General features: G+C 60.5%; 5 protein-coding genes across 7 annotated transcripts; 4 read left to right on the top strand and 1 right to left on the bottom strand.

Moving 5' to 3' along the window:
• Positions 1 to 6069: 6069 nt before the first annotated feature.
• MYCL (MYCL proto-oncogene, bHLH transcription factor) lies at positions 6070 to 9549 on the top strand. The gene is made up of 2 exons (XM_059830923.1): positions 6070 to 6574; positions 8990 to 9549. Exons 1-2 carry the CDS (start codon positions 6070 to 6072, stop codon positions 9547 to 9549), a joined length of 1065 nt encoding a protein of 354 aa, XP_059686906.1.
• Positions 9550 to 13193: 3644 nt separating this feature from the next.
• On the top strand, positions 13194 to 29672 carry TRIT1 (tRNA isopentenyltransferase 1). Its single transcript, XM_059830929.1, has 11 exons — positions 13194 to 13276; positions 19767 to 19907; positions 20373 to 20471; positions 20686 to 20834; positions 21723 to 21865; positions 22151 to 22262; positions 22849 to 22961; positions 24149 to 24226; positions 26028 to 26137; positions 26465 to 26582; positions 29030 to 29672. Exons 1-11 carry the CDS (start codon positions 13271 to 13273, stop codon positions 29167 to 29169), a joined length of 1209 nt encoding a protein of 402 aa, XP_059686912.1. The 5' UTR covers positions 13194 to 13270; the 3' UTR covers positions 29170 to 29672.
• Positions 29673 to 35044: 5372 nt separating this feature from the next.
• LOC132319652 (CYFIP-related Rac1 interactor A-like) lies at positions 35045 to 39007 on the bottom strand. 2 transcript variants are annotated; one of them, XM_059830926.1, is made up of 11 exons: positions 37811 to 37943; positions 37582 to 37716; positions 36952 to 37073; positions 36769 to 36874; positions 36419 to 36555; positions 36163 to 36240; positions 35929 to 36045; positions 35740 to 35819; positions 35522 to 35648; positions 35227 to 35297; positions 35045 to 35108 (listed from the first exon to the last, which is right to left on the bottom strand). In XM_059830926.1, exons 2-11 carry the CDS (start codon positions 37691 to 37693, stop codon positions 35045 to 35047), a joined length of 1014 nt encoding a protein of 337 aa, XP_059686909.1. In that variant the 5' UTR covers positions 37694 to 37716; positions 37811 to 37943. The 2 variants fall into 2 exon arrangements, with proteins under 2 accessions (XP_059686909.1, XP_059686908.1); XM_059830925.1 differs by lacking the exons at positions 37582 to 37716; positions 37811 to 37943 and adding an exon at positions 38938 to 39007.
• Positions 39008 to 48374: 9367 nt separating this feature from the next.
• HPCAL4 (hippocalcin like 4) lies at positions 48375 to 50551 on the top strand. 2 transcript variants are annotated; one of them, XM_009821788.2, is made up of 3 exons: positions 48375 to 48536; positions 48680 to 48895; positions 49170 to 50551. In XM_009821788.2, the coding sequence occupies exons 1-3, from the start codon at positions 48375 to 48377 to the stop codon at positions 49365 to 49367; spliced, it is 576 nt and encodes a 191-aa protein (XP_009820090.1). In that variant the 3' UTR covers positions 49368 to 50551. The 2 variants fall into 2 exon arrangements, with proteins under 2 accessions (XP_009820090.1, XP_009820091.1); XM_009821789.2 differs by lacking the exon at positions 48680 to 48895.
• Positions 50552 to 52775: 2224 nt separating this feature from the next.
• NT5C1A (5'-nucleotidase, cytosolic IA) lies at positions 52776 to 64574 on the top strand. The gene is made up of 6 exons (XM_059830930.1): positions 52776 to 52895; positions 59005 to 59172; positions 60005 to 60134; positions 60453 to 60575; positions 61023 to 61207; positions 61488 to 64574. The coding sequence occupies exons 1-6, from the start codon at positions 52791 to 52793 to the stop codon at positions 61851 to 61853; spliced, it is 1077 nt and encodes a 358-aa protein (XP_059686913.1). The 5' UTR covers positions 52776 to 52790; the 3' UTR covers positions 61854 to 64574.
• Positions 64575 to 65765: the final 1191 nt, after the last annotated feature.

Raw genomic sequence — 65765 nt, 5'->3', positions numbered from 1 at the left:
ACAAGCAGGGTGGGTGGCCCCTGGCATGGAGCGGTGGCACAGCAGTGGCACAGCATTGGCACAGCAGCTCCGGGCACTGCCCGGTTTTGGGAGCACTGAGCTGGTGTCACCGTTGACACACGGTTTCCAGTCCCTTATACAACGTGTGCAGCGGGTTCCCCCAGCGCTGCCACCCATCACAGCCGAGCGCCCAGCCGGCGCTCGGGGATGCCACCCGCTGGGGAAGGGGGCCCGTGCGAGGCTTCAGGCTGTCCAAATTTGTTCAGTGACACAAAATATCTTGAAGCAAGAGTGGAGCGAGGTGTGGGCAATGCCACTTGCCCAGCCAGTTTGGCAGAGACCTGCCTTGGGCTCCTCGCCCCGCCATGCCGCGCTGGCTCGGGTGCGTCTGGAACTGGGCAGCCCCTGGGCAGACATCCTGGTGCGAGCTGGAAGGCCCCCAGGTTCCCCAGGAGAAAGGATCCTGGTATCGAGGATGGGCTTGTACAACTGCTGGCACACTTGTGTAATGAGTTGGCCGGACTCAGCCCTCCCTGAGCATCAGAACTTGGGAGACTGGGACAAGCATCATGACCCTGCACTGAAGTGAGCAGCACAAGCAGTTTCAGAGGTCTCAGTTTTGGGGTTTAAGGGGTCTCGGTTTTGGGGTCTGTGCTGCCTCCTGCGCCGGGTGGCCAAGAGGAGTGTGTGGCCATGCCACGTGGCTGTGGCTGGCTCGCTGCGGGCTCTGGGTGCTGGCATGGAGCAGAGGGCCCTGGACACCCTCTTGCTGGGGATGACCACGTCCCTGGGCAGCATCAGTGCAGCCTCTGGGGACATCCACGTGAGACTGTGTCCCTGCCTGAGCCACCCCCAAAGCACAGATTTGGGTACCCCAAAGCACTCTGTTCCCCTGAAACACGTCGCCAGGATTCTGCCGGGGAGATGTGTTTGGGTCAACACCCTCCAGGCTCGGTGCAGGGCCCCTGCTCTCTGCCTCAGTTTCCCTCACCACAGAGAAGGCCTCTTGCACGGACAGGACTCCCATGGTGGCATGTGCCTGCCCTGGGGGGACCGGAGGGGACTCCCATGGTGGCATGTGCCTGCCCTGGGGGGACCGGGCTCCCCGGAGACAGGGTAATCTTGCCCTGAGCTCCCCATTGTGTTCGGCCCCAGCACTATTGCTCTGCTCCCTTTGTCCCAGGGGCTCCTCAGCTCCTGATGCTTTTGGCATTCCTGTCCTTGAGCAAAGCGCTGAGAAACTGCCTCCTGGGCAAAGGCGGCTTTAGGGAAACAATGAGCCGCCCTTTGTGCTGGAGATTGTGCAGAAAGACTGCAGATAGGTGTAGCCCCGCCTTACATATGAAGTAGGAGAAGTAGAAAGACCAGGATTTCCCCGGATTAGGAGGATTTTCTCCCCCCAGTCTGGTATTGCACAATTTCCGGTGGGGGATTTTAGACCTTCCTCCTGAGCAGATGCTCTGGGGGATCCTCACAGCAATGAATGAGCCGCCAAGGGCTGATCCCAGTGGGGATGTCGGTGCAGCAGCTTCTGCCAGGCTTGGGGTCCCCAGGGACCCACAGGTGGCTGGGGCTGGGCTGCTCACAGGGTCACCCTTGGCACCAGGACCAGCTCAGTGTGATGGTCTTGCAGGCGAGACCAGAGCTCAAATATCCCTCTGATGGTGATGCTACGCCATCCCGGCCTCCACATCCCTGAGCTGGGGACACCATCGGGCTCCGGGGGTGACTTCAGGGGCTGGGACACAAATGCTGGCCTTGGGGACATGGTTCAGCCCCGGGGACAGGGATAGGGATGGGCGCTACTCCAGTGGATGATGGCTCTGCCATTCCACCCGCCACCCACGCCTTCCCGCTGTCACAGATCCGGCACAGCCCAGAGCAGGAGCTGAGCAAGCGTGAGTGCACCCGAAACCAGACAGCCCTGCCAGGCTGGGCCAGGCAGGACGGGGAGCACGGGCTTGGGGGCAAATGGCAGTGAGTGGGTCCCAGAGCTGTTGCGGGGCTGTGGGCCAGCCTTGGCATGGCTCCCCGACTCGGGGGCAGCCCTGCCCACACACCGCAGAGCTTCTCCAGGGCTCAGGGCATCTCCTGGCATCGGGCAGGGTGTGCCGGGTGCAGGACAGGTCCAGGGGGGCTGAAGAGGCAGCGGGGCTGGAGCCGATGATGTATTTTCCTCCCCCTTCTCTGCGCTTCACTGCCTGCTAAATTCAGAGCGGGTGGCTGCACCCCCAGGGAGCTGGGGCTGGTGTGACCCCAGGGCTGTGAGCACCGTCCCCTGCCCCGTACAGCCAGGCAGTATTTCGTGGTGCTCCCGTACCCCGCAGGGACTTGGGCAGGCGTTTTGCAAGGGCGCAGCCAGCCCCCGCGGCCGCTGCCCGACAGCTTCACGGGGACAAAGGGGACGCGTTGCATGGCAAGCACGCAGCAGCCGTCCTGTGCTGCCCACACCTCTCCCGCGTGGGACACTGGGGAGCGTGTCACAAGGCTGAGGGGGACGAGATGGGGCCGGGATGCGTTGGCATAGGGGCTCACAGCCTCCGCTGTCCCTGGGGAGCCGGGATCCCTGCAGGGACACCAGGGTGGCTCGAAGGGTGCTGCTGCGGTGGGATGGGGACAGCTGGAGGCAGAGCCCAGCTCAGGGTGTCCCCGGGACACCCATCAGGCCCGGGGTGGCTGTCCACTGTGGGGAAACGCTTTGGGGCTGGAGCTTCAAAGTCCAGCCCTGCTGTCAGTGGGGATCCAAAGGGCACGGGGGCCCCAGGAGCTGCCTTGCATCATGTGCCAGAGCCGTGCCAACCACCGGCCGGGACACGGCAGCTCCCGCGGAGCTGTGCCAACACCGGGGGCACAGGCTCATTGCTGGCCGTGGAACCGTGCCAGCACCCTGCGAGTGGGGGGTACAGCGAGGTGCCAACCTGGCCCATGGGTGGCTCCCAGCCGTGTCACCCGCGGTGCCGCAGCCCTCGGGCACTCACCCACCCGCCCCTGTTTGCGCAGCCGGCGCGGGTGCTGGCAGCGAGAGGCTCTTCGGTGCTGTTTGCCGAGCGCCTGGAGAGGCCGGGATAAAAGGGCTGCACGGCCCCTCCAGCCCTCTCCAGCAGTGCTTTTGCACCTTCAAAGCATCCGGAGCCCCTTGAAGCTGGGACAAGCTCCTGCCTCACCCTGGGAAAAGCTGGAGAGGTCCCTGAGGCCAGCGGGGAGGGGGAAGGAGACATGGCCGAGAGCTATAGGTTGTAGGAGCCTTTGCTCCTGTGCCCGGGGATGTGTTGGAGCAGGCAGTCTGGGGCAGTGCCAGCTGTGTCCCCAATCCTGACCCTCCATCCCTGCTGACTCCAAACTGCTCTGGGGCAGGACGAACCTCCGCAGCCCCCACAGCAGCTCAGCCTCTGCCTTTAATGTTGTCAGGGCAATTTGTTTCCTAAAGAGAAAGAAAAGGCTTCACCCATGCTTCCTGGGGAGGGCGAAGGGCTGGGAGCAGCCCTGGGGCGGGAGGAGCCTGGCTGGGGACACCTCAGGGGACAAGCCCAGGGGTCCCAACCTGGGTGGGGACCAGACCCAACGCTGAGACCAGAGCTCAAAGGGACCATCAGCCCCGGCTCCCAGGGGCTGTGTGGGTGCCGGAGCTCCTGCTCCAGCCCTGCAGGCATGCGGGCGGGAACGGGATGCTCAGTGCTGCTCTGGATGGGCCAGGAGGACATGTAGGGTGCTGTGGCCATCGCGGGGACCCCACGGCACTCTCGTGGCTGGGAAACCACAGGCCCCAGCCCAGCACCCTCCTGCTGCGCTGCCCCAGATGCACGAGGCTGGCAAAGCTTTGCAAGCTCAGCCACAGCTTGTGCCAGCAAGGAAAGGGCTGAAGCGGCCCTGGGGCACCCCACATGCTCGGGGACCCTGGGGACAGGCACCAGCTCAGTGTCCACTGCCAGCCCTGCTCCTCTGCCTCCCTCGTGCCGTCTGCTGGCTTGGCAATGGGGAAACTGAGGCACAGAGTTGTGCACAGCGGGCAGCGCCGTCCCCCCTCGGCGCTCCCCTCCGGGCCCCCGCTCCGGCTCAGCTGAGCGGGGCCGGGGGTGCCCGGTGGGGTGTCCCCTCCCGGTCCCCGCTGCCCCACGGGCGGTGGATGCCTCACGGGCCCCGGCGCTGCCCGAGCCCCAGCAGGTGGCGCCCCGCGCCCGCCGGTGGCGGCGGCCGGAGCCCGGGACCGGGGGGGGCCGGGGGGACCGGGGGGGCTGTGGTGGACGGCGCTGAGCAGCGCTGGGATGTGCTGGTCCGTGCTGGGCTACACCGGGCTGCACTGGGCTCGTCCGTGCTGGGCTGTGCTAGTCCATGCTGGGCTGCACTGGGCTGTACTGGACTGTGCTGGTCCACGCAGGATCATACTAGGCTGTGCTGGGAAGAGTAGGGCTGCGCTGGGCTGTACTGGGTTGTACTGGGCTGGGCGGGGCTGTGCTGAGCTGTACTGGGCTGTGCCTGTCCATGAAGGACCATACAGGGCCGTGCAGGGCTCTGCTAGGCTGGGCTGCACTGGGCTTTACTGGGCTGTACTGGGCTATGCTGGTCACTGGACTGGGGCTGATTGCTCCCTGTAGGGCCAGTGCTGCAGCCTGGGGACCCAAGCCCCCCAGCTCCCAGTACCACCGGACGGGGCAGACCTTGTGGCCCTGACCACACTGGGTGGCAAAAGGAGGGTGCTGGGGCTGAAGTGGGTTAGCACACGCTGCTGCGGGGAGTCCGCTCGTCCCGGCTGGACTTTGCAACTGCACATGTGTGTGTGTAACGATGCCACAGTCATTAGTGCACAAGGTGAAAGCCTCGCCGTGTTTTCACAACGTTTATTGCCCTTCCTAGAAGGACTTTGGCAGTGGAGAGACGCAGCATCCCACTGCGCTCACCCCAGGCCCCGAGGACACAGCGTGTCTCTCCGGACCCCCAGGCTGGATGTGCTGGGTGCCGCATGGGCAAAGCCGAGTTTGGGCACCCACCAGTTTGGGTGGGAGCTGCCTGTGCGAGAAGGGCTCTGTTGTGCCCCTGTCCATCCCCTGCTTCCCTCCGGCCTGTTGCTCCCGGCTTTGCTGGCAGCTCCCGGCCCCTCCGGGTGGTGATTATTCGGGGGGGGGGCAAAGCTCCCAGCTGGACCTGTGAGGGTCTTGGTGGCTGCGGGGGCACCTCCGTGGGAACCCCCTGAGCAGGGCAGAAATGCTAAGTGACCCCACTGCTGCCCGGGGCTGGAGCCTCTCGCCTGCCTGTGTCCGCAGGGAATGGCCACGCAGCAGCCACGGGTGGCTGTGGTGGAGGACGGTGGCAAGTGCCCCGGTGCGGGCTTGGGAGCCCAAGGGGAGGTGGGGGGTGCCCAGGCAGGGGGAGGTGGATGGGAAGGGGCACCCAGGGGTGTTCTCTGGCAGTGGGTGATGCCTTGCTGTGACATGTCCCCCACTTCTCCAGCTTGCTTTGCCATTGCGCTCAGCCGAATGTCCCCAGGCCGGTGGCACAGCTACGCTTGGCCTGGGTGCCCCCAGCCAAACCCCTCCTTGCAGGACCCCCTCCCTAGCATTTGCAGAAGGGGGTCCCCCAAACCCCGACCTTTCTGATGGCCTGAGGATGGCATCGGGAGCTGGCGGGACGCTCGGGGGGGGCAGCGAGGGCCCCCCAGGCCAGCGCACGGCGTGGCCACTGGTTAACAGCCCCGTTAGCATCCCCGTTAGCAGGACCGGGGAACCCTGGGGCGGGGGGCCGCGGCACTGGGCCCCCCCCGGAGGGCGGGGAATAGGGCAGGGCCCCTCCCTCTATGCAAATCGCAGCCCGGCGATTGGCGGGAGGGCGGGGCCGGGCGCCGCAGACAGGCTATAAGAGCGGGGGGGAAAACAATGCACCCGCCGTCCCGGCTCGGTGGCTGGTGCCGCCGCGACCCGCAGCGCCGGGCGAGGTGGGTGCACCGGGGGGCTCCCCCCTTCATCCATGGGGGTGCCCCTTTCCTGAGCGGGGCTGTGGGTCGGGTGGGGGGGTGCCCCCTTTTCTTTCTGCCGCCCCCAGGCTCTGCCGCTTCCACTCCCCCCCCCAAATGCAGAGATGGAGTTTGACTCGTACCAACACTACTTCTACGACCACGACGCCCAGGAGGATTTCCACCGCTCCACGGCACCCAGCGAGGACATCTGGAAGAAGTTCGAGCTGGTCCCCACGCCCCCCCTCTCCCCCCTGGGTACCCCCGGGGAGAAAGGCTGCTGCTCGGGGGCGGAGGAGCGCTCCGGCTGCCTCTCCCGCTACTGCCTGCCCGGGGAAGAGCCGGAGTATCTCATCGGCACCGGGGAGATTTTCGGGAACCTGAGCGCTTTCATCCTCAAGGATTGCATGTGGAGCGGGTTTTCAGCCCGGGAGAGACTGGAGAAGGCGATGACAGAGAAACTTTCCACGGGCACGCAGAGGGCCACCCCCCACAAACCCTCCTTCGCCCAGGATTTCGGGTTCAGCAGCTCGGTGAGCGAGTGCGTGGATCCCGCCGCCGTCTTCCTTTGCCCGCTGGCCGAGAGCAAGGTCCCCGCATCCTCGGGATCCGAGGGCCAAAGCGATTCTGGTAAGGGATCGAGGGGCGGGCTGCCCCCGGCCCAGCCACCCTCCAGCCTCGCTGCGGGGAACCCGGCGCGGACGACACGCGTGTCCCCACATGTGCGTGCCGGGAGCCTCCCAGCCAGGCAGCGCCTTTGTTGCGGCTCCAAGCGAACCCCGGTCCTGGCCCCTCGAACAAAGCGGGCTCGGCTGCTCCCCTTCCCGCGGGGCTTCTGCTGGGGAAACCCCTGCCCCAGGCAGGAGGGTGCGTGGGGCTGCCCCTCCCGGCCGCTGCGTGGGTCTCTGGTGGTCCCGGCCCCACGGGAGCCTCGCGGGCGTGTTGGTGAGGGGCAAGTTTGCAGCTCGCCGTGGGAAGTTTGGGGTTTTGGAGCGTTGCAGCGTGTTCTGCCGCCGACTCGTAACCTCAGCTGCTTCCCCTGCCCCGCCGCGCACGGGGCCCACCCGGGACGGGCTTTCCTCGGGACAAAAAGCAAAACATCCCCTGGGGCCGGCAGGTTGCGGAGCAGCGGCCGCGTCCCCCGCGGCGGTGGCTGCGTGGGATGGGCAGGAACATCCCGCATCAACTGTGGCGCGTCCCGGGGCACGTCCGCGTGTCCCGCGTGGGGGGGGCGTGTTTACACGGGGGGTCGGGCTGGGAAGCGGATGCCTCTGGAACCCCCCAGCCGAGGGCAATGTGGTGCCAACCCCCCCCCGGCATCCCAGCCCGTAACCACCCATTTTAGTCCCTATTTACACACCCCCCCCCCGGCTCTCCCCAAACCCACCCGCCCCCTAGCCCCGGCGGGCGCCGTACGCCGTTTCCCTCGCTCCCACGGAAGCTGGGCTGACTCGGCTGCCGTGGAAGCGCTGACGCGGTGACGTGACCCCGTTAATAAATCTGCCGGTGGCAGCGACCTGCGCCGGTGAGTCACGGCGCGGGACGGGGACTTAATGCCATTAGGAACCCGGGGACGGTAAGCAGGTCGCGGGCGTTAAGAGGCTTAACCCAAATTGGTGGGGCCGGCTGGGGCGGGGGGGGTCCCGGTGGGGTCCCGGGATCGGTCCCGGTCCGGATCCGGCCGCGCCACGTGGGCGCCGAACAAAAAGCAACAGATTGCAAACAATGAGAGGGGGCCGCGCTGATGGACAGGGGCGGGGACCAATAGGGTGGTAGGACAGCCGGCCGGCCCCGCCAGACCGCCAATGGGCGGTTCGGTGGGGCGGGGCCCCGCGGGCCGACTTTTATTAATGAGCGGGGGGGGGGCTGCGTGTATATACACGTGGCTGAGACCGGTCGGGTTGTGACACTGATGAGCGCGGCCTGTGTGGGGACAGCGAGTGTCCCCCCGCTCTAGTAGCAGGGTGGCTTGGGCTCGCTGGGCAGAGGCCCCAGAACCTTGGGGGGGCCGGGGTGTGGGTTGGGGGCCACAAGCAGGAGGGTGCCCTGGAGCCCGGCTACTGTGGCCACCACTGGCCCTGTCGCGGGGGAGGATGGGGGCCAGGCCTCTGCCCAAAGATTCCAGTGTGGGTTTGAGCATCTCGGGGGACCTTTAGTGAGCGGCTGTATTTCCCCCCCAAAGTCCAAGAAAAAAGGTGGAAGCGCATCCCTAAAGGGAGAGCGATCGCAGGCGCGTCTGGAGCCAGGTCACCCTGCTGTCCCCAGGGGCCAGCTTTGTGCTGCTGGGCTTTGCTGGGGTGGGACAAGCTGCTGTGACAACAGGCAGGGTGCTTTGGGTCCAGTTATGCTTTATTTGGGTCTGGCTGTTCACAGCTCTGATAACCTCCCCTCTGCTGACTCCTGGGCTTGGGATGCCTTCGAGGTTCACTGAGTCTGTTGGAGGGATCCCTTCACCTCTCCCTCCCCCCCTGCACCATGGGGGATTGTCCCCCCTGTCCCCGGGGAGCCTGGGCTGAATGGGGTTTATCACTTGTGAAAAGTAACAAGTCACAAAGTGGGAAGCTGCAGCCAAGAGGAACAAAGGGCAGCTCTGCCCCCACATCCCTCATCTACAATTCCAATAGGCCATGAAAGCATCCGACCAGGATGAACTTTGGAGTTAGGCTGTCCCAGGTCCCCAGCATCCCGATTCTCCTGTACCCCTCCCCAGCAGGTGGGCTCGGGTGTTTCTTGCCCGAGGATCCTTTATCGCGGCCGCGTGTCGCTCCTGGTGCAGAGGCGAGGCAGCAGTAAAGCCCCATCCCAATTTCAGGGGACTGGGCACATGAATGTGGAGGGAAAGCTCCTTCCTGTGCGATGGTATTGGAAAAGCATTTAAATCACCCAATCCCTTCTGGAGTGGCTTTGCAGTGCGTGAGCAAACTTTTGTGGGACAGCAGCGGGGAGATGGTCTGGGGGCTGTGGGGAACCCTGGTGGGGAGATGAGGGGTGATCAGGGGCTCCCAGCTGATGGTGACTTTTTTTTGCCATGTCCATTTTGAGCAGAAGGTGAGGAGATTGATGTGGTGACGGTGGAGAAGAGACAATCGCTCAGCCTGAGGAAGCCGGTCACCATCACGCTGCGTGCCGACCCCTTGGACCCCTGTATGAAACGCTTCCACATCTCCGTCCACCAGCAGCAGCACAACTACGCCGCCCGCTCGCCGCCGGATGCCTGTCCCCCACCGGAGCCACCCCAGCAGGACGAGGACGAGCCACCGAGTGCTGCGGAGCCAGCCCCTGCCATCACGCTGCCCGAGCCCGGCTTGCCAAAAGCCGGCAGCAGCCCCGGCTCTGACAGCGAGGACGTGGCCAAGAGGAAAAACCACAATTACCTGGAGCGCAAACGGCGCAACGACCTGCGCTCGCGCTTCCTGGCCCTGCGGGACCAGGTGCCCGGGCTCGCCAGCTGCCCCAAGACGCCCAAAGTGGTGATCCTGAGCAAATCCTCCGAGTACCTGCAGTCGCTTATCAGTGCTGAGAGGAGGATGGCGGCTGAGAAGCGGCAGCTGCGGCTGCGGCAGACCCAGCTGCTCAAACGGATTGCTCACCTCAAGGGGCACTAGCATGTGCCCCCCACCCTGGTCCCCATGACCCCCTGGCTCCTTCTCAATTTGCACATTTTTTTATTTTTTTGGTTGTTTGTTGAAATGTTGGCCCCAGGGGGCTGGAGCACACGGGGGTGGCTGCAGTGGCGCTTCTGGCTGCGGGAATGGGGCCACAGCAGGGCCCCCCCACAGTATTGCCTGCCTGGGGCTGGCTTCTTGGCACCGGGTGTTGCAAGATTTCCCCTCTCCCCCCCGTGAAGCTTTCTCAAGTGACTGCTTTGATTTGGGGGCTCAACTCTATTCCCCCTCCCCAGCAGCCCCTGCACCCCTCTGCCATTTGCCACCAACAGCATCACTGGGAGCTGCCCCTGGGCGTCCATCTCTCCCTAAAAATCCCAAACAATTGTGATCTGCTTCGGCTCAGGGAAGCAGGCGGAGGCAGACACGGAGAGCCCAGCATGGGGCTCGTCTCGGGATGGATCCCCGTGGAGGTGGTGATGGCAGGATGTCTTTCACCAGGGTTAACAGCACCCCGTGGGCAAATCCCCTTGCTCGGCTGGACCGTACCTCACTTTCTTACCACTTCACACAGTAGCGTGTCTTGGATTTTACGTTTTAGAAACTGCTGCTGTAACTGCGAGTCTTATACTGGAGGCTGTGTTTTTATACTGTATTTTTATACCACTTTTTGAGAAGTATTGGTAAAGAGTTTGCTTTTTTTATATATATATAAAAACTTTTCTGGAGGGGGGGGTTGCTGCTATGGGGGAGGGCTCAGTCCTGCTGCACTTTAGGGAGATCAGGAAGGGGCTGGTTCCTGCTGGACCCTTGAGCTGAGCCCTTGCGGAGGCCGGTTGCCCCCTTGCAGCTCTCCAAACCACCCATTTGCAATAACAGGGGCTTTTTTCCCCTTTCCCATCCTTGTGACCCTCTTCTGACCCTTGTGAGCACCCCTTCACCAGCAGCCACTTACAATCCCCAGCGAAGCTTTGGCCTTTGCAGGGAGCCTGGCTGGAGGGGGCAGGTTAGGTGCATGGCAGGGGCTGTGCTGCCTTTGAGGCTTCCCCCTGCCTGTGCCGTCCTGCTGCCCAGCCTGCGGTGGGATATGTGGGTGGCAGAGTCCCCTGTCCCCTCCTGGGGGTGCTGGCAGGGGTGGTCCTGCAGGATGGCACCCTCAGGTCCCTGCTGACCTGCTGAGAACTGTTAGAGTTAACACTGTGGTTGGATTTAGCACTTTCTTCATTACCTCACACTTCATAAATAAATAAGTTTGCAACAGCCTGGGTTGGCTTTTTCCATGCAGGTGACTATGGGTTTCCATGCACCATGCCACGATGCTCCCGGGGGGGCTGGCCTGGCTGCTGTGTTTTGGGGTGTCCTGACCACTCGTGGACACAAACAGAAATGACTATATTTTGCACCAGGGCTTGGCTGCCTTGCTGCCAGCAAGACTGAGCTCTTTGTCCTGGCTTTCTCCCAGCGATCGAAACAGAAGTGGTCGTGGTGGTGGGGCCAGGGAAACGAATCACCTGGATTATTTTTCCTCCTTTTAAGTGGCTTTGTCGGCAAGGAGGGGCAGAGAGCCCTTGCTGGGCTCTGAGAAGGCTTTAGTGTAACTATAAACCCCCCTAATGGGGCTCAGGGCAGTTTGTGCGGGCCAGGCGCTGCTCCGTGGGTCAGGGGTTGGGGCCGTGGTTGGCAGTAACCCTATAGGGAGGGGGGAATGCAATCTGCTCGCTTCAAGGAGCATCGGAAAACTTCATATACCCAGATCTGCCGAGTGGATGAAATTATATATACGTCTGTTCTCCCCCCTGTCCCCAAACTCAATGCATTTGGTTTTCCTTTGTACTGGCAGCAAAAGTCTTACTCTAAATGCAGGAGGGACACGGGATCCTGTTACTGCTGAGAAGTCAGAAGAGAGCTGCTGCTGCTGCAGGAGGCTCAATCACCCGGGGGAAGTCAGCCTTAAAAAGCAATGATTCTGCACAGAAGCTCTTAAATACCCGTCCCTTCAGTTCCGGCAACATTTCACAGTTTCTGCATGTTGCATCACGTTGTGTCAAAGCGTTTTAGAGCTGTATTAAAAGGTGCTCAGAGGAGCCACAGCCTAAACATGGAGCAGGATGACCTAAATCTGACACCTCGCCCATGCGCAGGAAACAAAGCCCAGATGTACCAGTCCCACAAACATTTATTTTTGTTGTGTGTACGCTGACACTTGCAGACTGGTGTGTTTTTTCAGCTCAAGGTGACCCTCCCAATAAGGTTTTTAGTAAGGTGTGCTTTTTCTTTTCATGCTTGAAGGCACATAGGGTGTTTAAAACATTATTTTTCTTTCTTGGAAATGATGTGCTGACCCCGTGGCCTGAGCTGAGACCATCATCAGTGGAACACGTAGTTGGTCTCAAATCAAACTGAGGAACAGTTGCAGTTTTGCACAAACCTTTGAGTTCTGCTCAAAGCCAGCATACATAAATATATATCTACCCGAAACTTCCCTGGTTACTAAAGCAGATGTCTCCTCTCGTATTGCCACGGTGAGGACGAGGAAAGCAGACTGACAGTGCTATTAAGTGAACAAAATAAACATACAGGGCTTTTCCTCCTCGCTTGTTCTGTGCTGCAATTTGCAAGCGTCGACTGTCACCATCACGATTCGACACTTCCAGACCTCACAGTTATTTTTTTAATGCACGTTGCCCCACTCACACCCTGCTTACGACTCACTCCCTTAAATCCTCTGCTATTGCCCCCCCCCAACCACCTCTGCTTTCCCACCGTAGCTTGACTCCCGCCAGCCCCGGTTTTGCGGGGGTGCGGCGGGCGCCGTGCCGCCTTCACGCCTGGGCTGGCAAATTTTTAGGACAGTTTCCCCGAGGCGGTGATAATCCCTTCCCCTCCGAGGGGGGCCGGCTGCCCGCACCCCTCCCCGGCCCGCAGCCTCCTGCTCCCTGTTGCTATGGCAAAGGATGTGTGTTGCCAGGGAGAGCGGAGCCCGCGGAGATACCCTCCTCCCGCCGTCGCCATGGCAACCGTCTCCCTGCCTTCCCTCCCCTCTGTTGCCACGGAGACAGTCGCCCGCTCCCCATCTCCCCGTGTTGCCGTGGCGATGGGGAGGACGAGCCTCTGTGGAGGCTGCGGTTGCCACGGCAACGCGCTCCTCTCTGTTGCTATGGCAACAGCCCCGCTCCTCATGCCCCTGCCCCGTTGCTATAGCAACAGCATCCTTCCTACCCCACCTTACCCCCCCAAAAAAGGTACCACGGGGCAGAACCCCACTCGTGGACACGGCCCGGGTGTGGGGGGGCCGGGGGGGGCGGCTGGGAGGCGGGCGATGCCCGGGGGACCCGAAAAGGGGCCGGGGGTGTGGGGACGGGCAGGGACCTGGCACAGGGCAGGGGCCGGGGCTGGGGACCCGGGCCGGGGCCGGGGGCGAGGGGAGGGACCCGGGCGGGGGACAGGGACCCCGCCTGGCAGAGGGACACAGGGCACAGGGCCCGGCTCCGTCCGCCCCGCGGGTGGCCCCGTCCCCGTCCCGCCCCCGTCCCGCCCGCCCGTCCCCATGGCAGCCGCCGGGCCGGGCCGGGCCATGGCGGCGGCCGCGCTCTGCCTGGGCCGGGCCCCGCCGCCGCCGCGGCCGCTGGTGGTGATCCTCGGCGCTACCGGCACCGGCAAGTCGGCGCTGGCGCTGCAGCTCGGGCTGCGCCTCGGCGGAGAGATCGTCAGCGCCGACTCCATGCAGGTACGGCCGGGCCCGGCCTACGGGGGGCCCGGGGAGGCCGGGGGTAGGCCCGGGGGAGGCCCGGGGGAGGCCGGGGGTAGGCCCGGGGGAGGCCCGGGGGAGGCCGCGGCCGGCCGGGGGAGGCCGGGGATAGGCCCGGGAACCAGGAGACGCCGGGGCCGGGCCTGGGGCCCGGGGGAGGCCGCGGCTGGGCCCGGGGGAGGCCGCGGCCAGGCCTGAGGACCGGGGAAGGCCGGAGCTGGGCCCGGGGCCTGGCTGAGGGTGTCGGGAGGCGGCCTGGCCTGGTACCGGGGGAGGCGATGGGGCCTGGTCGGGGCCCGGAGAGGCCCAGCCCCACAGGGCTGCAAGCTGGGCTCACCCGGGGACCCCAGGCCCCGTGGCCGGGTGCCTGTGGGGGACAGCCCGGGGCACGGATCCTGCCCGCTGGGTGTGCTCCCGGTGCACGGCCCGGCCTGGCCCCGGTGCCCTGTCCCGGTGGCCGGTTGTTTATGTTCGAGTGAGCGGTGTCACAGTCTCCCGTCCTGCGCTCGGGGGGAGCGTGCCGTGCTCGCTTGTTAGCGCTGAACCAGGCGGCACAACCAAAGCTGCAGAGCTGGGTTTGTTCAGCACGCCCCCCACCAATAACTTCCCCTTTTGGAAGAAAAACAAAGCAAGGGTGTTTTAATTTTAACCCACAAAAAACTACATGGAGGTGTAAGGAGCAGTTGACTAAGGGAACGCAGCAGCTGGAGTTAATCGGTGGTGAGCGATACCCAGGATTGCTCCTGCAGATGCGGATCTGCTGACATGGACCTCGGGTTGTGGGCAGCCGCACGGGACGTGGTGCGAGTCCTGCCTAAGAAACTGCAGCTGGACCGAGGCCTTAAGGTGCGCGCGTCGGACCGGGCCGGTCTCTGCGTTGTGTTTCGCATCCCGGCTGGGAGACCTGTCGAGGCAGCAGTGCTGGCTGGTGCTGTCACTCCTTCCAGAGGCCATTTTATGGACATAGCATCAGTAAGGCTGTAACGTGGCACCCAAAGGCGAGCGCTCCCCTCCCCGGTCACCCAGCAAAGGGTCACCAACAAGATAAGGGAAAGAGTATTAAAAATGCTATTTGCTACTTACTAGTGACAGTCTGTGTGGTCTCATCTCTTATTGCAAGCGGCAGCGTGGAATATATCAGTTGTACAGTCAGGGTCAGCAAACACCAAGGAACCGAGGCTTGTTTTTTTGGTCCTAATTGCGTTCAGCTACCAGAGCTTTGTCACAAGATGTAGATTTCAGCAACAGCAGGGATTTTGTTATTATTTAGTTAAATGTTTTCCTTCCTAATCAACACTTTCACTGTTCTCTTTCTATAACGCCTGAACTTTCCACCAAGTTTAATGTTTAACATATTATGCTTTTTAAAAAGGTGGTTTCTGCCAGCAACACCCTTTGCCCTTTGTGCTACTCAGAGATCGACCCTCGCTGTCCTCCAACCACCTCCTGGTTTCCTGCACCGGGCTGCTGATACTGGTCACTATTTGTATCCCAGAGAGCTAGATTTAAAAACTTTCTCTGCTGAATTTGAAACAAGCAATCGGAAAGCTTTAATTTTACAGAATGTTTTGCTTAAGCTCTTGGGGAAAGACTGTGTGAGGTCTGAGCTGAATTGACAAAATCCCACAGGGACAAAACATCCATGCAAGATGCGGAAGCTTTGTCCAGCGCTGCCTGATTGCGGGCAGCTGCCCGGCCCAGCTCTCGTGAACCACCAGGCATTGCCGGTGTTGCGAGCCTTTAACGTGTGCTCCCTATGAAGGGCTGGGCCTTCCGTCTCGCTCTCCTCGAGCCCAGGGTGGGACTGCCTGCGGGCTGGTTCTCTCCGCAGACCCTGTCTGGGCTGGGGTGGCTTTTAGTCAGCTGCTGTTAAGTTTCCAAGGCGAGTTACTCTGCTCTAGTGTCCACGTCAGAAATATCTCTGAGCAGAGCTCGGCTAGTACCGACCTTCCCGATCCGAACAAGCCCCGGAGCTTTTGTTTGGTTATTCGTGCCCATTTGTGTACTGTGAATGCTGAGGTTCTCGGACCTTGCGGTGACTGCCAGCCCAGCGTACAGCAGGCTTTAATATCAGGGAAGGGGCTGTTGACGTGAGCAATCCTGCAAACACGAGGTTCCCGCTGCATCCCGAGCTCTGTGGACATGGCTGGAGCCGACTGGCGTGCTGCGGATTCTCGTTTCACGCTGGTGGATGTTTTGAAGCATGTATTTTGTGCTCTGGTTGTTTCAGGGCCCACTATGGGAATCCAGGCACTGGGAGGACTCTGGCTGCAGGCGCCCAATGGCATCCGGGCTCGAGTGCCTCTTGTCCTCCTTTCCTTTTAATCTCATTCTAGCGTGACTGTGGAGCGAGAGCCAAGCAGCTACGCTACTTTTATCCCGTAATGCAGTGTGCTTTCAGCGTGGCCTCTCGGGGCGGCGAAGTGGGGGAGCCCTGCCTCTCCACGGCCCCGGCTGCCTGAAGGCACAGCCTCAAGCAGCTCGCGTCTGCGCCTCCCCCACCATGCTCCACTAACCCCCATGCCCCGCTTAGGCAGCCACAGCCAGCCAACTGGGTCTGATTTCTTGCTGGCTTTGTTCCCGTGGAATATTGTCTCCCCGCTGCATATCCCTCTGCCACACAGAGCTGGCTCCAGTGTCTTTGCGGAAGAGTCGCTGGGTTTTAAAAATCCAATTGCTTGTTCTCGACTGACAGCTGCCAGCGACCGTGTCGCCCTCAGCCCCCTCTGTCCATTCATCGCTGCACCCCGTGCGGGCTCCGCGGAGCTCTGACAAATGCTGGCAGTGTTTTGGGCAGCTGCCGGAGCTGGAGCCAGGCTCGGGAAGGGGCCGGGGAGCCCTGAGCCCACCTGTTCCTGCACACAGGCACCCCTCTATCTCCAGGGCGTTTTCGTCATGGCCCTGAGTCACTGTGGTCAAATTACAGATTTAGCTGCTGCCTGCATGCAGCTCAGGAGCTCTGGTTAATCTGATGGCCTCTTAATCTTTCTTTTTGTCCTTTCTGTTGCTGTTTGTCATCCCAGTGAGTTTCCTTTAGGAGTAAGTCATTTGCCCGGGGAGCCAGGCGGAGGGAAGCCAGTCCCATTTGTTTGTTCCTGGATGAGCAGTGAACATGCAGCGATCCCAGTGCCAGCTTGCTGGAAGGCTCCGTCCGCTCCTGATCCCACTGTCCCTTACGGATTTCATAGTTCAAAGTGGCGATGCAGTCCTTCTCTGGAGGCTGTTGTAGCATACTGGGTACATTTGCCAGTTAGTGTGTCAAGTCAGGACATCTTAAGAGCCTTTGCTGACGTCCTTCTCGTGGCAGGGATCGGACTAGGGAGTGAATCGTGCTCTCCTTGCACCGTAGCTTGGTTTGGGTCCTCCATGCCCATCTCCAGCTGGCAGATCCCTTGGCCCTTGTGAAATCTTCACACTCTTCCTGGCCGTAGGTGCCTTGGATGTGTCTGGGGTCCCTGTGCCGCACAGCCGTCATGTCACATTCTATACTGTGCTCCCTGTGCTCAAGGCAAGTATAATGCCTTTCCCCCTCTAGTACAGATGGTGACAAAGGGACAGAGTTTGGGATTGTGCATGAAACTGGTGGCAGAGCGAGGGTTTGGGAGAGCCCACCCTTCCTGGGCTGCAGATCCTCACAGGCACCGTTTCCTGAGGATTGCTGCTGTTTGTGTCTCCTGCCTCAGTTTCCCCCCACCTTTAACAGGGAGACGGCGCTGACCTTCCGGCAAAGTGCTGTGAACTGTGGGGCTGAACAGCCCGGGGGTTTCAGCGGCAGAGGTGGGAGAACGCCGTCAAGGCTAAGCATCTTTAGTCCCTGGCTTGTATTCGATGTCTCGGAGGCCTGCTGCTCCAGGCTGCCGCTAATCTGTTTTGGGGCCTTAGAAAGCAACAAAGGCTTATCTGAGCCGCTTGCTGAAAATAGAAATGAGTGTCGGGAGGACGTCTTGGTGCGAGGCCCTGCCGACAGCCAGCTGGTGGAAACCTTCTCCGGGCTTTGCTGGGTGTGTGTAAAAGGCCGCCTTTGTTTCCTCCCAGCCCACACACTGACACCGCATTCCTCCTCCTCTTGTTGCCAGATATTCGGGGAGGCTCTCGGTGTTTAATCTCCGGGAGAACCTTGGGGGATTGGAGCCTGAACTGTAAATCCCGGCTCTGCCCGCGCAGGGCACTGGGAGCTCCCGGCTGCCTCCGAGCCTCCCCGTCAGCCCTCTGTATTGACTGTGGTTTCAGGCAGACGAGTGGGAGTCGGAGGAACTGGAGGGCTGGACTGGCCCTTGCCGGGGGTGAGAAGGCACTGAGCCAAAGCTCACCGAATTGAAAGGCTTTTGGTGCCGACTGGAGACTTGCGTTGAATGGCGCTGCTCAGCCCAGGCTGGGTGATGGAAGGGGATCAATAGGCTGCAGCCAGCCACAGGGCATGTTGGCAGAGAGCTGCCTCTTGGGCCTCTCCTCCTGTCTGCTCCCCATCCCCTGGAGCCAGCTGGGTTTCTGCAGGGCAGAAAGGAAGAGCATTTGGTTGCCCTCCCGCTCCCCCCTCGCTTCCTGCCCCCAGGCGAGCTTTTCTCTGCCGAGGGACTGGGAGCCGGGGCTGGCCTTGGTCCTCCAAGCGGCAAGTGCAAGAGTTAAGCAAGACGGGGAGTACCTGCCGGGCTGCAGCCGGTTCAGCCGCCCCAGCAGCTCGCATGACTGCTCCAGGCAGGTATCAGGCTTCCCTGCTCTACTAACCTCGGATCATCCCTTGCTGCCGCTCAGTGCCTTCTGCCCATAGGTCACCTCTGTGTCACCTTGTCCTTCTGTCTGGGACCAAGGGAGGCAGTGGGTGGAGGCCATGCTGCAGCTGGAGGCTTGGCAGCTTCTCAGAGGGGATTAAGAGGAAATTTGTTTCTGGAAGTCTGGCCCTCTGGCTGGGGTGGTTTCTGGGTGATGGAGGAGGAAATGAGTACAGCCATTTTCAGGCTTTTCTCCCATCAGGCCAGTTTATCTCAAGCTGAGCGACTGCTCCAAGCGGGGAGGTACTGAGAGCTAAACACATCCTCCCTGCAACTACGGCAAGAAGCAGAGCCTTAGCCACCGCCTGGCATGGAGGGTGCTCGGTCCTTGGCATGGTGCAGAGCTGGGCTGGACAGAAAGCCTTTGTGTGTCCCACTGCGATCACGTGCCTGCTGCCAGCACCCTTGGGGTGCAGGTCCCCGCTCTGATCCCTGTTTGTCTGCAGAGCCTCGCAGCACCCACTGACAGCCATGCCCAGGGCAGTGCCAGGGCACAGGGGCACCCCACCCTGAGGAGGGTTGTGTTTGCATGCCGTGGGGAGCAGGCAGAAGAGCCTTCCTCCCTTCTCCTGGGTGAAAGATGCTCTCATCTGAAAGGGCTTTACTGACGGGACCCAGCTGAGCCGTGGGGATGGGATGCCAAGCTGAGGCAGCTCCGGTACTTGCACCGCCTGGGTCTGCGGGCTGGGCTGTGGCTCTTGCTTTATGCAGCCTGGAGGGTGGATTTGGGTTGTGGCTCGGATGCGTGCTGCTGGGATCGCAGGTTGCCTTGGCTTTTTACCAAGAATGCTCCTGAGGGGTTGGTTTGGGTGGCTTTTCTTCCTGCTCTGCTTTTAGCTCTCTAGCTGAGGGCCAGAATCTCTCGGCAGTGCTCTCCCAGGTTATATATCCAAACTCGAGATTGAAGACGTACCTCGAAGCAGTAAGGTGCTGCTGGTTGCTCTCACCATTGTCTCCTGGCATGTTGTGCAGGACAGTGCCTCTTTTCCCCTGGGATCACTGGCCTGCACCAATGTGTTTTGCTCCTCTCTGTACCTGACCAGCTTGGTGAGAGCAGGAAGCAGGCAGTGCGCCAGGCTTTCATGGTGTGCATGAGCTCAGACCGTTTGTGTGTGTTTAGGAGGCTCTATGAAGTTGCACGTTGCATCCAGAGAGATCTTTGTGTGTTACAGGAAGCAGTGATCCTTGTCCCCAAACAAGACTTGGTGCTGTGCTTGAGACGGGAGTTTGGAGAGAGCTTTTAGCTGCAATGGCAGCAGATGAGGAGCTGGCAGCTTAGAGGCAGCCGCCCTCGTTGTTTCGGAGCTCTGTGCCTTGGAGCCGGGCTTGGTTGATTACGCTGACCGGGCTCTGACACTGCTCTCTGATCGCTCGATCAGCCTTTCTGTCCCTAACTGCAGGGTTATATCAGACCAGGAAAGCAATCGTAAGCGGTCAGACTCACGGTTCATCTCCCGTGGGCAGGAACAAACACTGGAGAGAGGCAGTTTGGCCCTGGCAGGAGCAGGCGTTGGTGAGATTCCTGCTGCCTCGCCTGAATGGGGCACGTGCCCCTGCCTGTGCTGCCTGCTTCTCCAGAGACTGGTGAGGGGCTTGGAGGGGTGATGGGGCAGGCAGAAGCTGCGTGTGGGGGAAGGAGTGGTGGCCAGTGGGGGTTTCATGGGACGCAGAGGTGAATGACAGGCTCTTCTCTTCCCCAGGTGTACAAGGGCTTGGACATCATCACGAACAAGGTTTCTCCCCAGGAACAGCGTCTGTGCAGACACCACATGATCAGCTTTGTGGATCCCCTTGTCTCTAACTACACGGTGGTGGATTTCAGAGACAAAGCCGTGGCTCTGATATCCTTTCACGCTGCAGCCTGCCTGGCTGAGCAGATACGGACTTTCCCCCTTCACAGCCAGGCCTGCAAGAGAGATCAGTGTTTGCATCAGCCTTGGGCTCTCCACATTGCAGCTAACTCTGTTTTTCAGAGGATACTGCTGGCAAAGGGGACTTAGAGCTTCTTTTACCCAGCTAATACTCAGGGCAGCCCCTCCTCAGGGATGGTTGGGGAAGATCTCTGATGGTTGGGGAAGATCTCTGCTGCACCGCAACAGTGCTGAGACGCTGGGTGTCCCTGCATCTTGGTGGTAGCTGGCACAGGTAGCAGAGGATAGTGAGAGATGAGGGACACCTATAAACCTGTCCTGCAGCCTCACCGGCTCCATGGGGCTGGGAGAGTGGGGTCTGGGCCCCAGGCTGCTGCTCCCCACAGCCCTCACTCCCTGCCGTGCATCTCTCCTTACACTCCTTGACTGTGGCACATTGAAGATATCTTTGCCCGAGACAAGATCCCCATTGTTGTGGGGGGAACCAACTACTACATCGAGTCCCTGCTCTGGAAGGTCCTTATCAACACCAAGGTACCGTTGGGGAGCTGTGTATCCCTCTGGGAAAGGGTGAGCCCCATGTTCAGGGCAGGCTTCCTGCGACTGTTCATGGTGCTTCCCCTGCTAGACTGGGGCAAGGAGAACCAAAAGCCCCTCATTCACCCTGTGGGTCTGGGGGATCATCTTGCTTGTACTGGCTTTGCACATGGATGAGTGTCTTGACCCAGGGCTGCCTTGTGCCCCACAGGAGAAGGCCACGACAGCCCCCGGGCCAGTCACCGACAGGAAAGTGGAGCTGGAGCAGCTAGACGGTGTCGAGCTCCATCGCCGCCTGAGCCAGGTGGACCCAGAGATGGCGGCCAAGCTGCACCCCCATGACAAGCGCAAAGTGGCCAGGTGAGCTTGGCAATCTGGGGGCAGGGCCCAGCACCCCTTCCTGAGAGAATCGTGTGCCTGGGAACGCGACAAGATGGGCTCTCCCATCCCAGGCAGGTGCTCCTAGCCTCTTAGCAAGGTGCTTGGGAGACCTTGGAGCACTGGTGCTGGGGAGCTCTCTGGGATCTGAGACCTTTGGCCACGCAGCCCCCAGCTTGAACTGCCTTTAGGGTCCAGGACAGCGCGTTGCTCCTGGCTTTCATGCACCGGGGCTGCTCCCGCTGTGGTGCCCCAGCAGCAGGGTTTATCTGGAGCTATTTAAAGAGCAAGCTGCTGTGCTGGCTGAGTAACATACCTGAGCTCTGTGGGAACAGCACGGCAGCAAGACCAGGCTTGCTGCTTTGGCGGGCCCATCCCAGCCGAGCCCTGGCCTGGGGGGAGCAGAACGCCGCCCACCCCATTCGCACGGTGCAGGGGGACGGAGGTTTGGGCACCCCGCGCAGCTTCCTCCACCTCCCTGGCTGGGCTGGGCTGAGCTGGCGGTAATGCTTCACAGCATTGGCAACGCTGGCCCCTTCCCTGCAGCCCTGCCTGGCTGGAAAGGGCAGGGCTGGAGCCAGAACCCCGTCCCCTGCAGGGCTTGTCCCAGTGCCAGGCAGGAGTGGGTGGCTGTGCTCTGGGCTCCTTGGGTGCCATCGCTGTGCTCTGCACTGCATTGCACCCCCAGGACCTGGGTGTGCTCAGGATGCTGGGCACAGGAGGGGGCAGAAACCTGCCCTTCCCCCTCATGAGAGGGTTGGATCTCAGCGAGCGTCTGCGGTTCCCTTTGCTGGAGCCCCCAGGGCTGCTGGGGAAATGGAAAAGCTCATCCTCACCCAGCCTCTGAGCTCTGTCTGTCTCTGCTTACAGGAGCCTCCAAGTGTTTGAAGAGACGGGGATCCCCCATAGTGAAATCTTGCACCAGCAGCAGGAGGAGGAAGGTGGGGGACCCTTAGGGGGTCCCCTGAAATACCCACATTCCTGCATCTTGTGGCTCTATGCAGACCAGGCAGGTGAGAGTGGGCTTTGCACAGCTCCTGCCTGGCTGAGCACGGTGGTGTGGGGTTAGGGCTGACTCCCTGCGCCTGCCCCAGCCTCCTCCCTGAACAAGGCAGCAATTCTTTTGGCATCAGTGGGCATGACAGAGGACTCCCTCCCCTCGTTGGCTGGGCTCTGCCTTCCTCAGGTGGATCAGGAGGCTGGCAGTGCCGAACCGATTCCTAGCACGTTGTCCAGTTGTGGGCGTCCTGAAGGCACGGCTCCGAGCATCTGAGTGTGTCCTGCTCTCCTCCTCCCAGCTCTGGACCAGCGGCTGGAGAAGCGGGTGGATGACATGCTGGCTGCGGGACTGCTGGAGGAGCTGCGGGACTTCCACCGACGCTACAACCAAGAGAAGGTGGCTGAGAACCGGTGGGTGAGAAGCCAGCTCCCTTTCTGCTCCCAGTCCCACCTGCTGGACCCATGCAGGGCCCAGACTGACTCTCCCTGCAGCAGCTCCGATGTATTGCTGCTCCCAGCTCTCTCCGGGCAGCGCCTGCTCCTACGGCAGGGCCAGCAGACGGGACGCGTGCCTGCCTCTGCGGGGGCACCATCAGTGGAGAGGTCTGAACCAGACAGATCCTCCAGCACTTCCCGGCCTTCTCTGCCAGAGCCCTTAGACCAGGGCTGGTGAAACAGCAGAGTCCCTCCAGGTCTCAGCGTTGAATTAATTTTACCTGGACCATACCTGCCAAGTGGTGACGTTTCCCCTCAGTCTTGGTGCTGCCTGAGCGTTCACACAGCAAAGCTGACATGGGGTGGCACTGAAGGCACCCGCCTGCGTTCCTGTGTGTGCCTGGCTTGGCTTGGCTTGTTCCCTGAGGCCATGAGCTTGTGTCACCGGGGGAGGTCCCTGCAGGGTGAGACACAGAGGCCTCAGCTAAGAAGGGGAGGGTTGAGGTCTCCCACTGTGCTGAAGGAGATGGCCTTGACCCCTGCCTCTTGTCTTGTTCTCCAGGCAGGATTACCAGCACGGCATCTTCCAGTCCATCGGCTTCAAGGAGTTCCACGAGTACCTCGTCAATGAGGGGAATTGCTCGCCCGAGACCAGTGCCCTGCTGCTGCAAAAAGGTGGGAGGAACACCCTGTGTGCCCTACGTCCCTCAGCCCCACACAGCTCCAGGTGACACTGCGTGGTGGTCTGAACCAAGCTCAAACCCAGGGCAGGTCTTGTTGGAATTGAGCTGCACCTCTTTCTGTGCATTTTCCACTTCTGCCAGCCTAGGGGGACAGGGACTCCTTTTTTCAGTGCTTGGAGAGCATCTCTGGGCACACCCAGAGCAATTCCTCCCTCCCTTCCCCCAGGCCTTCTTGCAAGATGTACTGAGCACAGTGTGACTGGATCTGGAGCTGGTCCAACAGTGACCTCGGTGATGGGATCCCAGCTAGGATGTGAATGCTGTGGAGAACAGGGCTAGGAAGAAGGAATGAAGCAGAACTGAGCATTTGGTTCAGCAGCAGGATGGCGGGAAGGGATCTGGGGATCTAGCAGATCACAGCATGAGTCAATAGTCATGTGCTTTTCAATGGCATGTGTTATTCTGGGGTGTCTGGGCTGATGTGCTGTTGTTAGAGGAGAGAGCTGCTCTGCTCCTCAGCACAGCAGAGGTCCCAGATGGAATCAGTCTGTGTCGAGGAGGGTTCAGTGCAAAGTGGAAATGGAGGCTGAGGAAACCACGGAAATGATAAAAGGCTTGAAAACAAGTCTGGTGCAGAAGGAGCTTGTTGTGTCTGCTCAGGAGATGATTAAGAGGGATACGATAAGTCTGGTACTAAATATTGAAAGGTTGTACAGTGGTAAACTGTCCTCTGGGCCCACTGTGGGTAGGACAAGGAGTCCTGGGCTCCGTTTGCACAGAAGCAATTCAGTAAGGCATTATGAGAGCAGTGCAGCCTCTGAACAGATGGTCCTACCTGCTAAAAGCTTCAGGGCAAAGATTTTGGGCCCTTTCTGTGCAGTGTTCATTCAAGGGCATTTTGGGACACCTTGTCCAGCCCTTCCGCGCTGCTGCCGCCCCTACACTCTGTCTGGCAGGGCTTGGCTGCTTTGCCGTGATGACCACTTCTCACTGCTGGCTCGGAGACCTCCAGACTGACAGTAGAAATACTTCCCTTAAGCGAGCATGGTACCGTCCGGCACTTTTGTCTTGTGTGATTTCCCCCCACTGGAGCCAACAGCCTCTTCTCACTCTGCTCTGAGCTCAGCTTGCAGCATTGTGCTGACCTTTGGGGTTTTTTTTAATCCCTCTCTTTCAAAGGGATCCAGGCCCTGAAACAGGTGACCAAGAGATATGCCCGGAGGCAGAACAAGTGGGTTCGAAACCGCTTCCTGAGACGTAAGTCCTCTGTTCCTACCCTGCCTCGCCATCCCTGCTCTCACATCTCTTCTCATCCCTCTTTGGCACATCCCCTGCTCCCAGCTCAAGAGAGGAGAGTGGTGGCACCTCTGCTTTGGGGTAGTGTGTGCTGGGGGGGAAGTGAGTCCAGCAGACATCAGATGATCCTGCCTGGATTCTTCCTGCTGTCCCAGGCTGCCCTGGCTCTGCAGGTGTCTGCCCCTGGCCAGATCCCTCCAGGATCCACAGGCACGCAGTCTCCCAATCCACCCGCCAGGCTCTGCGCAGATTCCTTCCCACATGTTTGGGTGGCAGAGCAGCGACTCGGTCCTCCTGAGACAGCCCACCCGGCACTGTCCATGTTTATCTTGCCCACAGCCCGTCCGCCCAGACACTCAGGAAGCCAGCTCCTTCTCACTGCTTCCCCTGTACTCCTGTCTGCCTGTCAAGGGAAGATCTTCCCCCCCAACAGAAGTGCCATCAGGATGGCTAATACTCCAGTGGAACAAAGCGAGCAAAAGCTCAGCCCCGTGGCGAGCAGCAGTAGATGATGATGGCTGCAGCATCCCTGCAGCCTGTGCTGCCGACAGCTCCCGACGGGCTCGGGGAGTGGGTGCCCAGCACTGTTCCTCTCCCCACGCACCCACACGTGCTCCCTGTGCAGGGCGAAGAGCCCAGTTGACAGCTGCCCTCCAGATTAGGAGCAGGAGCCGGTTGGCTGCTCTTAGCCTGGGCTGTGCTCACCGCGGTGGCAAGGAGCCAGCAGGACTTCCCCGTCCCAGCCCCAGCCTTGGAGCAGGGCCAGCAGCAGCAGCTGGGAGCCGGGCACTTGTTGAAAGGTGCTTGGTAGGGGCAAAACAACAATAAAAAAAAAAAAGGCAGGGAGAAACTCGCGTCAAAAGACGGGCTTTGAACAGGGTGCAAGAGCTTTCCTGGGCCCATGTGCCTGGTGGCTGTGGCTCACCTTTCTGGTGGCAGGTGTGCTTCAGATCAGTGCTGTTGCGAGCTTGTTTGTGGGTACAGCAATAAAAAGCAGCACCTGCTGGAGACTGGCACGCGGCAGCCTTTGATGGCTTTGTCCGAGCGGGGCCGAGTGCCCGGTGTCTGCAGGCAGGTGAGCCGCGGCAGGGCAGCGACGTCGCCGGAGGGAGCGGGCGCTCTCTGATTGCAGCTGTCTCGCCTTGGCTGGGCTGCAGCGAGCGCCCCGTGCTCTGGCGCCGGGCTGGGGGAGGCCGAAGGGGTGTCTTTGAAACTGTGCCTTGCCAGGTCAAGGCATTAGTAAAACATCTCCTGCTGTGGCCTGCTACTGTGATCCGGGAGCATTGACCCCTGCAGCTGCACAAGCAATTACAGCTCTGAGTGGGAACCTGCACCCGCAGATTCCTCATCCAGACTCCATGCCTGCATCTCCTTGTAAGCTTTGTGTGACTGCTTTGTGCCTGGATCTAGCTTTTTGATCTTCTGTGGCCTCCTGTGGACCACGGCCGCGAATAAGTGCTTGTTGTTGTGATGGGCTGTTGGCATGCTTGGATTTTGTAATGGTGTCCTGAAGGCAGACAACCATGAAGATGCTTGCTTGAGTTCTTAGGTGTTCCTGCTGTTTGCGGAGGCGGTGCCCCCCCCATGCTGAGGTCTTTGGTAATTTTGGCTCTGGAAAGGCTGGTGCCATTTGCTTCTGAATGCTAAAGGACAGCTAGATAGGAAAGAGCAGATCCCCCCTGGTCACAGCGTAGCCCCGTGGGTGCTGGAACCTGATGCTGGGGAGGTTCTGGTGGTGACCTGCCTTCCTGTGTCTCCGTAGGTCCCGGGCCCAACGTGCCCCCGGTGTATGGCTTGGAGGTGTCTGATCTCTTGCGGTGGGAGGAGGATGTGCTGAAGCCTGCTCTGGAGATTGTGGAGAGCTTCATCCAGGTACCAAGCAAGTGGAATTAACACCTGAGCTGTGGCTGAGAAGCCAACTTCCTGGTAGTCTCCAGGCCCCATAACTTGGCAGTTAGTCCCTCCCGCGAGCAGGGCTGTCTGTTTACACGTCCAACCTTGAGCTTTCCTCGCAGTGGTAGAGGGTTGTTGTCTAAGCTGAAAATTTCTCCTAATGCCCAGTACTCCACTTGTCTTGCATGGTAAAGATGCAGTATCTGTCCTGCCATGGCAAGTTCAGAGCCCAAACTCTAACAAAGTGAACACAACCAAGCAAATTTTCATAGTAGAAATGAATTTGAGGCGTTATTTAATCTACAGGGTCGTGAGCCCCCAGCAGAGCCTGTGAAGATGGAGTACGATGTAAACGAGAACAAGCGGAGTCATCGCGTGTGTGAGCTCTGCGACAGAGTCATCATCGGCGACAGGGAGTGGGCAGGTAGGATCCGGCAAGGGGGAGAGGGGAGGACCTGGGAGGGGGCACAGCGAACACAGTTACCTGGAGGGATGAGCAAGGCAGTTCTCCGAAGCAGAGCAGCTTCCTTGGCTGTCTCTGCTTGGCCGGATGACCCTTAGCACATGATCTTGGGCTTTCAAGGATTGTTTACAGCCCGCGTATGAAAGCAGCCATTTGCAAGCCCAGAGGGGGTGCAGGAGCTGTGCCACAGCAGCCATCTGTCGGGCTTCCCTCCCTCCCCGGCACCCAGTAAACACTGCCGCTCTCCGCCGTCACGCCAGACGCGGGGATCTATACGTAGCATCAAGCCTCGGAGCTGTCTGTGTTTAGTCAGGGCTGCTGGTCCTTTTCATCACTTTAGATACTTCGTCAAAAAGCACAGAACAAATTTGTTTCTTCTAAAATTTTGTTGTGCAAAATGAAAGTGTCTTAATGTTTTTAATAGCTCAGTTTTGCTCCAATATCTCTTCTTTGTGTGTTTGGTTTTTTTTTTTTAAAAAGAGTATTCCTAGCTGTAATGGTAATAGAAAGAGATTTTCTATTTTCAATAGACTTACTTTAAAAGAGCTCAGTTGGAATCAGATTAACTCAGTGAATTTGTCTGTGCTGTGAGGTTCATGCTGAGAACCAGAAACAAAAAGTAGTGGAGAAACTGGCTGCAGAAATGAAACTGGTAAATCTCCATGTGTTGCCCAAATGCGGTATATACAGACATAATGAAAAGATAAATTTCTCAGGTCGTTGGTCATTGGATTTGAATAAGTCGCTTATTCCTATTGATGCAGGGAACTGCTGAAAGCCAAGGTGGAATTTGGCTCAGAATAGGAAGCTCATTGTAGTGAGATGCGTTTGTAAGTGTAACTGTTATTTAGGCAGGCTCAGCTGTCTTAGCTTGGAGGTACTTTGAAGGAGCTGTACCTACGCCAGAACTAGAGGACTCTGAAAATTATCAGGGTCCGTGCCATCCTTCCAGGTCCAGCAAGTTTTGTGACCGAGTGGGAATTCTTCAAGATACCCCCAAACGCTACAGCTGTAACTACATGTCCTCTAGGGATGTCATCCCAGATTCTGATAGATGACGACAATACCTTTCTCAACCAAGACCAGCTGTTGTTCTCTGCATCCAGCTGAATTTGGCTCCAGTCCCCAGGTGGTGGGAGAAAAATGGTCCAAAACCTGGGTGTTACTTGTAACTGCAAAATGTAAAAGCTCAAAGGGAAGTGAAAACAGTAGTGGGAGCTGAGTCGATCTGCAATCTGGTCTGTTTTCTTAAGTCAAGTTACAGATAGTTCTGGGAACTGCTTCCCAGTACCCTGCTTGCTCTGGAAGATTTTTAAATTTTATCTAATTTTACCATTTGTATGGACTTAAAAGAGCACAGCTCCCCAGACAGCAGCAGCAATCAGTGCTTCTTCCAGCCACCCTATGCTTTGGTGTTGCTTGCGACAAATTCTAAGAGGTGAGACTTTATTTCAAGCTGAGGGTGACCCTACAGCATTGTGATAAAGCAGCAGCTTTGCATGTAATTTCATCCCTTGGCAGAAAAGGATGACTCGAAAACACCTGAGGGCCTTGATTCAGTGGGCACATACCCTTGTTTAATTAAGGCCCTGCTTGAAAAGTTTGCTGCTTTAATTGCTGCTCTGATCTCTTGGAAAGAGCAAAACCGCCCTGCTAAGATGGTACATTGGTCTGGTTAGACAAAGCGCCTTCTACTTAGATAATACCACTGATACAGGAGGTTTTACTGTCCTTAACTATGTGATTTCAGACAGAAATGCAACTCCTGCTGCCCTGCTCTGTCAGTACAAGTTGCATCCTTGGGATTACACCTCTGTTCCCGTCCGACTCCTGCTGAAGTGCTCCTGTAGCTGGGGGCCTTGCCCTGGAGTTATGCAAAAGCATAATTATGCTCCGGGCTCCATCCCTATCCGCTCTGTAGATGCGCAGGATATCCCCAGTGCTGTGGTGCAGGCATCTAGGCTTACAAATGATCCTGGCAGCGCTCCATGGGGTGGTGGAGAGTTGCACAACCTCGCCCGCATCATGCAATGTGCCGCCTCTTCGGTAACACTTTCCTTTCTCCTCCCGGCGTCGTGTCTCGGTTAGGAGCAGACTTGCTGGGAGAGTTGAGTCCTGACAATCTGGAGACTTCTGCATAGACAGAACCGGGATTTTTCCCTCTCCCAGTCCTTCTTGTGGTCAGGAGAAGGCTTGGAAGGGTTGTGCCCCTCTGAGCCCCAATAGTTTGGCCTGGAAGTACCCTGAAAAACGGCCAGGGCAGGGCTTGGGAGTTCACTTTTCTGTGGGAATGAGTTGTGCAGGAGGATGGGAAGGGAGGGCACTCGGCACCGCACCGGTGGATCGGGACAGGTGTTTCCTTCTCCGAGTTCCCCAGAATTAAATGCTCTGTTTGCTTCTTCCTCCAGCTCACACACGATCCAAATCCCACCTGCACCATCTGAAGAAGAGAAGGAAGCTGGAGGCCGCCTGCCGTGCTGCAGAGACTGAGGGGGACAGTGGGGGCACAGAGACCTCGGGTGAGGACAGCAGCTTGCCTTTGCCGTAGGCCTGCAATCCAGCTGGTGCAGGGGAGCAGCCGCGCTTCCACCTGTACGGCGAAGAAGCGACTTAGTCCTGGGTGGCCTTGAACCGAATGAGCTGAGTCATTTTTTTCAGGATGAGGCAGGTGTGTAAGTGATGGCCAAAGGCCGTCGGCTGCATCAGATCCTCTTCATGTGGCCTCATCGCGCCGTGTTCCCATGCTTCCCCAGCCCTGCCTGGAAAGGGCTGGGCCCTGGGGCAAGGCTGCTAGGAGCATTCTCCCAAGCCAAGCATTAATTCCTGCCAGAGACGCAGCATTATCCTTGGAATGGTTGAGCCGATGCTGCTGGCGCACGAATGTGTCATTCTCAGAGACAGAAATACCCTGCACTCCTCCAGCTTGGCCAGGAGTGCAACTCCGGAGCTGAGTGAGCTCTTACTGCTTTTATTGTGGAGAGGATTTTTTGTTTTCTTTTATATGGAAATAAAGTTGCAAGATTATTGTGGGTTCCCCTCCCTAAACAAGCACAGTTTTCTTGCTCTCTGTTTCCACCCGGCCCAGGTTCCCTGCTCTGGGCACAGGGGCAGGACGTCCAGGCCTGGTTCCTTCTTCCAGTCACCTTTTCTGCAGTTTCTGGGGGAGCTGAGCAGATGTTCTCGGCTCGGTGGAGGCAGCCTGATCGCTGTGCCCAGAGCAGGTGCAGAGGGAGCTGGCACCTGTTTAACAGGAACTTGGAAATGATCTCATCAAGTTTGCAACAGATGAATTAAAGCTGAATTCCCAGGGGTTTACACTGTGGTTTGGCAGTGGGAATCGGCCCCACATTTGAATCCAAGTTGCTGAGCAGCAAATTCCTTGTGCCGCGTCCGCGAGGCAGTTGGTCTCCGCAGCGTCGTTCCTGGGGGATGCGAGCGCCGTCTGCGCCACCGCGCTTCCTGGCGTGCCGCTGTGGGTGAAACCGGGAGGGTCTTTTCCAGGGCATTTGGGATTCTCCTGACAAATGCAATCAAGATGGTTCTTCCTGGGAGGGTTTTGGGGTGGTAGAGCACAATTTTTTCCTTCAGCTGCTTGCGATACACCACGTGGCAAGAGCCATCTCTCGGGCCTCAGCCTTTGAGGGGAAGGGCTGCGTGGGCAGATCTGCCATCACAGGCTCCGGAGATGCCTGCTCTGGTGGGGATTAGATTAAACCTCCAGTTTGTGTTCCTCAGCATTGAATTATTTCTGTAATGCTCTGTGGGGTGGCTGCCTTGGGCCATTTGATAGGGGTGTGGGGTGGCTTGGGAGCTCGGACTGAAGGAAATATGCAAGGAAGAGCTGGGAATTTGGGTTGGCTTTTCTCTGCCAGCATTGGACAGAGCTGGGCATCAGCTTTGAAATGCCGGGCACTGCGTTTGTGTTGCTGGGTCTGTCTGCAGCGCCAGCTGAACCTCTTCTCGAGCCCAGACTTGTTTGCCATCCGCGCTGACTCAAGCGTATGTGGATATGGGCTCAGCCCAGCGCTGGGGCACGCGGCCAAGGGGTCGTGGCGTGGAACTGTGTTCTCCTAGCCTGGATGGACGAGACGCAGGTGAGGCCGGGTGTAAAACCCCATTCGCCGCTGATGCGCTGAGCGTGGTCTTCTGATAGACGGCATGGACATGTTGAGTTATCTTCCCAGGCCAGGCTGGGATCATCAGGGCAGCTCTGTGAATGAGGGGTGGGATTATCTGCTGCGTCTCCTGAGTGCAGTCAGATGACCATACTGTTAGAAATGGATTTAATATCCTTAATCGGTTTAATATGAACTTTGTTATCCCCACAGATAAATGTTATTCCTCTACCACAGTAGCTGCTAGTCTGCCTGTTCCGTTCAAGAGCCTGCTCGTAACAGGCTGTGCTGCGGCCGCTGTCGGGCAGGGTCTCCCCGGCCTTCCCCCTGCTCCCTGCCGCCCGCTGCAGTGCCTTGTTTGGAGGGTAGCAGCTCCCAGGTGTCCCAGGAGAACGGGGGTCTGTCACACTTGCTTGTTCGTGCTGTGGCTGGACCGGGAAATGGAAGGTGGAATCACACCCTGATCCTGCCAGGAGGAAGAAGCGAGTTGGTTTTCTCGGAGAGGTAGGGGCTGTTGATGAGGACACAGGTCCTCATTTATTTATGCAGAGCCAGGGCCAGCATCTTGGCGATGATTTGCTCTCCAAGAAAGAAGCCGGTGTCTGTTCCACCTCTATTGCTCAAAGGACTCAAGGCAGGGACTGGGATAGAGCTCCTGGCGCAGGTCACACCAGTTCCTGGCACTGGCACACGTCCTTCGGCTCCCGCTCCTCTTGCTCTGGGCCCTGCCCGCTCCCAGCCTCCTGCAGAAGGGACGAACAATGCGAAATCACTCTCCGGTCCCAGCCAGGACTCGCTGAGAAAGTTGTTGTGGTCTCAGGTTTCAGGCTGCTGTCAGTGCCGAGAGGTTTGGGGATGGGGAATGGCACTTCAATCCATCTGCCCTCCGCTAATCCCCAGACAAACGCAGCTCTTCCATCTGTGCAGCCGGAGCCGCCGAGCCCATCACACCAGCCACTTAATCTAAATGGCTTTGGCCAAAGATAAGGTCATTAATTACACTGGGATTAGAAAACAGTATAGGCCTGGCGTGGCTTGGCTCGCCATCAGTTAAAGTCCTCGGCGCCCTGGCCTGGCTGAGCATCGCGGCTGGAGAGCTTGAGCTGGAGAGCCCTGTGCCCTCGCTGATGGGGCATCGTCCCCGTGGCACTGCCTGTCCTCGGAGGAGTCCCCTCACCTGGGCACTGGCATTTTGGCACGGTGCTGGGCTGGGCTCCTGTCCCTGGCCCCCGGCAGGGCTGGGTGCCAGGTGGAGTTGGTGATGCAGGTCCCAGGGGACACCTCTGGAACACCTCCTGGGAGGAGCGCACGCACTGTGGCCGCCAGCATGGCCCGAATCCTTGCGTCCGGCAGTGAGAGGTACACGGGCAGCATCCCACCATCTGCATCCCCATCACTTATTGCCTCCAGCCTTCACCAGCCCCTTCCATGGCACCACATCAAGCTCGGCCCCGACTTGCTGCCCGCACTGGAAGGTGGGGCTGGCCAAACCCCGCTGCTCTGGCTTGCGGCCACCATCCCTGGAGCTCAAAGCAGCCAAAGCCCCTTCGCTGATCTCAGATCCAACGTCTGTCTGTGATGTTCAAGGACTTGTGCTCTGTTTCCTCCACCTTTCGGTTCCCTTTTCTTGCTATGTTTTGGCTGTAAAATGCTCCGATTTGCTCATCCTGCAGGAAATTTCTCATCCGTGCGGCGCTGCCCTTTGCTGGGATGTGCCGCCTGCTCTGCCCCGCAAGGTGCTGCGTGGGGAACAGCCGGGGCTGGAGCCACAGATGTGGCATGAATTTGGCCTCAGCCTTCCCCTTGTAAGGAAAAGGCAGCACCGCGGTGGGCCTGGGGGGGACGATACGGATGGCTGGGCTGTGCCTCTGCACCGGGAGCCGGCCGGCACCGTGGCACAGCTGCCATCTCGCCCGGCACCGGTGACCAGCTGGTGTCTGTGCCCATGTTCGCTGGTGGGTTTAAAGGGTCCGACTGTCTCTTAACTCCTGTTGGAGGTCCTGGGTGGTGACGCTCTCCCGGCTCTTCCCACCCCAGTTCCCACACGGAGAGGATGATTCTGTCCGGGTGCCACGCACGAGCTGGGGACCATCTGGGGGTCGGTGTCACCTGGGGACGGGCAGCTCCTGCAGACATGTGGCAGCTGCAGCCACCGAACCGAACAGTGTCCTGGCCTCATCTTCAGTTCCCAGGTGGGATCATTGTGCCGTGGGGCACCAGGGAGATTTAACAAAGCCCTGGGTGATGGGCTCGGTGGGAGGGAGCCCTCGGGCTCAGCAGGGCTGGCTGGCATCGCTGCCGTGGCAGGGCTGGTGGGCGAAGGTAGCTAATGGGGAAACTGAGGCACGGCTGGTGCATGGAGTTGCTCTGAGAGCTGCCAGGGCTGGGAGCAGGGCAGGGCATTTTGGATCCCGTGGCCCATTCAGTGTCTCGGCGGTGTTTCGGGCGGGCTGTGGGGGAGCCGTGTCGCAAGAGCCTAAAAATAAAAGGAGCTGTTGGCCGAGGTTGTGCAACGGCGTGTGCGTCCCGCGCCGCGCGGGAGTTCGGCGGCTTTGGCGGCAAAGCCCGGGTGTGTGCGGCTGGATCCTGGCACCAGGCCCAGGAAATGCCGGTACCCGAAGGGCTGGGGGCTGCTAGGTCTGCCCCCCTCTTTGTCCCTTCCTTGTGCTGCTGGCGAGCCCCCGTGGCTCCCGTGGCCTGGGGGGTGCTGGTGGGTGCCCATGCAGGTTTGGGGACATGGGGGCTGAGCCGGGCTGCGGCGGGCGGGTGGGTGGGATGGGTGTCCCTGTGTTGGCACCCTGAGCAATTCAGTGGGGGGGTTTGGAGCCCAGGGTGCTGCAGGGACCCTGCCCGTGTGCCCTCCCAGCACATGCTGGAGGCAGCGCTTGTCACCCATTGCACAGGTGGGAAAACTGAGGCATGGGCATGCCACCAGGGAGCCACCCTGCGTGAGGGTTCTGGGCTGCTGGTGTCACACACGGCATGCCCATTGTCCCCCAGCAGAGTTGGGGGGGGCCGTGTGAGGCAGCGAGGGGGGGCCAGCAGTGCAGGCAGGCGCCTGGCGGGAAAGGGCGCGGGAAGGAGAGTGCCAGCGGGACACCAAACCCCGGGGGACTTGGCCCCGCGCCCTGGGAGTGTGGCCGTGGAGGGGTGAGCCCCGGGTGTCCCTGTGGGGGGTGACACAGCCCCCGCCAAGGGCTGGCACAGGGCCCCGCGCTGCAGGGTGCCCGTGGGGCCTCCCTTAGCTCGGGGGGGCTGCGGGTGGGTGGCCGAGGCCAAGTGGGTCCCCCCATGGTGGAGCTGGCACGAGGGGGGCCGCCGGGGCTGCTTTGTCACGGTGTCACAGGGCCATCTGCCGGCAAAGGCATGGGCCGGTGGCAGCCTGCCATGGCCTCCAGCAGCCTCCCAGTCCTCCCAGTCTGCAGCTGCTGGGGTACTGGGGCAGGAGGGTGCCCTGGATGCGCTGGCTCGGGGGCAGCACCACCATGGCGGGGCCACCCCTGGGCCATTGTCCCTCCAGGAGCTCCTGGTCACCGGCAGTGTCATGGTGGGGCTGAGACATGGCTGGGAGGTACGGTTTGTCCCGGCAGGGACGGGTCCCCAGGTCACCACGTAGGGTCCCCAGGGTGTCACGGACGGGGCCCCGGGGCACGGTGATCCGGGTGCCTCTGGCTGGTGCGGCGCAGGATGGGATGCAGCAGAGACGGCCCCGCTCCGGCCACGAACAGATTAAATGTCATTTTATTTCACACCCAAAAAAAAAATGTAGAAAAGAAGAGGTGAGTGGAGATTTAATTGCTCATATTAAAAATCTACCAGGTGAGACTGAGCCGTTTCCACCAGAGTCAGTGCAGATCTGCAGGGATGTTTATTCCTCCTCTGCAGCCGGATGCTCGGGGACAGGGATGGGGGGTGACACCCGCCCCTTTCCCCGCTCCCCAAGGTGCCCCCCTGCCATGGGCGCTTGCTGCTGCTGCCAGCCCCATCCCTGCATCCCTGCCCAGGCCCATCCTGCCCGGCCCCAGCAACCCCGGCACGGTGTCCCCACGGTGTCCCCACGGTGTCCCCACGGTGCTACCCGCACCTCGTGTCCAGGAGCGGGTGCTGATTTGGGTGGGGGTGGGAAGGGGGGGGCAGGAGCATGTGGGGAGTGGCCTTGGGCCGTTTTGTTTTGGTTTTTTTTAAATATTTCTGTGTATTTCTTATTGTCCCTTTTCCCTCTGTACAAAATGAGCGGTATGGTCATGGGCGTAGGTGACACGGTGACGGTGTGTGGGGTCGGGGCTGGCTCTGGCGGCCGCCCCGCGCTCACTGCAGCAGGGCCCGGATCTGTTTGGACGTGGTGTCATCGTTGAGGTGCCGAGTGGTGTACCTGGATGGAGAGGGGACGGTCACCCCACAGCGCCCCGGCCCACTCCTCCGCTGCCATCCCACAGCACCGGCCGGGGAGGCCAGGGCCCCCCCCCGTGTCCCCCGGCCCCCTGGCTCACCTCAGAGCATTCAGGAGCCCCTCGGTGCTGGTTGAGGGTTGGTCTTTCAAGACTTTGATGCAGCCTTTCATCTGGTGGGGGGAGCGAGAGAGGCAGTGAGCGCCTGGGCATGCCGTGGGGGGGTTGCTCCCCTTCCTCCCCATCCTCCTCCTCAGTGCTCGGCGCGGATGAGTTCCCCTCTGGACCAGTTCAGACAGAGATGTCCCCACAGGGGACATCCAGGGAGAGGGACCCCTGGGCATCACCGCTGCCCTGGGATGAGCGGGATGGCTGTGACCCCCCCACGCCCACTCACGTCAATCTTGGAGGTCTTCGCGAAGGCCCCCACGGGGTGGACGTGGTCGTAGAGGATGATGACGCCGACCATCACCCGCATACAGAAGAGGAGGGTCTCGGTGTTGGTGAAGCGGCTCCGGTACTCCCTGCGCCAGGAGAGGGGCCGGCTGAGCCCGGGGAGGGGGGTGGCAGAGGGACCCCGGCACCAAGACGTCCCCCCCCGTGTGGGGTACTCACGGGGTCTCCAGCATCACCCTGCAGACGCAGGCCATGGTGCTCAGGCAGTCGGTTGTGTCCTCAATCGGGAGGGTCTTGTTCTGAAACCCAACAGGTCCCAGCTCCCATTTCCCCTCCTGACCCCCGTGGGGTGCCGGGGCCGGAGGGGGGCTTCCCCCCGCCCCGAGGGTCCCCCCCGGCCTCGCTCACCTCCGAAACGAACTTGGTGGTGGCATTGCTGAGCGTTTTGAGCATGGGGGTTGCCTCGGCGTAGAAGAGGGACATCCTGTTGGCCATCTCGTTGTTCACCTCGCTCTCCGCATCCAGCTGTGGGGTGGGATAATGGGGGTTGTTGGGGTGGCCGACCCCCCCCGACCCCCCCCAGTCCTGTGACCCCACTGGGGGAAGCCATCCCTGGGTGGGGGGATGGCACCGTCCTCTCACCTGCAGGTTGTTAATGCGATTTCGGCTGATGGTCCTTCTGTAGTAGCTGAAGTCGTTCTGGATGGCGGGGTTGGTCATCTGTCGAGGGGAGTCCCACGTTAGGGGTCGGGGTGGGGGTCACGGCTGGCTCGGTGTGCCCAGGGTGAGCCTCGGGGGTCCCAAGGGACTGCGCTGGCTCATGGCTTTTGCATGGTCCCGGTGTGGGGGCCACGGGCCCCCCCAGCCCTCGTCCCACCTGGGGGGCACGGGGAGGTACCTTGAGCTCATCGAAGCTGAGGGTGAAGTGGAGGATCTCGGCGAACTGCTTGGCCAAGGCTTGCTCCCGCTCGAGGTGCTGGGTCGGGGCGTACGGGGGGCTGGTGAGGGCCTCCAGCAGACTCCGCAGGGCGTTCTCTGGGGATGAAGCACCACTGGTCCCCGTCTCACTCCCTCACACCTCCCTGGCCCCGGCTGGGGAAACTGAGGCACGGGGCAGCATGGCATCCTCACCTGAGCACACCCCATGGCCAGGGCTCCCCCTAACCTGCCCCATTCCTGCATCCAGGGAGGGATGCAGGATGCAACGGGGGGACGCGGGGAAGGGAGACGGGGGCTCGGAGCGCTCACCCAGCCGCAGGGAGAACTCGTAGAAGCGTTTCAGCTTGGCGACGAGGGGGCAGACGGCGCTCCAGGCCCTCTCCTGCAGCCGCAGGTCCCCGGGGTTTTGGATGGCCTGTGGCGGGGAGAGCACCGGCGGTTGCCCCAAGCCATGGTGGGTGGGTGGGCAGTGGGTGCCGGGGCTGCACCCACCTCTCGGATCTCCTGCCCAGCGCCTGTGTAGGACTGCAGCTCGGCCAGGACGGCCTGCGCCTCCTCCAGCACAGCGTTCACCTGGTTCCACACCGCCGTCTCGGCCTCCGTCGGCTGCGCATCTGCAGGGCAGCGCCCCGGGGAGAGAAACCCGGAGGGCTCTGAGCGGGGCCCCGGGCGGTGAGAGCCAGAGTGGGGTGCCAGCACCCCAGCCCACGACTCTCCCGCCAGCCCACAGCCCTTCCTGGCGGGTTTCTCCCCCCGGTCCGTCTCCTTGCCCGAGCTCGAGCCAAGCCGTGGAGGGGGGGGGCAGATGGGGGTGAGTCCTGGCTGCCCTGCGACCACGGTCCTGCTCACAGGGGTCCCCGAGCAGCCCCCAGCCCTGGGCTGGCCCCAATGGGCTGCAAAGTGCCCTGGGGAAGAGGTGCGGAGCGATAGCCCCCGGCCATGGGTCTGCCCCAGCAGCCGCGGCCCCCCCTCCCCGGGGAGACCCCGGACGGCGAGGGTGGGGGGAGGACGTCTGGGATGGGCGCGATGCGATGGGCGACGGGTACGAGAACTCAAAATGGCGTGGATGTGGAACTCAGAATAAGTACGAAACAAAAAAGGAAAATAAAAATCCCATCTCACTTTCAAAGTCAAGGAAAAAATTAGGGCCTTGGTCAAGTTCGTTATAAGTCAACACTTTAAGAAGGTTCCCCATGTGAAACCTGCAAGAGAAGAAACAAGAGGAAAAAAGCATGATGGTGAGGTGGTGCTCGGGGAAGAGGTGCGGGGCTGCGGGCAGCGGCCGGCAGCGGCCAGAGCCCCCGTCCTCCCCCCGCTGCTCCCGGGGGCTCGAGGCACTCCCGGGTGGTCAGCGGTGACCCCGCGGCTGCTCCCGGCCCTGGGGCTGCAGCCTCTTCCCCCCTCGCGATGGTGATGAGAGCTGACGGATGGGGTGATGGAGAGGAAGGAGCGAAGGGAGGAGAGAGCCGCCGGGCTCCGGCGAGGAGGGCGAAGCGGTGAGCGAGCCCCCGAAGTCTTGGCTATGGGCATCCCCCCCTTTAGCTGCAGAGTCAGCCCCGAAACGGGGGGGTCGTGGGGAGCCCCACAGCCCTGTCCCCATGCCGGGGGGCTGCGGAGGGGGCTGGAGGCGGGCGAAGGCTGTGCTGCCTCAAAGGACCCACGAGGAGCAGGGAAGGTCCATCGCCGTGGGAGCGGGGTGGCTGCGTGACCCCAGCCCCACACCCCAGCCCCGGCTATTTTGGGATGTGCCGGTGCCGGAGGCGGTGCGGCGAGCTGCGCACGGCCTCTCCCCGCCGGGGCCGGAGCGAGCGGTTCCTGCTGCACTATTTTTACCCCCCTCGCTCTTGCTCTGAGCTGTGCCCTGGGAGGAAGTGGGGCAGAGGGAGGAAGGGGGGGCCATGGGGCTGCACGAGGTCTGGCACCTCGCCGAGGTCCCCGAGCCACACTGTCGTGTCCCAGTTAGCCCAGGTCAGCGGGAAGCTGGGGCAGGTCCCCTGGCTGGACCGGGGTCCCCAATCCCTGTCCCTCAGGCGCAGGCTGCGATCACCGCGCTGCCCTTCCCGGCAGGGCAGGTGGCACGGATCCTTCCCTCCTCCTTCCCTGGCATCCCTGGCCTCCAGGCTGTCCCTGCCGCGGCGGTGGCAGGGGACGTGCCACATGGTCACCTGGTGCCACCGCCTCTAATGACAGCGGGCACGTGTGTTAGGTCCTCATGGGCCAGGTCCTGCTGCTGGGATGTATCCTGCATCCCCGCCACTCGGCCAGGGACATCTCCCTGCGCGTTCAGGGATGGGACATCTCTCGGGGTCCCACTTCCCTGCCCCACCCAGCCCTTTGTGGGGCACGTCCAGGGCTGCCCCAAGGTGCCTGGGGACACGGGGCTGCTCAGGGACACCGTGCCTGTCCCCATATTCCGGAGAGCAGCCGCGGCGGCGGCCCTGGCCCCCTCCCCGCGCCCGCCCTGCTCACGGGACTTACTTTCAAAATCCAGGAAAAAATGAGGACAGTTTTCTAAATCTTTGCCCAATACCTTTATCAGGTTGCCCATGGCCAGCAGACCTGAGCGAGAGAAACAGAACAGAGTGGAACAGCACCGGCACCGCCGGCCGGACACCCCAGCATGCCCGAGCCCAAGCCACCGTGGCACCTACCTGTGCCTGTCCCGCTGGGCTCTGCACCCCACGGCCCCGCTGTCCCCAGCCCGCACCCTCCCGGCTGGAGCACATGGGCGTGAGCATCCGCTGAAATGCGGCGGCTCTCCCCAGCACTTCTGCTGCTGCCGTTTGCCGAGGTGGGGAGGGAAGCGGGGTGTGGGTTTGCGAGTGTTGCGCTTCCTGTGGGCGCCCCGGCCACACCGCCTCCCGCGAGGCGCCCCGGTTCCCCCGCCCCGGCCCCCAGTGCTCGGCCGGGGGACGGGGGGCTGCCCCAGGAGACCCCTGTGGGGTTGTGCCAATCCCTTCAGATGACAGAGCTGGGCATCCCCCATGGACAGGGGAGGACCCCAATTGGGATTTCTGCCCCACAGACCCGGTTTGGGGGTCTGACGCCTGCACCGGAGCATCCCACCCACCCCATGGCCACAGCCCCTGGTCCTTACCTCGGTGCCCGGTGTGGCGGCGGCAGCTACGGCAGGAGCAGGGGCTGTGCCACCCGCCTGAATCACTTCATGGGCCGGCGGGGACCTGCGGGCAGGAGGGCGAGAGGGTCAGGCTGCCCCGCCGGGCACCTCCCCACCCCGGGGACCCGCTGGTGGGTGACCAGGCGGGGAAGCACAGTGGGACGCTGACTTCCCCCACCCCAGCTCACAGCCCCGCATGCCCCCGCCAGCCTTCACCTTATTTGCCTCCATTATATTTTTATTTCCAGCAGCCGGTGTCACCAGGAGCTCGCCAGGCACCGGCTGAGCATCCCCTTCCCTCCACACCCCTCGGGGGTCCTGCCAGCTTGGGGACAACCCTGGGGCCAAGCCATCTGTCCCCAACCTCCTTGGAGAGGCCAAGACCCCCCCTGGGATGAGTTTCCCGGTGCCGCTGGTTGGGTTTGCTCTTTTCCGTGTGTTGCATGAAGATCCCTTTATGCCGCTGATGAGACGCAACCCAAATCCCGCAGGCACCGGGATGCTCCCCTGGTTCCTCCGTCCCCCACGTTTCCTATGGGGATACGGGGGGCCGGGGTTGGCCCCACAGTGTTAGCGGGCTCCGGGAAGCAGCTGCGGGATTCAGCAAGTTGTAATTAAGCACTTGGGTTTAATTAACATGGCTGGGGATGGGAGAGGGAGAGCTGGAAGAGGCGGCAGCGGCAGGGAGGGATGGGGTAGCCTCGTGCCTGGGATGGGGCTGCTGCCCCCCAGCCCAGCACTCCCCACTCAGCCCCAGCACAGCCCCTTGGCATCAACAGTGATGGCTCTGCCTTCCTCTTCTCCTCCTCCTCCTGGGCCCGGTAAACAGTGGTTTTACACTGGGGCTCTGTGGGATGCACCAGCCCGATGCCGAAACACAAGCTGCTTTGGGGGAGCCGGGACAGCGAGGTTCTGCACACCCCTGCCTCAGTTTCCCCACGTGTGGTGGGTGCTTCTACCCCCTGGTGGGGTATAAAGATATCCAGGGCTGCCCTGGCGCAGTGACCCCAGGGTTTGTCCCACTGGGTGCTGGGGTGTTTTGGAGGGGTGCTGGGCTCCGTGGGATGGTGCTGGGGGGGCCCTGGGGTGCCCTGAGCAGCCAGACGGGTGGGAGACTTGCACCCGCTCCGCTCAGGGATTTGCATAAATGCTGTGATCGTCGTACAGGCGATCTCGTGCCCGTGCCACGGTTGTCCTTGACGGGCGGCTCGGGGCTGGGATTTGTCACTGCTGATCTCTGCCTGTGCCAGGGAGGGGGCACAGACGTGTCCCCGTGGTCCCCAGCGTGGGGATGCCCTGGCACGAGGCCTGAGCCGTGGCATGGGGGTTCGGTGCCGGGTGGGAGGATGGGGATTGCTGCAGCCCCCCCCGGCCTGGCGGGGCAGCTTTGCTTGAGGTTCAGTGCCTGATTTGCACCGTTTCCTTGGCCCAGGTGCCTATGCCCCGTGGTGGCCCTTGGCCCTGGGAGCCACGGCATGTCCCTCCCCGGGTGACTCTCGAGGAGGGCGAGGGGCTTCCTCCATCGTGGGCTGCCCATCGCCACCATGCCAAACCAGGGCAACCGCTCACCCCAAATCCACCAGGAAAGACACCCCATCAGGGACTACTCTTGCAGAGGGGTGCGCTGCTGGAGGAGGGCTGCCCACGAGGGGTGCTGGGCTGGAGGCAGCAGGGTCCCCCCCCCAGCCACACCCGAGGTGGCCCCGGGTTTTGTCCCTCCCTGCGGTGGCCTCCCTGTGCCCCAGCCCTGCTCCGGCACCTGCTCCTCTCCCTGCCTCGCCACCTCTCCCCGCTCCCCCCAAGCATCCTGCCCCACGGGGACCCCGTGGCGGGTGTCACCTCCCTGGTGACATCCCAGCTGACGGGGTGAAACCCCTCTCCTCCTCCAGGCAGGGCCAAATCCTGCACCCAGAAGCATCGCTCCCCCCCCAGCCGGCGGTGCCCAGGCTGGCCACGCCAAAGGGGCAGCAATGACCCCGGATCAGGCCATCCCCATGTCACCCAGGGCCGTTTTGGGGCTGTGCCCCTTTGCTGCCAGCGCAGCATCGCTGTGGGCACCGCAGCCTGGTGCAGTGCCGCACCCCCGGCTGGGGGGTGGGTGCCCCTTCCCCTTGGCTTGGCTCTGCACCCCGTGGCCCCCCCCCGCCCACTGGGTGCCCGCTGGGTGCTGGTCCTGGTGCCCACCGCTGCTGCCGAGCCCCACCTGCCTCTGCCCCCCACCCATGCCTGCGCCAGCATCGCCGCAGCCGTTGCAGGGTCCGACACGCGGTGCCTGAAGGATTTTTCACGGGGGACACCTTATCCCAGGAACCCGGGTGCCGGGGCCAGATCCTGCCCCAAGATGAGCCAGGGCACCCCCCCATCCCTGCCCAGGGCTGGGTTGGGGCTTCCCCCGGGGCTGTCACCCCCCCAGTTTGGGGACCTCCCTGGCTAGCGGGAGGTGCGAGTCCCCCCATGGGGCTGAGCCCCCGAGCGTGGCCGGCGGGGTGCTGGGGGCCTCCCCTCTGCCTCGCTGCGGCTGCGGGCGAGCGGCAGGATTTACCGCAGGGCTGCCACGGAGCTGAGCCGCAGCACCCAGCCAGCGCGGGCGAGCACCCAGCCATGCACCCGCACCCACCCAGGGCCACCGTGGGGCTGCAGCATCCCGGGGGGGGGGCTGCACCCATGCCATCACCCCCAGTCCTGGGGGCACCCGGCAAGCGTTGGGTGCAGCGGGCTGGGGGTGCAAAGGGGAAGAGGGGCCCCTGCGAGGGGCCGCTTACTGGTTTGGGTCCCCAGGGGAGACAGTGAGTGCCTGCCACAGCCCCCCACCCTGCTCTCAGGCCTGGTGGCACCCCTGTCCCCGTCCCCCGTGGCGGCTCTTGCTCACCGTGGCGGTGGGAGCTCGAGGCGTGGGCAGGCGGTGGCGGCTGCCGGTTGTCTGCGGATGCTGCCGGAGCGCGGGGTGTCGGGGAAGGGCCGCCCGCCGTGTGCGTGAGCCGCCCTGCGCCAGCTGCCGAATGCACCACAAAGACCACCATAGCCCCCCGGCCCCCCCCACGCCACTGGTGACGGTGACGTCTCAAGTGTGAGGAAGACAGGGATGCTTAACCCCTTGCGTGCTGGCCGGCAAACCTCTGTGGCCTGCCTGGGCGAGGGCTCCGGGTCCTGCTGGGGTGCTGCTCCCTGGATTTGGGGGACGCGGTGACACCGAGCGGGTGCCTTTGTCCCCCCGCCCCTTGTCAGAGCCAGCCCAGCTCAGCCCCGGCAGCCCGAGCACCCGCAGCCTGCTCTAAGCAAGGGGAGGGAAGCCCCAGATTTTCCTTTGCTCCTGCCCCAGCCCATGGATGGCACCGCTTCCCCCCGGCCCCCCCTCTCCGGGGAGGGGGACAGCCATGGAACCCAGCCAGAGCCAAACCAGACGCATGCCCCGGGAGCCCCATTTTGGCCAGGCAGCCCCCTCAGCTTCCCACAGACCGGGACCAGGAGGGGTTTGGATGGCACATGCCAGGACAGAGCTGTTCCCGCAGGGGTGATGTGGGAGGTAGGAAGCAGGTGGTGAACCCCAAAACTGGAGTATTTCTGCTTTTCCACCTCGCACCCCCTTTTCCCAGGCCAGTGCTGGGCATCCCAGCAGGGACATCAAGAGGGACCCCCAGAGTTCTGGTCACCCCAGGTCCAGCTTGCCCAGTGGCACCCAGCAGTGTCCTGGGGGACACGGCGTGGGTGACAGCAGCTCCTCACTCCTTTACAAGGGCATTTCTGCGCAGCAAAGCATGGCATGGGTGCCCACCCTTCAGCACCCCAATGCTGCCAGGGCACCTGGCACCAAGCCTCAGCCCTGGGGCGCAGCGGGCAGGGAAGGGACCTGCTCCGAGATGGCGAGCAGCTGGGGAAAGGCGGAGGCTGCTGGCGAGGATACGTGGCTTGAAGGGAGGGAGCGGCAGAAGAAATGAGCAAGTGAGTGAGAAATCCCCATTTTGCTCCAAAACTCTCTGCAAACCACAGCTCAACCCCAAAACGCTGCCCACAGCGGCGCTGGCACCGGGTTCCCCCCGGGCACGCGTGCCTGTGGATGTGCCACCCACAGAGGGGCTGTGCCAGGGGAGAAGCCACCCGGAGCCCATCCCGATGTCCCAGCATGTGCCCGTGGCCCACCAGCCCCGTGCTCGGGCCGTGTGGCTGCTGCCCAGTGTGTCACTGGAAAACGGGGGATTTTGTGGGGTTGCGCTGGCCGTGAGCACTGTGCACTGGCCCGAAGGGACCGTGTCCATCCCCGTCCCCAGCCCTGCCCAGCTGACCCCACCCGGGGTGATGGGTCCTGCACAGGACCGTGTGGTGGGGACACTCACGGGAGAGGAGCGTGGGGGGGTCACAGAGGGGCTCCTGAGCTACCGATGCCCCGAGCCCCGCCGGTGTCATAGCCGGGCGATCCGGCAGTGCAGCAGGACAAGGGCAGTCAGGAGGCCGGGATGCACAGCGGTGACTCCTGCTCCCCACGGCTCCCAGCAGTTTGGGGGGGCTCGTCCGGCTGCAGCGGCCCCAGGCAGTGGGGGGCTGTGGCTGCAGGGTCCCCCCGTTGGGCACAGCCCCCCCAAGCTGTGCTGCTGCAGCCCGTAGCCGCTGGGGGAAGCTGCAGCCCTTTGCATTCGTTATCCTCGCTGGATAAGGAGGTTTTTGGGAACCGGTGAGGCCCTGGCAGCTCTGCACCCCGGGGACCCCGCGGCAGGGAGCTGGGGTGATGCTGCTGCGGGAGCGGGGAGCAAAGGGCTGCCACGGAGCCAGCGCTGTCTGCAGAGCCGGTCCCTGTCCCCCGCCCCGGACAGCCTGGTGCCCCGTCTGCAATCCCAGGGTCGATGTCCCGGTTGAGCCCGGGCTCATGGTAGGGCTTGGGGTGCCCCGATCTGGGTGCTGGGCTCAGCCGAGTGCTCCAGCCCGTGTGCTCGGGACCACCAGTGCGGCCAGCCCTGCACGAGCCCGGGCATCTCCCCCGCACCAGGACTCAGGGTGTCGCAGCCCCTAAGAGTTGGACACCCCAGTACCCCACAGCCGCCCTTGTCCCCGTCCTCAGGGCGTCCCTGTCACACCCCCAGCCTGGCGCTCCCTTGCCTCTTCCAGCCACCCCATGCCCCTTCAACACACCCCGTCCCATGAGCTGAGCTGTGCTGGCCTCAGCCCTGGCAACCATGCTGATTCAATTAAGCCCTCATTAATTTTTCAGTCGCCCTGTGCACCCTGAGCGCGGGCGGTTTGCGGTGGCACTAATTGACGTCTTCTCTACTTAACCATGTAAGAAGCGGATTGCCCAGCCGGCACGGGGGGGCTCATCCCCCACACTCTCGGGGAGGCTCATGGAGAGGCTTTGGGGCCAGACAGAACCATGTGCCCAGCGCCCGGCAGAGGCTCCTGGAGTGACCCAAAAGCCATGGGGCTGAATCACCCCAGCCTGGGTGGGGATCTGGCTCCGGACCAGGGCATGGCACAGGGATGTCACATCCAGCCATGGGGGAGGTCCCAGCCCTCCTGCCCCTGGGACAGGCGGGTGATGGATCCCTGCAGCCCCGCTGCATATACACAGCTGCAAATATTTGTGTCTTTTTGTAAACCAGCCTTCTCTCGCCTCCGGCTGGGGCAGCTTCTGCAGCTTCATGCAGCCACCTCCGCAGCGAGGGTGGGTGCACCCGAGAGCAGGGCTGGGTCGGGGGATCCTGAGCCTGGGAAAGGGCAGAGCACCCCAGAGCACCCCACAGCCCCGTTGGGGACTGGGATGGGGACCAACCCTGGCTGGATGGAGACTTCATCTGGGCTCAGTGGCCACCAGCTGCAGAGGGGATGCTGCGGACAGGGCCGGGTGGCACTGGGGTCACGGCGAGATGGCCAAGGTCACTGGGAAGAGCCACCAGCGATCACTACAGAAATGCTCCACGTTTGGTTCTGGAGATCAGAGCGGTTTTCTTGGCCCTTTCCCCTCTGCGCTTCAGCTGCGGCTCTGGCCAGCAAGGAGGACCAAGGTGTGTCCTGGTGTCCCCTCGGTGCAGGCAGCGTGGGGCCCTGCGCTGGGTGCCTGGCAGGGGGATGCAGGCAGCATGGCTCCTCCTGGCCCCTGCCAGCCCTGAAGCACACCAAGGGAAGGGGATTTTGGGATGCTTTGGGATCAGCCATTGCCAGGGACAGGAGCCAGAGGCTGGTGAGTAGGGCAGAGTGAGGAGGAGGAGGGGGAAGCAGGGAAGCAGAAGCAGAGAGTGGCAGGAGGGGCAGGGAGCGCAGAGGGGCTCTGCTCAAGACTGGGGACCAGGCAGGCACCTCCGGGCAGGCAGGGCCGGCAGCATCCCTGGTGCTGAACCCAGCTCCCCCTGCATCCCACTGCCAGCATCCCCCCTGCATCCCGGTCCCAGCATCCCCCCCGCATCCTGGTCCCAGCATCCCCCCTGCATCCCACTGCCAGCATCCCCCCTGCATCCCACTGCCAGCATCCCCCCTGCATCCCGGTCCCAGCATCACCCCCACATCCTGGTCCCAGCATCCCCCCTGCATCCCGGTTCCAGCATCACCCCTGCATCCTGGTCCCAGCATCCCCCCTGCATCCCACTGCCAGCATCCCCCCTGCATCCCGGTCCCAGCATCCCCCCTGCATCCCGGTCCCAGCACCCTCCCCAGCATCCCCTCCACTTTCCCCCCAGCATCCCAGATCCATTTCCCCTCGCAGCATCCCAGTACCCCCTCCAGTATCCCACCTCGCACCCCCCCGCGGCCCCTCCCAGTTGACTGACAGCGCTCCCAGCCAATGGGCGAACGTTGCCGCCGGGGGGGCGGGCGGCCCGCGGCTACAAGAGGGGCGGGAGCGGCGCGGGCAGAGCCGGCGGGGTGGACCGCGGCCCCTCCGGCACCGGCACCGGCACCGGCTCCGTGCCCCGCCGAGCCGCCGCCGCCTGCCTGCACCGCACGACAGGTAAGGGCCGTCGGGGCCGGAGCCGCCGCCGCCCCCCCGGGGCTGGGACCCGGTTTCCCGGTGCGGAGCTGCCGTCGGGGCAGGTGCCAGGAGCCGCGCTGTTCCCGGGAGCCGGTTCCAGCGGGTGTCGGGGCCGGTGCCCCGGAGCTGCCCCCCGGGTGGGCAGAGCAGCCCCTGCACCCACCAGTGCTGCTGCCCCCAGCCCGGCCGCCCCATCCATCCTGGGGCTGGGTCCTGCGCCCCTTCCCTGCTCCCCGGGGTGCCGATCCGTTGGGGTGGCGCTGGAGGCTGGGTGCCCTGCGCTGCCCGGGGTGCAGCCCCGGGGGGGACACCCGTAGCGACTGTCCTCTGTCCTGTTTTGGGACCAGCAGCCGGTGACCCATGATGATATTGGTGCTTTGAGATGAGCGGTTCGTGCCAAGCGTGCGATGGCCCTTCCGGCTGCTGGCCCCAGCACCCGTCCCTGCTGTCCCCTGCCCTGGCGTGGCCTGTGCTGCGTCCTGTACGGAAAGGGGAAGCGAGGTCTGTGGACCAAAGGATGCTCTTCTTGAGTCCTGGCCTCTTTGAAGGCTTCACTTGCAGGATGAGGTGTGGTGCTTCTAGCAAAGGTCCTCGTTGCTGTTGCCTTATGGAAAAGCTGCTCCTGGTGCAGGTGAGAGGCTGCATCCACCTGCACGGCTGGTGGGAGACGCAGGAGGACATGAGCACAGCACATGGTGGGGATTAATCAGTCCCTGCAATTTAGAGCCAGACCATGGTGCTGGGAGGGCTCGTGTAGCTCTGCAGCTGAGCTGGGGATCGCTGGGAAGCGCTGTGCTCCGTGGGCGTCCGGATGTTTCCTCGGCTCTGGCTGCCGAGGGGTGGTGGGTTAAGCGCTGCCGTGGCAGATGGTGACAGATGCTGGTGGGATCATGGGGCAGGAAGCAGCCTCTGCCTGTGGGATTAGCTGGGAGCAGGGCTGGCTGGGAGCGTGAGGAGCCCTGCATCGCTGCTGGGGGAAGGCTTGTGCCCATCCCAGCGTACCCCCATATCCCCCAAGCCCACATGGGCAGGAGATCAGATGCTCGGAAGGGACATGGTGCTTGGTCGGGCTCCAGGTGAACTTCTACTCAACTTTCTCTATGCAGAGAGAAGCTCCAGGAGCTCTCAACAAACCATCTGCTGCTCAAGCTGAGCGGCACCGGCAGCCAAGGCTGCGTGGGAGCGGGCACGGCGTGTATCAGAGCAGCTCTGCGTCCTGCCCACACAGCTGCGGGCTTGCCAGCGCTCCAGTGCACCACGCTGCAGGCTGCCCCGCAGCGGAGGGGTGCCTGGCTGCGGACCCCATCATCACCAAGGGCTGGCCAGGAGCGGGTCGGGCATCGCTGCAGCTGGCTGGATGCTGCAAGTGGGTGCCAGGGAGGTTTTTCCCTGCTTTAATGGCAGACTCGTGTTACCTCCTCTTTGTCCCATCCTTACAGAGGGTGGCTGGACATCATGGCCTGCTAAAGGCTGTGTGAGGAGTTCTGGGTCTTCGTTTGCTTTTTGAGGTGTTTTTTTCTGCAGCCCAAAGGGACCCAGCCTAGGAAATGGGGGGATTGAAGGTGATGCTGCTGGCTGCGCTGGCGCGCTGCCCCAGGGCCAGCTCCTGCACGTCTCCAGCAGCAAGGGCTACAGCTGAGCATGGGCACCAACACTGTCCCCGGTGCCACAGTCGCTGTCATGGCACTTGACAGTGCACGGACACCCATCAGCCAGGTGGATCAGCTCTAGCGTGGGGAAGAGGCATGCGGGGTCGGCCAGCTGCTGGGCTGGAGGAGGGCCTGGGAGCAGCAGCCCTCCGTGTGCCCGGTGTGTAGGAGCCGTGCGTTTTCCCTCCCAGGGGCAGCCATGGGCAAGCACAGCAGCAAGCTGGCCCCGGAGATGCTGGATGACCTGGTGAGGAGCACAGAGTTCAGTGAGCAGGAGCTGAAGCAGTGGTACAAGGGCTTCCTCAAAGACTGTCCCACTGGCATCCTCAACCTGGAGGAGTTCCAGCAGCTCTACATCAAGGTGGGCTCCAGCCAGGGGCCTGAGTGCTGCCTGTGGGGCTGGAGCACCCTGCTCCTGCTGGGGCAAGGGTGCTGCTTTGGGAGCAGCCTCCATGCTCAGCTCTCCCTCCCCGTTTCGATCTCTCTCTTCTCTCCTCCCTGCAGTTCTTCCCCTACGGAGATGCCTCCAAGTTTGCCCAGCACGCTTTCCGCACCTTCGACAAGAATGGTGATGGGACCATTGACTTCAGGGAGTTCATCTGTGCCCTGTCTGTCACCTCCAGGGGCACCTTTGAGCAGAAACTCAACTGGGCCTTTGAGATGTATGACCTGGATGGGGACGGGAAGATCACACGCTTGGAGATGCTGGAGATCATTGAGGTACCGGTGCTTAAAATCAGCAGGGGTAGCTTGTTTTTTCCAGGCTTTTCACAGCTATTGGGTCCCTTTTGGCACCGAAGAATGAGTTTTTCTGCCTAGAGCCTTGTCTGAAAGGTACCTGGTGTGCACCTGATTGTAGCTGTGCAGCAGCTTAGCTCATGTCAGCAGCTAACTGGGTCCCAGTAGAGCAGCAATCCTGTCTCCTGCCTTGTCCTGGGACCTTCTGCCCATCTAAGGTTCGCACTATGGTACTTTGCTTCTATTTTTGCTCCAGGCTATTTACAAGATGGTGGGGACTGTGATCATGATGAGGATGAACCAAGATGGGCTGACGCCCCAGCAGCGTGTTGACAAGATCTTCACAAAGATGGACAAGGACAAGGATGACCAGATCTCCCTGGAAGAGTTCAAGGAGGCAGCGAAGAGCGACCCCTCCATCGTTCTCCTCCTGCAGTGCGACATGCAGAAATAGAGCCCTGGGGGCTCATCGCTGGACTGGCTGCAGCCAACCTCTGCTCCCCGTGATGGTTTCCATCCCCATTTTCTGCTGAGTTGCTTCCATGCCCGCTCGGCCCCAGGCGTGAGCCACGCTCCATCCCTCCTGCCACCCACCCGCCTCTGCTCCTGGCTGTGTCCTGGGCAGCCCACAGTCCATGGGCTGTAGCTCTCCCTCGATGGGTAGAGCCTGCTCTGGGTATTGCTGGCTTGAGGTTACCCCCAAATCAACCCTCTCCCATCCTGGAGCTGGACTCCCTGCAGCCAGTGGCAAGTGTCCTGGCTCCCCAGGGCCAACTGCTCCCATATCCCTGCTGCTTTCTCTCTGCTTTCCCCCACTGCTCTGCCTGGCCCATTTCCTGATCCTAACTAAAACCAGCTCTTTCCCCTTTCTGCTGAACACCCTCATTGCTTGTGATGCTGCCAGGGAGGCTGAAAAGTCCCAAGTCCTGGCCCTGGTCTCTGCTTCACTGGCAATTCCCTGCAAGGCTGCCTGGAGGGGTCAGGGCTGGCCCCAGGGTGCTGGGGGGCTCAGGCAGGGTGCTGCACCCTCCCTGAGGGCTTGCTGCCTTGGCTCCCTATGCCTGGCTTTAGCTTTTCCACCTCTGCTTTTGCTGCTGGGAACGGTCGGGGGATGTCAGGGGAGAGCAGAAGTGTCCAAGGCCACCCCTGTCTGACCCCTGAAGCCACCTTCCACCCCATCATCTGGGTGAGCTGCCAGAGCAAGTGGGTGGTCACCTCCACAACTGCCCTGCCAGCATCCTGGATGCTTTGTGGAGTTTCTGGCCTTCCTGGATATTGAAGTGATGCCTGAGGTCCCAAATTGAAAGCAGGGACTGCCGGACTCCTCCATGGGCTGCCCTGGGGCAAGGTCAGGAGTGTGGGTGTTGAAGACACGTCCTGGTGCTGCTCCTGGTGTCTGCTGCTACTGTGGGGACTGGTCGGTTCTGGACTGGGGCTGTGGAGAGGTGTGGATGGGTCCTGTACCTGCTGAGCCTCCTGGCAAGGCTCTGAGGCCACAAGAAACATGTCTCTCTCCTTCCTCCCTCCATCCCAGCCTGCTGCCTCCATCCCTCCTGCCCCAGGACAGGAATATTGTCACAGATTGGTATTTAGTCTGCACGTTGTGGTGTTGATGACTGTAATATCTGTTAGGAGATGGTGAAGTTGTTATCTATTTTTTTAATGGAAAAATAAACTGTCCCCCATGTGTGGTGTTCCCCCCAAATGGCTTATTGGGGGGCAGCTGGCTGCTGCAGCAGCTATGGGGAGAGTGAGATGACAACACTGCACTCCTGAGCATTGTTTATGGGTTTCATCTGAGCCTGTGACACTCCAAGGAGCACAGCCTGGGAAGCCTTGAGGATGGGTGAAAGTGTAACCCTTCAGCCATGCAGGTAGCTTTGGGGAAGGGAATGTTATCTCTTGGGTGGGATAGGACCAGACATCCCTGGTCTGTGCTGGAAATAGGTCTCTGTGGACCAGAAGCCTGGACCTTGACTGTTCCCTTCATTCAGGGTTGGGCATAGCCAGAGGACCTGGTGGCTTTGTCCTGGGCCCCATCCCTGCACCATCAGCAACTGGGACCTGCTATTGCTGTGTCTTTGTCCTTCTCAGCCTCCTCTTCTCCACCCCCATCTTCCCTGCACATATTTTCCTCTGGTCTTTCTTCTCCATCAGCAGCCTGCAGAGACGGTGGCTGTTGCTAAGGAGCTCTCCCCAACTTTAAACACTTCTCTGTAGTTAATCAGGCAGGGCTGGCTCCTGGGCAGCAGCGCTGGCTCCTGGCTATGAGCCTGGCCACGCGGTGCCACTCACCCCATCCCGCCTGGCTCCAGCGTGCGGGGAAGCGCGTGGCTGGGCTTCCACCTTGCATATCACCAGCATCTCATCTGTCTTGCAGCAGCCAGCACCTGAGCACAGAGATGGGAGGATGCCAAAACCGTGGCAGTGTGTGTATTTTTAGGAGTGCTGCTGAGAGCTCTGTGCACCTTGGGTTTGGCTGCCGTGCTCCCTGGGCTCTCTGGGAGCGTGCGTGTGTGTGCAGCTCAGCAGTGCCTGGGGAAGGAGGGACAGGGCAGGTTGTCCCCGCTGTGTGGGAGCCTGGGGACATGCCAGGGCTGCTGTCTGAAAGGGCAGTAACTCAAGCTCAAGAGGGGACTCTGAGAATAGCCTCGGTGATCCCGGGGCCCTCAAAGCTCCTGCTTCCCTTGGGGCCACCCCAAAGGAAGCTCAGGGATTTCCCAGGAGGGACCTGCAAAAGCCCTGGGGAAAGGGAGTCTTTGATGAGGCTGAAATGATGATAAACTCCCGGAAGGGCATCCCAAAGGGTTTGGGATCCAGGCAGCTGGGTGAGCCTGAAGCCAGCCCTGTTCACCAGCACCCAGCTTCCCCTGGCTCTGCTCTCCTGGTTGAACCTCAGCGCAAGCAAGGTTGTGCTTGATCGGTCTCGTGGGTAGGGACACGGGTGTCCCTGAGGCTGTGGTCCGTAGGGAGGGTTGGTGTTTAGCTGCTGGCACAGAGCTTTGGGCAAAACCCTTCTGCTGGGGCTCTGCGAGCTTTCCCCCCGGGCACTGCCCTGTGCCAGCTGAGACGAGGTGGGATCCTCCATCACTCGGTCCTTTCTGGCTGCTGCCTTTTGGTCTCTGGGGTGCACTCCCTGCTCCCCAAGGGCCTCGGGGCTGTGGGGGGCTGCTGGTCGTGGTGCAGTTTTCAGCCCGAGCGGAAAGCTGGGCTCTACACGCAGCTCTGTGGCTGGCCTCAATCCCACCAGCACTCAGGGGGGAACGTCTAGGGAAGAGCCTTAATTAATATCCACGCCCGTTCCATAACTAGCACAGGTTATTAGCAGGTTACCCTGGCACGGAGCAGGGCCCGAGCACGCCTGTCACCCACCGGGCAGCCGCTGCCACGGCTCCTTCCCCTCCAGCTCCCGGGGCTGGCCGCCCTTGCACCCTTCCAGCCGCCCGGTCCCCGGGCATGGGTGCCGCTCTGTGCTTTGCAAGGGTGGGCGCACCCCCACGACCCTCGGTGTCTCCCGTGGGTGCCCTCTCACCCCCTGCCCTCCCCTCTGCTGATGGCACCTTTCTCCCCCAGCCCCTTCCCTGCGCTCCCGGAGGCTTCCAGCCCCCCGGGCTGACCCTGCCCTGGAGCGGCTGCGGAGCGCTCCGCCCTCCACCCCCCCCAGCACCCCGCTATTGGGGGGGGGCGGCCACGGAGGGGAGGCGGCGGCGGGGCGGGCTCGGTCCCGAAGAGGTTAAGCCGTGTCCCGGTGGGTTGAAACCCCGGAGCTTCATGGGATGCCTTATAAAGCGCGCTCCGGGAGCTCCCGGTACGTGCGGACCCGCCGCCGCGCACGGAGCCGCCGCCGCTGCGCACGGAGCCCCGGACCCGCCGCGCTATGGAGCCCCCGGGCACGGCCGGGGCGCCGGGCTCGGTGGGGCGGCCCTGGGAGGAGGCCAAGGCTTTCTACGATAACCTCGCCCCCAAGAAGAAACCTAAATCGGTGAGAGCCCCCGAGGTGCCGAAGCGGGTAGCGCTCCCCACCCCGGAGGGGAACCGGCCTCTCTGGGTGCCCCATCGACTCTGGGTGCCTTCCCCCCCCCCGCCCCCCCCCCCATCTCCTCCAGGTCCCCCTGGGTCTTTCTGGGTGCCTCATCTCCTGCAGGTTCTCTGGGGTCCTCTTGGGTGCCCCATCTTGTCTGGGTTCCTCTGTGGAACCCTCCGGGTCTCTCTGGGTGCCTCATCTCCTCCAGGTTCCCTGGGGTCCCCATGGGTCTCTCCGTTTTTCCTTTGAGCCCCGGTCTCCATCCAGGTCCTTGGGGAAGCCCTGGGTCTCACCAGGTGCCCCCGCTCCTCCATGGTTGCCCGTGGTTGCCTGGGGTCTCTCCAGATCCCCCCAGTCCCTTTGGGTCTCCCTGGGTTCCTGCAGGTCCCTGGGGTCTTCCCGGGTCCCTCCTGGGCTGAGGTGCCCTTGCAGAGCGGCTCCGTGCCCCATAAGCTGCCTGTCCCCTGCACCAAGGCGGGAGGCCCTGCCAGTGACAGGAGAGGTGGCTGTGGTGGAGCAGGGGGACAACCCGGGGGCCGAATCCCTGCCCGGGAGCAGTGGGGTGTCGCAGGGGTGTAGCCACCCTTGCCAGGCTCGCCTGTTCCGGGAGATTAGAGGGAAAGCCTGTGTTATCTAACCAGGGCTGAGCTTGCCGGGTTTAAACATGGGAGCGCCTGGGAGTGCTGCCGTATCTCAGAATAGCTGCGGCAGCGTGGGGCTGGCAGGGCTGGCGGCTGTGCCCCGGGACGAGCTGGCCCTGGCCCTGCAGCCTGCGAGCCCACCCAGCCATAGCCGTCCTCGGGCCTGTGGGTGCCCCCTAAGTGTGGGGCTGTGGCAGAGGTGCTGCCCATGGTGAGGTCGGGAGCCCCGTGGCAGCCGGCACCTTTCGCGGCAAAGCTCTGTACGTGACCTCTCCGGCGAGGGGAGATGGCCAAGCCCCCCGCTCTGCGGACCCCAACTTGGAGCAGCCCCTGTGCTTTCCCCACTGGGGACGCGGCTGCAGCCCCCGGTCCTGTACCCACTGCCAACGGGCAGCACTGCTGCCTTCACCCTTCCCGGAGGAGAGGGACAGCTTGGCTTGGTGGCGGGATGCAGCCGGTTGGCTTTCATGCCATGCTTTCAAACTCCTGCGGATGTCAGCCCAGGCTCCTCCTCTTCCTCTTCTTGCAGCAGGGTCGGTGATCAGCGTGCCCGCTGTGCAGCTGGGGAAACTGAGGCACAGGGCAGTGATGTGGTTTGCTTGCACAGCAAACCAGCGGCAGAGCTGAGAGATCCAGGCTGTCAGGCCCTGAAGTTAGGCTGTGCCATCCACCCGTGCGGGGCTGGGGACGATGCCTGCGGTGCCTGCCTGGCCCCGTGCCCCTCCGCCGGGGCAGGCTGGGGGCCCCGGACCCACGGCCAGGCAGCTCGGCTGCCCTCGCACACAGCTGGGTTGCCCTGCGCTGCCAGGCAGCTGTCAGGCCCCGTGATGGACGGCTGCAGAGAGCTTTTCTGCATTATAAATAATGTGTTTGGAAAACTCAAAACCATCTCAGCCATTGCCCTGAACTTTAATCTGATCCCGAGCAGGGGGCTCGCGGCCGCCCAGGGCTCCCTCTTGCACGCGGGAAATGGGAGTTTGCTGTCGCCCATCTGCGCCCTTGCGGGTGCTGGGTCTGTCTGTCCGTCCTCTCAGCCGAATGTCTGTGCCAGCCGGAGCAGGTACCGGTGGGGGAGCAGCCGTGAGCTGTGGGGGCTGCTCCCCCCTGGAGATGGGCTGTAAGATGGCAGGAGGCAGGGTGATTTTTGGGGAGTGTTTCTGGGGAGCCCGTTCCTGGCTGGGGAAGGGATTAACAGGGCGTCCCTGCAGCTCACGGGGCTCCCCGCTTTGCAGGGGTCTCCGCTCTTCCCACGCCCCAGCTCCCACGCCTGCTCCGGCCTTGCTCCTGCCAGCTGGGGAGGTCAGCGATGAGACCTGTCACTCTTCAGCAATGTGGAAAATGTCCCTCAGCCTCTCCTGTGACGCCGCGCGGGGAGGAGAGGCTGGGTTGGTGGGAGCTGGCCTTCTGCTAGCTCCGCTCCTCTGGGCGCCCTGCTCGCCCCCTGCTCTGTCAGTCCCCTGCACCCATGGGGACCCATCCGGCTCACCAGGGTGCCTCGTTTTTGGGATGCTTTAGCTGGGGTGGGGACCATGCTTGACCCTGGAGCAAGCCCTTCCTCTTCCCTTTTGGTGACCGAATCTCACACCAGAATTCACCTCCAAGTTTTGAATTTGGCCGCAAGGATTTGGTCTTGCAGCATCCAGGGAAGTGCCCGGAGCTGCCGGAGTTCCTCTGGGTTTTTAGGATCAAGGTGGGTCCAGCAGATTCAGCCCCAGACAATGCAAAAGGATCAAGGGGTGCAGAATGGGGTCCCCACTGTGGCTCCTGCCTCAGAGCCAGCCGGTGGTGGCCTCCAGGGGTGGCAGTGAAGCCGCTGGTCTTGGGTGCCACTCTGGGCACCTGTGGCTCTTGTGGGTGGAAGGGCACGGCCCCACTGCACATCCCGGGAGCGTGTGGGATTTCCAAATGTCTGCCTCTAATCCTTGGGGGGCTGCTTAGGATTTACATCCGATTAGGAGGGCGATTTAAAGGCCTGCCAGCTGTTGGGTCCACAGAGGAAAATGTGCCATTTCCAGTCGCTACTGAAATATATCTTTACCCCAAAACTGGGCTGTTTGGGTCTGGGATGGGTTTTGCGCTTTATGGAGCCAGAGCCTGCTGGAAAGGTCACTTATGCTTCTGAGATGGGGTTTGGATCTCGTGAGCCAACCGGAGGCTGTGCCAAGGGCTGATGTTCTTCTTCAGAGGGCTGGGCTGGCAGGACGTGTCCCTGGTCATCCCTCCTGTCCGGCTGAGCCTGGGGATGGACCTGGGATTGGGATGGGACCTTCCCCCATGCTGCTCTGCTCGCACTTCTGTTAAACACATTATTAATTGATGTTCAGGATGGGGCTGGATCTGACCTTCCCTTGGGAGGGGAGAAAGGGAGAGGAGCTCACCATGAATCCCCAGGCAGCAAATTCGCTTGGATTCGGCTGAGCAGAGCCCCCCAGCTGCTTCCGGGGCTTGTGTTGGATGATGAGCTTTAATCGACCTTGGCCGACCTTGGATGCTGCTCTGAGGGTAAAACAGGGTTTGTCATTCAGAGTTCCCAAACCCGCTGGGGCAGCCGGAGCAGGAGGCTGTGTTGGGATTGGGTGCTGTGCAGGCTCCACCACAGCTCGTGGGACTAAATGCATCCCAGCGAGGACTGTGAGCGGGACCTCTCCCACGCACACGCTTCCTTTAAAAAATGAAGGGTGTTTTCCCCCAAAATTGTGATGTTTCAAGGCAAAGTGGGGTTTGTTGGGTTGTTCATAGCGCTCTGAGGGGGGATTTGAGGTGCTGTGGTTCCTGTAGTGCCCGTTTTTGAATGTAGTAATGATCATCTGCAGTACTAGTGGGGATGGAGAAGCATCTAAACAACCCTGAGGAGGGAACGCTTCCAAATGGAACCTCCACTTCAAAGAAATGTCAAAATGCAGCTCCCTCCTCGCAGAGCAGAATTGCTTTATTTTTCAAATGTCAGCATTTCCCAGAGAACAGCAGGGCTGTTCCAGCCCAGCCGGAGCGGGGAGCTGCGTTAGCGCCCAGGTGAGACCTTCCTGCGCAAAGTACTCCAAAGGTGCGGATCTTCCTTGGCAGGAGTGAACAGGATCCAGCAGGTCCCATTCCCGGAGGCTGGGCTTCCCCCCTGCCGGCAGCTGGGGCTCCAGCAGCCCGCGCTGGGGCAGAGTTAGGGCCCCAAGCTTACGGTTATTTTTATTGCTGTGTTTATTACCTCTTAAATTAACCTCCTGGAGGCTGGTGCCTTTAAATGGCAGGGAAGGGACCTTGAGCAGCCTGTTGCCGTTGCGCAAGATGCCTGCGCTCTGGGCACCTGCTGGGTGCAAGGTGTGTGCCGCAGGGGAGATGGAGATGCAAATTCAGGCTGGGCACCCAGCTAGGCTCGGCTTATGGCCCCGCACACGCATCTCACTCCCTTGAACTCTGTGCTGTGCGTGCTGCTGACCTACTTTCTCTGCTGGGGATCATTCTGCGGGGCTGGCTGTGGAGGATGCTCTGCCCTGCGGTCCGTCGGCGACCAGGAGCGGGGAGCAAACGCTTGGCAGCTCTCCTACGTACCCGGATAAATAACCCAGCGCTGCAGGGACTCGGGAGCAGCAGGACTCCTTGCTGAAGGCTAATGGCTGGATGTCCCAAGACCTTTAATAGTTATTAATATTTTCAGCTAATAAATGGCCCATGACACCAGAGTTATTAATTAATGAGTTGGAGTGCTGAGACTCGGCCCATGACAAGTTAATAGCTAACACCCACCGGGGTAGCTAAACGTAAGGTGGAGACCTGGCTGTGGCTCACTTGGGGGAGCGCTGCTGGTGTCGCTGATGAGCTTCTGCGTGGACCTGGGTGATCCTGCGTGTCCTGGGAGTTGTTCAGCTGCTCTCTCAAAAGAGCCGCTTCCAAATGCGACCTTATTTCTCTGCAAACGCCGTGGGAAAGGGATCCCTCTGGCCGCAGTGATGTTCTCAGCCTGAGCTTATCTGTGTCTAGTCCTAATCGCCCACTGCTTAATCTGCTTGCTGGGGATTTTGGGTACTGATGCGGCCTCGGAGAGGTGTCTGGGACCGACTGCACTGCCGGGCTGGCCCCGGGCACCGCTTACGGGGCGGGGTGCGGTGCTGGGAATGGCATGGGGCTGCCATTGACTCATTCCTGGGTGCGTCTCGGTGCTGGGCAGGATCAGCGGGGCCAGGTTGGGGGCAGAGCGAGCCCCAGGGCAGGCCCAGCCCTGCAGGGAGTGAAGATCCCCAGTGCGGATGGGGTACCTTGTCCTGGCCAGGCTGCTGTTCCTGTAAAACTCAGCCCTAGGCAGGGTGGGAGCTTGAACTTTGGAGCACCTGGGTGTGCGGAGCGGCTGGCGAAGGCGCTGTCCTGCCCCTGGGCAAACAGCATTGCCGGAGGATTACTCACGGGGCAGCTTGCTACACGAGGATCCTGGAAATCACCGAGGATGCTGGAAATCAAGGAGGAGCTGAGGGTGAGGTGTTTCTGAAGTGTTGGCGGCCTGGATTTCGCAGGCTCCCTGCGGAGATGCATCCCTGAGCGCAGCCAGAGAGCGCGTGGGCTGGGATTGCTCCCGGCTCCCGGGGAGCGTTCCCCGTGTGAGCCCCCAAGCCCTGTCCCGCTCCCAGGACTCGCTGCAGGCAGAGTCTGCTGGGGACGGCTGCCTGCACCACTGCCCTTCCTTAGCATTCGCTCTCCTGGGAGAGCGAATGGCAAATGGCCACCAGTAATGAATTTGCTTTCATGCTTCCAAGTGAGTGATGGGGATTAGCACCCTTCTGCCCTCCAAGGGGAGAGGGAGGACGGGTGGGGGTCAAGATGAGATTGACTTTCCCGGTGTCCCCTCTCTCGCTGCCAAGTCCTCGCTAGAGGCCCCTTGTTGACTTCAGTGGATTTTTGGATCAAGCCCTCGAACATTAATAATAATGACTCATAAATCATTGCTTGCACCACCTGTTTGTCATGTTTCCGCCCACAATAACTATATCAAGTGTTTTTATAAGCTGAGCTGGCACGGGTTGTTTGTCACATCTGGACAGCATCGTGGGAGTGTGGATCTGGCCGAGCCGCAGCGTGTGGTTTTTCCTGGCTGGGGGGGAAAAGCCACATAAATTCCTTCTGCATGGGGTTGAGAGGTTCTCCTGGGGTAGCACGTTGGGTCTGGATGGGTCCTGGGAGCCTGTTTGCCGTGGGAGGGCTTGGGCATGGTGCGAGCAGCAAAAAAAGGCTCTCGGGTATCCCAAATGTGTGGGGACGGTGCATCAGGGCTTCATTTGTTGGAGCATTGGAAGATCAGCGTTGCAGCTGCCCCATTACCCTCCGAATCGCTATGGAGGTGTCATCCAGCCCGTGGCCTTTCATGCTGAAAGTTAACAGATGCCTTCTCGGGCAGCGGGACCGGGTGCAGGGGCTGCCTCCCCATTTTCTCCCTTTCCCTGCAGCCAAAGCCCGAGAACGCCATCACCATCGCGGTGTCGTCGCGAGCGCTTTTCCGCATGGAGGAGGAGCAGAAGATTTACAACGAGCAAGGGGTGGAGGCGTATGTGAAATACCAGCTGGACCATGAGAATGAGCCCTTCCTCCCTGGGGCTGCCTTCCCCTTCGTCAAGGTGAGCATCCACCTGCCTAAGCTGAATCTGCACTGGGGTCCTGACCCAGAAGTTCTGGGGAGAGGGGAGTGCTATGGGGTGCTTGGGTGGGGAAGGGGTGGGAAATGAGCAGCGTGGCAGAAGGGATGTAGACACAGAGCAAACAGAGGTCAAATAATCCTCCCGGCAAGTGATGTGCTTCTTCCAGGACTGAGGAAACGTTGAATTTTCCAAATTGGCAGCTGAGCCCAAGAATTGGAGAAATCATCTCTTTGGATCATATTTAAAGTTTCCCTTTAGGGAATTCTCATAATTTTTTTTTTATTATTACAATTTATTTATTCTTTTAAATTGGCTGAATTTAGCCTTGCTACAGAGTTGGCCAATTTCTAATTTTGACATGTTGAAATGAGGCATTTTGAACTTTAAAAATATTTTCCAATTTCTGCCTCAGTTCCACTGGATTTAGTGCAATTTTGTGTGCTGGCCCTCACTGAAGCAATCTCTTGCCCGTTCCCAATGAATAAACTAATCCACTTGGTGAGGAGAGACTTGTTCTGTTTCTGATTGCTTGAAAAGCTTATCTGTAACTTTGAGCTAATTTATTCTCATCTCCTAAAGAAAACTTGAAACCTTTTGTATTTGAAAAGAGTAGTTATATATGTTTTTTTCCCCAAAATAAGTCTTTTTTTCCCAGCTAAAGCTGCTTGCTGATGTCAGCTTGGCTCAGGGTGTAGTTGGGGTCGGGCCAGATCCCTGGTTTTGGTGAACAGAAGTGTTTTGCTCAGTGAGAAGGGGGTCAGGGCCATGCCTGGGGCTCGCTGACACCCCCCCTCGCCCTGGGGTGCTGCAGGCGCTGGAAGCGGTGAACACGCAGTTGCGCGAGCTCTACCCCGACAGTGAGGAGCTCTTCGACATCGTCCTCATGACCAACAACCATGCCCAGGTTGGGGTTCGCTTGATCAACAGCATCAACCACTACGGTAAGCTGAGAGCGAAGCTGTCCTTTGCGTGGGTGCTGCCGGCTTTTGGGCAGGGTGTTACTGCTTGGCAGCGAGATAAGGAGATGCTTTCTCCTGTCTCTTCCTCCAAACCACACGCTGAGCCCACTTCTCCCAAATTTCCTGGGCTTTGAGTGGAAGTTGGCTGGTGGTGAGGATGTTCTGGCTGCCGGCCGTGCTGTCCAACGGCAGTACCGAAATTAGCCCCCATCCTGCTGACTCTTGGGAAGCCACGGGGGAGCAGCGTCAAGGCTTGTTTGGGGGGCAGTCAGGCTCACCCCAGGGTCCATCTGCCCTCAGATCTGTTCATCGAGAGGTTCTGCATGACGGGAGGGAACAGCCCCATCTGTTACCTCAAGGCCTATCACACCAACCTCTACCTCTCCTCTGACGCCGAGAAAGTGAGTGGGGCCATTGAAGAGGGTGAGTCTGGGGTCCAGCTTGGGGGGGGGGGCAGCGGGGGGAGCCTGGAGCCCTCAGGGGGTTGGTGCCGGGAGCAATAGCTCCAATGGCCCTGTCCCTATGTCGATGTGCAGCTAGGCTCTGCCTTGTGCCACATCCCATCCTTGATGCTCCAAAGAGCCTCTAGTTTCCGTAGAAATAAGGCTTTCCTCGAGCTCTGCAGCTCTTCCAAGGCAAAGGCACTGTTTTTCCCCATTAATTCCTGTATGCAAAGGGAGGTTTGTCATCTGGGGATTTGTTTTTGCTGTAAAAGGTTTTGGGGCCAACCTGCAGGCACGCGGGGTGCGTGCATTTCCTTGCAGTGTTTGCTTCCAGCCCATCGTGCTTTCCTCTGCTCCTTAACGGATAAGCCATGGGGCCAGGTCCTTGGGTAACTGCCACCTCTTGCCTCACGCTTTACCTCCACAGGGATCGCTGCAGCCACCATCTTCAGCCCCAGCAAAGACCTGGAGGTGTCGGAGAACCAGCTGCGGGTGGCATTTGATGGTGACGCCGTGCTTTTCTCCGATGAGTCGGAGCAGATCGTGAAGGCTCACGGCTTGGACATGTTCTTTGAGCATGAAAAGGCTCATGAGAACAAGCCTCTGGCACAGGTAGTGCTGGGGTGCAGCCGGAAAAAGCCTCTGGGAGAGAGACAGCCCGCAGGGATGCTCCCGCCTCTGGGAACAAGCCAGGGGTCGGCATGTGGAGTGTGGGATGGGGTGGTCAGCAGCCTGGCCCACGGGATGGCTGCGGCTGGCCCCTCGCTGGCATTTCTGGGGACTCACGGGGAGAAGGGCTTGGCCAGCACGTCTGGCTCTGCTGGGACTGGGTGCCTGGCGGAAGGGATAGTGTGGAGGTCTGGAAAGTGATGGTTTCTTCTTGCTTTGGCAGGGACCCCTGAAGGGCTTCCTGGAGGCCCTGGGGAAGCTGCAGAAGAAGTTCTATTCCAAGGGGCTGAGGATGGAGTGTCCCATTCGCACCTACTTGGTCACTGCCAGGAGCGCGGCCAGCTCGGGAGCCCGGGCCCTAAAGACTCTGCGTAGCTGGGGCCTGGAGACGGATGAGGCTTTGTTCCTGGCCGGCGCTCCCAAGGGGCCGCTGCTGAAGAAGATCCGTCCTCACATCTTCTTCGATGACCAGATGTTCCACGTGGAGGGAGCCAAGGAAATGGGCACCGTCGCTGCCCACGTCCCCTACGGCATTGCCCAGAAGCACAAGCAGCCGGCGCAGGAGAAGCAAACCCCGAACAGCAAGTAGCGGAGCTGGCTGATCCCGCGGCCCCCGGCACGCGGCACAGACTTCACCCCGTGCACCACGCTCCGACCTGGGTTGTGGGCTGCAAGGCCGAGAGCGTTTGCCCTGGCGAGCGCGAGGTTGTTCCCCAGCGGGAGCCTTGTCGGGGGCACGGAGGGAGGAGGGGGGTGACAAAAGGCTTCTTCTCGCCTCTGTATTTGTTGCAATGTTGTGGCGTCGTCCCCATTCCTCGTGGGGCCGGAGGCTCCCGGGGCAGCCCCACGAGCCGTTTCCCATTCATCCGCACTCTGCACTTGCTTTAAGCAAAATCCCTCGAGGATGGATCTCACCTTCTGTGGACTGTTTGTGCCAGGCAGGTTTAACCTATTGGTGTTTCTTTAAAACCCCAGGTAATTCCCAAAGCCTTTGATTTACGAAGCAAATGTTCAGGCTGATCTGTTGAACCGGAAAGTTGGGAGCACACAAAAACCCTTCTTGCAGCTTTGAAACAAAATATTGTCCCTTTTAACTAAAATTAAACCATAATATTGTTCCTTTACAGACCCAGCTCCTGCTCCCCAACTAGAAAATCTTTCACGTCTTTGTCCCTTCACCAAGATTTTCTCAGCTGAACAGGTTTCTTTTCATGCACTAAAATTTGGAAAAATAGAAACAAACACCTTTTTTTACATATATATATATATATTTAAAAAAAAAAACAAACCAGAAATGCTGTTTCCTGCTTGGAGCTTTGGGCTAGTGTATTGTTGGCCCAGGTTTTTAAATTTGGGTTTCACAGTTGCGTGAGTTAGCACTTAAGAATAATAATCTCAGTGAGGCATCCAAAGCCCAGCTCTTGTGTGAGCCGTCCAGGGTCCGCAGATACATGCCTAGGGCTTGGATTAAGTTAAAAGCAGGGCCTAATATATTAGGGACATCATTTGAAGTCCATTTAGGTGAATCTGCAGAGAATTTCAGCCTGGGGGTTTTAATTAAAGGAATTTTTTTTTTCCCCTTTCTAGGCTGAGCCCATATGAGTTGATAATCTTTTTCTCCTCAGCTTCTTAAAACCGCTGGTGTTTCCTAAAATAGACACCTCTGCTAGTGATGCTGTGAGAGAGAACCAAATCTCCGATTAAAAAACAGGGAGAGGAATCGGTTGGAGAGCTTCTCCGAAATCAGTGTGAAAATCACACTGACCTTTCTGCACAAAGCCCTGTGCCAAAGGACATTCTTAAGAGAAAAATTTAAAGATTACTTCTTTCTTGTGGTTTTTTTCTTTTTTTTTTTTTTTTTTTTCTTTAGGCAGTACACCCCACGGCTGGGCACGAAGGATGTCCAGTGTTATCAGATAGTGGTTTTCTACAAACACCAACTCCATGGGCTGAAGTTTTCCGAGGTATGTGTCTGCCTCTGGCTCGGCTTTGCAGGGAGGTTTCAGCTAAAACAGCTCAGCCCTTCCCGACAGCGAGGCTAGAGCTCGAGTTATTGCACTTTTAACGAATATATAAACAAGCTAGGGATGCCTTCGGTGGCTCGAGAGACTGTTTTCTCATAGCAGTGAAAAGCACTTTTTCCCCCCCCAAACTATTTAACTTTGACAGACTGTTAATTTGTCACATCTGGGTGTGACAAGCACCTTAGAGGAAGGTCTAAAATCCAAATGAAGTCTTGAAAGAAATGAATATCTCAGTAACACATCTACTAATATACAGGTTTATAAAAAGGTCTCGTCTTTTTAATGTGAAGCCCAGATATTGGGATCTGAACTGTATCTCGGAGACCCTTTTGGCAGCGGGGAGGGAGAGAACAGCCTGGCTTCCCAGTAAACATCTCCAAGGTGGTTCCTGAAGATCGCATCGTGGAAGCCCAGCCAAGCCCAGCTCACAAACGGGCTGCACCGGGGCCTCCCACCAGCCCGGGAGCAAAAGGAATAGGGTTGTCGGGAAGCCCTTGGGCACCCCCGGCCAGGGCAGGGTGCTGGTGGGATCGGCCACAGGGTGCAAGCACAGCCACTGGGGATGGGTGCTTGCACCGGCTGCCGTGGAGGATGAGGGGTGTTGGCTGTGCAGGTGGAGATGCCCTGTCTGAAGGTGCTGTTAGCTGCAGGGAAGCAATGGGTTGTGGTTTTGGGGCAGGGCCCTGGATCTCAGCAGCTTTCACTGCTGCCGTTCCGGGCCCTGGGATGCACAGGGAGCTGGGTGCGAGCCCGGGGGCAGGGGCACGGTGCAGGCAGGAGTTTTAGTGACTCTGCTTAGGGTCCTCTTGCTGCCAGGGCAGGTTAGGGGCTCGCCGGGAGATGTGGGGCTTGGGAAACGGGCCCCAAGTGAGGGAGACCTCCCTTTGCACCTCCTGAGGGGGGAGGATTTTCTGTTCCTGCAATGGCTGTCCCATTTGCTTTTATCCACGTGGCTTCCTACGTTTTTTTTCCTCCTCCATCACTACAACCGGCAGCTGTGGATTTGCTGCTTGTGTACCTTCCCCGCGTGCCCATCCGTGCCAGCCCCTCGGGCTGGGGGAGCGATGCGGTCCCCAGGACTGGCTGCATGGGCCACCATCTCCCCCCCGATGGGCCGGTGCGGCTGTGCCTCTTGTGCTGCGCTGGCTGACGACTGGACTTTCCCCGCTGTGTGTTGTTGCTGTGGGTTTCACTTCATTGTCCTCCGGCGGTTTTTCTTGTCAATGGACTGCCATGTTAATGAAATCCCTTTGGGTGTTTTTCTGTAATAAACTGTGTTGGTCCCAGCCCGGCGCTCTCTGTTGCCATTCTCACAATGGGTATTTTGGCTCCCTGGTGCACCCAGCAAGAGAGTCTGGGGTCCCTGCTTGGGACCTCCTGGGTTTTACGGTGAAGGGGTGGGGGTAACAAGAAGAAAAAGGGCCTTTCGAGGTTTAAGGGAATTCAGAAAACGTAATAAAAGCAGCTACCTGGGAATTGGAGGCGTCTGGGAGAGGTGGGATTCCAGAGTTGGGAGATGTGCTGTGATACAGCTACCTCCCTCTGCTTTGTGAACAGGCTTTTATTGTAACCTGGACTCATGATGAAGTCCTGGATAAAAATACAATTTGGCAGAAGACTTTTGTCAACTTGATCTTCTCCCAGCCAACAGGTGGGAGGCAGCAAAAGCTTTTTAGAGGAGATTTATTGCTGCTGAAGTACAGGGTTTATCCGAATAGTGACACTGCAGTTCTGGTGTTAGCTCCTCCCTGCCAATAAGGAGAACAGATGGGTTAAGGGGAAGCAACAAATTCTTCATCCGCCACCAAATATAGCCAAGGAATGTCCATAGGCCCCAGGGCAGCATCTCTGCTATGGGTGTTCATTTAAGGGACTTTGGAGGAGGGCATTCTCATGCAGCCTTGTCGCTGGGATGCCTTCCCCACGCTCATCCCCAATCCTGCATGTTCTTCCACCAGATGCCTGGAGGGAGAAAAAAAAAAAAAATCAAACTTCAGCACTGATAAGGCCCATGTTGCACCAGTGAAAGTCCAGGTAGGCCCACCCAGCCCTGAGAGGTCAGGATGTCCGTGCCAAAGCCAAGAGCTGGCTCTGATGTTCCTGCAAAGACCACCCCAAGCCCATGACTTGCTCTTGGGGACCAGCGTTGGCACTGGGGCCAAGGAGCCAACGGGTCACGGAGAGACATGGGCCAAGGCCATGCAGGGAGGGAAGGGGGAGGTTTGTGCAGTTGGGTCTGTGAGGTCTTGGTTTGCTGCATGCCTGGGTTTTGGTTCTGTTGCCTGTTTTCTGAGCTTTTTCCTTCATCGGGCATCGAAGGGTTTTGCAATGAGTGTGCTTTAAAATAAAGAACGTGGAGGAGGAGAAAGCGGAGGAAGAGCTGATGGAGAATTATGCTGCCACTCAGCTATTGTCAGCGCAGATGTTCACAAGGTAATCGTGGCCGTTGAATAGCAAGAACAGCTTTTGATGACAAA

Source organism: Gavia stellata, chromosome 29 (genome assembly GCF_030936135.1).
Source record: "Gavia stellata isolate bGavSte3 chromosome 29, bGavSte3.hap2, whole genome shotgun sequence".
NCBI classification, from domain to species: Eukaryota; Metazoa; Chordata; class Aves; order Gaviiformes; family Gaviidae; genus Gavia; species Gavia stellata.
Note: the sequence above shows the minus strand (reverse complement) of the source record. Positions and strands in the feature narration are given on the sequence as shown.

What these genes read in the sequence shown, in the direction of transcription:
- MYCL (XM_059830923.1), top strand. Translation starts at nt 6,070, where the DNA reads ATGGAGTTTGACTCGTACCAACACTACTTCTACGACCACGACGCCCAG. An exon ending in CGAGGGCCAAAGCGATTCTG is followed by an intron (nt 6,575 to 8,989) that starts GTAAGGGATCGA and finishes CATTTTGAGCAG; the next exon opens with AAGGTGAGGAGATTGATGTG.
- TRIT1 (XM_059830929.1), top strand. An exon ending in GACAAGCGCAAAGTGGCCAG is followed by an intron (nt 20,835 to 21,722) that starts GTGAGCTTGGCA and finishes CTCTGCTTACAG; the next exon opens with GAGCCTCCAAGTGTTTGAAG. An exon ending in CGGCGACAGGGAGTGGGCAG is followed by an intron (nt 26,583 to 29,029) that starts GTAGGATCCGGC and finishes TTCTTCCTCCAG; the next exon opens with CTCACACACGATCCAAATCC.
- LOC132319652 (XM_059830926.1), bottom strand. Translation starts at nt 37,693, where the DNA reads ATGCTTTTTTCCTCTTGTTTCTTCTCTTGCAGGTTTCACATGGGGAAC. An exon ending in AGGGTGATGCTGGAGACCCC is followed by an intron (nt 35,649 to 35,739) that starts GTGAGTACCCCA and finishes CTCCTGGCGCAG; the next exon opens with GGAGTACCGGAGCCGCTTCA. An exon ending in GGGCTCCTGAATGCTCTGAG is followed by an intron (nt 35,109 to 35,226) that starts GTGAGCCAGGGG and finishes CTCTCCATCCAG; the next exon opens with GTACACCACTCGGCACCTCA.
- HPCAL4 (XM_009821788.2), top strand. Translation starts at nt 48,375, where the DNA reads ATGGGCAAGCACAGCAGCAAGCTGGCCCCGGAGATGCTGGATGACCTG. An exon ending in TCCAGCAGCTCTACATCAAG is followed by an intron (nt 48,537 to 48,679) that starts GTGGGCTCCAGC and finishes TCCTCCCTGCAG; the next exon opens with TTCTTCCCCTACGGAGATGC. An exon ending in AGATGCTGGAGATCATTGAG is followed by an intron (nt 48,896 to 49,169) that starts GTACCGGTGCTT and finishes TTTTTGCTCCAG; the next exon opens with GCTATTTACAAGATGGTGGG.
- NT5C1A (XM_059830930.1), top strand. Translation starts at nt 52,791, where the DNA reads ATGGAGCCCCCGGGCACGGCCGGGGCGCCGGGCTCGGTGGGGCGGCCC. An exon ending in CTGCCTTCCCCTTCGTCAAG is followed by an intron (nt 59,173 to 60,004) that starts GTGAGCATCCAC and finishes GGGGTGCTGCAG; the next exon opens with GCGCTGGAAGCGGTGAACAC. An exon ending in AGAACAAGCCTCTGGCACAG is followed by an intron (nt 61,208 to 61,487) that starts GTAGTGCTGGGG and finishes TTGCTTTGGCAG; the next exon opens with GGACCCCTGAAGGGCTTCCT.